Raw genomic sequence first — 72,089 nt, forward strand, 5'->3', positions numbered from 1 at the left:
CCAGGCCGGGAAGGAGGCAGAGGCCGGCTCCCATCGCGGCGATCGCCGCGGTGGGAAGCGGCCTCCTCCTCCTCCCGGCCTGGGAAGAAGCCTCGGCAGGCTCCCAGGCCGGGAAGGAGGCGGGGGCCGCCCCTCATCGCGGCAATCGCCGCGAGGGGAAGCGGCCTCCTCCTCCTCCCGGCCTGGGAAGAAGCCCCGGCCGGCTCCCAGGCCAGGAAAGAGGCAGGGGCCGCTCCTCATCGCGGCGATCGCTGCGGTGGGAAGCGGCCTCCTCCTCCTCCCTGGCTTCGCGCAGGCCTTGGAGGACCCCGCGGCCGGAGCTCCGACCGCGGAGCCGCCTCGAAGGCCTCGCTGGGGCCCGGGAGGGAGCGTCTCCACGGCTGGAGCTCCAACCGCGGAGAGCCTTCCCAGGCCTCAGCAAGGCCTTGGAGCCGCCGCGGGGCCTGAGGTGGCCGCGGTGGGCGGGGCCGTCCCGGTTTGGGCGCCAAACCGGACCGGGACCGGGTTGGCACCACCCAAACGGGATTGTCCCGCCCCCCGGCGGGATATGGCAACCCTATTTCTAGACATGTGTGTGTGCATGTTAGTGAGTAAGAATCTGGAATGAGACTATGCAGCTGGACAAGGAGGCAGAGTGGGGAGCAGTGAACAAAGTTTCCCCCTCTCAATTTCTCTGATAATTTGCCAATGGATATTTTTTTTCCTATAGAAAAAAAGTTTACAATTTTCTCAGGTGCTTAGCCAATTGAAAGGAAACCAGTCTGAAATTTCCAGCCCTTCTCCTTCTCCCCTGATCAGTAGGGGACCTAAGCCACTTCCAAAGCATGCCTATTGACTATCTCCTGTCCACTCAAAATAAGCATTAAAGCAGAATTTAACTATCACAGTGGAAATCCTAGCAGAACAGTAGCAGGAAAGGAAGTCATTGCAGATTTGTGTGTGTGTGTGTTAATGAGAAGAAATCTGCTTTGAGCCCTTGTTCTGGGAGGAAGGTGGGATATAAATAAACAGAATAATAATAATAATAATAATAATAATAATAATAATAATATAATACACTTTCCAAACAATCTCCCATGGGAGAACAACAGAAGAGGATTGATGTCATGTAATAAGCCCCAACCGAAGGTGCTATTATCCCACTCTAGTTGAGATTTACCTGCCTGGTGTGATGAGGTTCTTAATCAGCAGCATGAGGTACAGCAAGGGCCAGCACTTGAATTACATGATAATTACCCACCATTGTACAGAGCATCTCTAGACAGAAGGCTCCTTACACCTAGAGTTAGTAGGCCCTAGGCAGTAGATCCTAGGCAGCCATTCCACCTTGTTTTCCATAACAGATTTTCTGAAGAAGACAAAGGAAAAAAATGAGAAAAACAAGGACAAGTCATTAGCAGAGGACAATGATGACGATGCCTGATGTTCCATAAAGTTGAATGGAAGAGGCAGGGTGATGGCATGCAGCAGCACCCCCGCACCTGGTGTCACCCAGTGTGGGGGTGGGGCCTCCGGACAGTGTACGTTTCTGGGGGCAGCATATGTTTCTTTCTCCTGTGCTGCCCCATCCTTTTCGCTGGGGAGCTCTAAAGCGTTGTTGAGAACTTTTGTTTTTTAAAAAAATAATATGATGGCTCAGAGCTTTTTTTTGGTTGCTGCCTTCCTCAGGTGATTTTGTAAAACTTTTCCATGGGAAGAGAGATGTGAAGAGGTGAAACCTTCCCCTTTTTCTGCCTTAATATACAAATGGCCCTTTAAATGTGCCTCTGTGGAGGGAGAGGAAATGATGGCTCCTCAGGGGGCTCACTAGATACACTTAATAGAATCAAAGAATCATGGAACTGTAGAGTTGGAAGAGACCGCAAGGGCCATCCAGTCCAACCCCCTGCCATGCAGGAAATCTCAATCAAAGCATCCCCAACGGATGGCCATCCAGCATCTATTTAAAGACTTCCAAGGAAGGAGCATCAACCACTCTCTGAGGGAGTGTGTTCCACTGTCAAACAGCTGTTACTGAGAGAATGTTCCTCCTAATTTTGAGATGGAATCTTTGTTCCTGTAGCTTGCATCCATTGTTCCATGTTCTGATCTCTGGAGCAGCAAAAAAACAAGCTTGCTCCATCCTCAATGTGACACCCTTTCAAATACTTTGGAGCCCTGTTGGCGCAGTGGTTAAATGCCTGTACTGCAGCCACTCACTCAAAACCACAAGGTTGCGAGTTCAAGACCAGCAAAAGGGCTCAAGCTTGACTCAGGCTTGCATCCTTCCAAGGTCGCTAAAATGAGTACCCATATTGTTGGGTCAAATTAGCTTACAGTTGTAAACCGTTTAGACACTGCTTAAGTGGTATGAAGCTGTATATAAATGAAGCTTGTTTGTTTTAAAGAGGGCTATCATATCACCTCTTAACCATCTCTTCTCCAGGCTAAATATACCCAGCTCCCTAAATCTTTCCTCATTTGGCATGGTTTTCAGACCCGTCATCATTTTAGTCGCCCTACCACTTCCCTCCACACAAACAAACACACTCCTTCATATCAGCAATACTGGTTCAGCTGCTTCGCAAATGTTCTTGTACAAGGACATGGCAAAGAGGAGGAGGCAGGCAGAACCACCTGAGTGTATAGGGACAGTGAAGCAGGTGACCTGATCCCTGCTGAACTTTTCCTCACGGGTTGCCTTGGTAGAAGAGGTGGGGCTGAGTGATGGTACCTTGGTCCAATCACATCCTGGCCAGGCTCTACTTTTTCCCTGCCTCCTGTTCTCCATGTAAAGATAGGGGACAGCATAGGGATGGGGAGCAGCACTCTGGAAACAGGATGAAGAGCATGCACAGGGACAGGGAGTCACATGTGGCAATGGTGCAGGGGTGGGGACCATGTGTGCACATTGAGATTAATAGAATCTCAAAAGAAACTATTTTTGTTCTACTATATATATAGTAGAACAGAATCATAGAGTTGGAAGAGACCACAAGGGCCATCAACCCCCTGCCATGCAAGAATACAGAATCAAAGCACCCCTGACAGATGGCCATCCAGCATATGTTTAAAACCCTCCAAAGAAGGAGACTTCAAAGAAGAAGACTTTACCACTTTATGAGGCAGTGTGTTCCACTGTTGAACACCTCTTACAGTCAGGAAGTTCTTCCTAATGTTTCCTGTAGTTTGAATCCATTGAATCCATTGCTTCATGTCCTAGTCTCTGCAGATTTACAAAGACTTACTATACCAATACTCTCCTATGGCTTACAATAAATGAAGGCTCGGGAAAGGGTATATTAACTGTTATACCTTCAGAAACTAATCTGATGTTTTCTGTATACAAGGCCGCAAAGACCATTAATTTAGGGGTTTTTAAATTGATTTCTATAGAACTAAACCAATGGAATTCCAAGCATTTTTGCTTGATGGTTTTATGATGGAGGAGGTTATCTATCTGCAGTATCCACAGTACAAATTTTGGATGTCCACCATGCAAGTATGTCACCCATGTCACAGCCATGCCATCCGATACAGAGAATTGGCATGGTAAAACTTTTCTGTTGGAAGCTACCCATCTCTATCAATGCTATGGGATACGGGACAAAAAACAAGATGGAAGGAAGGAAAAGTACTGGAAAAGCCAAGTACAAAAGAGAAAAGATCACAGAAGAAGAAAAAAAGTGTCAGAGCACTCTTTGAAAGAAAATATAAGCAGTGCATTGATTTTCTCTCCCCTCTTCCCCTTTTCTAAGAGTGCTTTGGAGATGATTCCTCTGCTCTGCATTAAAAGATGTTATCAGTCCAAAAGAGCAAGTGTAGTCTTACACTAACTAATATCTGCTCAAACGTACCTGACTGCATTGGAAATGTTGCAGTAGATTGGTATAGCAGAGAATAATGAACCGCTGCACCCCATTGAAATGTAATTACACAGCACTCTTGTTCTTAAACCTATAAGGTGAAAGAAAGATGAATAGTGAAAGTAAAAACCGCTGACCCTTCAAAGTTTAATTTACGTTATGCATTCCCTCGCCCTTCTGATAGGTTTTAGAAAGGTCATAATTTAGGGTATTTTGCAGTTGATAAATGATCTGTGTGTTTGTGTTCACACGCACCGATTGATTTGTTATAGCCAAAATATTGTTTCTATAACAACCCGCAGGTCTTTTAAGTAGGCAAACAGCAGACAAACGGATGAATCCAAGTGGGAGGTGAAACAGAATTTGATCCTTCCTGGTGTGGGGTGGGGGAAGTAAGAAGCCTCAGAGCCTGGTGGAAGAAGAAGGAATGGGTTGGGTGAGGTCACCTAATTTCCCCAGGATGTCTCCTTTGCCCCCAGATGAGACTCTAAACCCTTGCTGTCTTTCCAGTGGATCGCAATGGCTCCCTCCCACTATGTTGTCCAGTGCCAAAAAGTCTTTGCAACTTAGAGAACTCCCTTGGTGGTAAAAGGGTTGTTGGGGCAATTTTCCCGCCTTTCCAAGCCTTGGATGAGGCTCCTTGTTTCCGGGCCCAGTTGATGCATTATGCATCAGGGCTGCCTGCAACTGACAGCCCCTCAGCCAGCATCTACTTGAAAAGCAATGGTGCTAATCAAAGTCGACACATTTGAATGTCCAGACACACACACAGAGAAATTTACTAATCAAAAAGTGTATTTCCTAGGGCTGTCTCCAGAGAAATCCGCAGGAAGAAATTGGAATAATTTATTAGCTTACAAGTTTTCGTTGACAGTTAGCCCAAGGCTATTTATCTCTGTAATAGAGAACGTCTCCAATGTGGCAAAATTGACCAAATCAAACAGCTTTGATCAGAAAATGAATCTGGCAAGGCTGTCTGTCTGCCGGTCCCTGGGGAATGGCGGGAAACAAACAAAAAGATTTAACAAGTGGTCAATAGGAAAAAGAGAGGGAGAGAGAGAGAGAACATTTGTAGGCTGCAAACTCAAGGAGCTTTCAATAGTGCCTCTCCTTCTTATTCTTTCTTTCTCTCACACACAGATACACACACACACAGAGAAATAAATTACTGAAGAAATAAATTATGTCTCTCATCATAATGTTTAACTCTGTGGTTATGCATAATCGCAGTCATGCAGTCCAAACTGAAAAGCGATTCTTGCCTAAAGGGCAAGAAGATAAATAGCTCCAGCAAGAAGGGGGAAATGCCCTAACTTCTCCTTTAAAGGACAAGAAAAATAGAATGCTTTCCTCAGCACTATGTATCAAACTGGCACCAAATTATCTTTAAAAGGAATATTTAAAAATTATTTTTAATATTGTTTTCCTACCACCACCACCAAAAACTGGATTAGGCAGTGGTGGCAACTAAGATATTTTGAGTTGTCAGTTTAGATTTTGAGGCGTGAGAGAAAATATTCATTTTGGTTAGTTCATTCAGTGGCCAGAGGTGTTGCCATTGCCTTCTAATATCCTTTCAGATCGAACATGTCAATTATTTAGCTGCAAATTTATTACGAAGGAATTAATGCTTTGGGTAAGCACATTATAAAAATCAACAGTAAAGACTTACAATTTCATGAGCAGCCAATCGGGGAAAAAACCCTACGTAACGCAGCTTTCCTGTATCCTTCCTCCTCACTGAAGGGCAGTGCACAAAGCTCACAAGAGGAAGAGTTACATACCTTGGTTCAAAATATTCTTACAGAACTGTTCACATTGGTGACATTGGTTATGCCTTAAGTCAGTGGTTCTCAAAAGTTTTACCTTTGTGACCCCCTTTACATTTATAGCCAAACATTGCAACTCCCCCTGCCCCTGGCTTGACACAGTATATGAATATAAACATTGTACAATCAGCCCTCCACATTCCCTGGGGTGAGGGGCACAGGACCCCCACAAAAGTGGAAAAACTCTGAATAACTCTAGCCCCCCCCCCCAAACTATAGTTAACATAAACAAAATGTACAATCTACAGCTTCAACCAGGCATGGATACCTTTGCAAGGAAGAAATGAGAGGCTGGTGTGACTTGCCAGCACCTCTTCTGTTGCCCTATGCCATTTTAATAGGGACTTACAAGCCTCAATTGCAATCTCTCAGTCTTGCAGAGCTTCCAGTCCCTATTAAAAATGGCACACAGCAGCAGCAGAGGTGGCAGAAAATAATCCGTGAATAATCAAATCTGCAAATATCAAACCTGCAAATGTGGAGGGCCAAGTGTATTTGTTTAGTGTGTGCATTTTTGTTCACACACTCTTGTATATTCATATCTTAACATCTTATAAGGAAATAGCTCTCCTCTTCTGCCTGACTGAGGCAGAGGCCCCAAGCACCCTTCTTGTTCTTCTCTGTCACTCCAGGAGAAGAAGTAGAGGAGATAGTAAATATTACAGTTTATTGTATTTGACTAAAAGCCACTACAAATCCAAGGAACCAATAAGATCCAGTAAAAGAATACATACATACATGTACATGTACACCCATACAAAAAATCAGATTAGTGACTCCCCTGCACTATCCATAGCAATATCTTTCAAATAGCTAGCATGGATACCTTTAGCAGCCTTAGCAAATATGGCTGTTCGTGCTTAACATATGGATCACAGTCTGAAAGTAACCAGCATAGTTTAATGTAAGGGCCCTCAACCTGTAAGGAAGCCTAAATCTGACCCAAGAATCTCTTCCTGGGTTTTTGATAAAGCTTACAATAGACTAAATAATGTGAAACATCCTCTGCATCTCTCATGTCACCAATGCAGAGCCTTAACTTTCCCGGAATGTTTCTGCATCTGCCATCCAAGACAGACACTGGCATAATTTGGAAATGTAGTTTGTATTCATATTTTTCTTCCACACTAACTTACCTTGCATGGGATTCTAATTTTTTCCCCTCATTTTTATTTAAATTTCTGTACCTTCCTTTTTTGTCCTACCATAATCTTTCACAACTTACATAAACCCATCTAATACCATAGTGTGGCATTGACTTTACCTTTTGTAGCTGTCTTTTCCAATTCATTGGCCTCCAACTGGGTTGGATTACATCCCACAGTCATCTAAGTGCAACACATCTGGGTGGCATCAAGTTGGAGACAACTGACCTATAGACTGCATACTTCTCATGCAGTTTCAGCAGCTCAAACTCAACTGTAAAGCAACATTTACTCTCTGGATAGGAAATTGTTGGGAAATGGGAGGGCATTTGGTGCATTAAGTGCATGTGTCTGTGCATTAAAAAAAACACCTCTTCCTGAATTGCTTCAAAAAGTCAAAGAGGAAAGTAGCTTACAGGATACAGGTACCAGACAAAAGCAGCTGTTGCTCATTTGAGCAACATAATATAGGAATCTAAGCTCATGAAACTTAGCCCCTGTAGGCACTGTTGAAGCCATTGTATTTCGAAGGTCACATTGCTTTAGGTTTATGAGCTCTTCACGTAAGTGAAGGCCTCTGATACCAGGTAGCTATGAATTCCCAAGAATTATATCATTTACAGCAACATGGCCTAATCTGGAGTGAATGGTTGACAAGTGCAGCCTTTTAATATGATTTTATGCATATTTACTTAGCTGTACGTTCTACTGAGTTCAGTAGAAATTTCTCCCCAGTAAGTTTGAATAGCATAGCAATCTCCATTTCATATTGTCCTTTTACATATATTCAAGGTATTTACTTTGAGAAATAAGACTTAGGGTGCATCTACACTGTAGAAATAATGCAGTTTGACACTATAGCTCCTTCCTATGGCATCTTGGGATTTGTAGTTTTACAAGGTCTTTAGCCTTCTCTGCAAAAGAGTGCTGGCACCTGACAAAATGACAAATCCCAGGATTCTGTAGGATGGAGCCACAGTAGTTAAACTACATTATTTCTACAGTGTAAATGCACGCTAACTTAGCCAGATGTAATACACAGAGCCATGGCGAATTTTCAACCAACACAATTGTAGTGCTATGATTCCACTTCAGATGTCACAACAACATCACTGAGAATCCTGGGGTTCATTGTCTGGTGAGACACTAGAGCTTTCTGAGTGAGAATTCTAAATGCTTCTCCTTAAACTAGAAATCCCAGGATTCCACAGGATGTTGCCATGGTGGTTAGTTAAATCATAGCACTATGACTGGTAAAGTTCCCCATAGTAAGTGTGCTTCTGCAAATGAATCCCATTTTGGGAAAAAGACAGGATATAAAATCCAATAAATAAATAAAATAAAATATTCTCTCTTCTCCCCCAAAAATAATCCTTCAGTTTTCAACTTTTAAAATAATTATTATCAAAGAACAATTCTCTAGCTCTTTTACTTCTGATATATAAGGAGAAATATCTATGTAGTATTTCAGCCAATAGCTCAGAAAGATTTACAATGGCCCCAGACTAGGGAGATATCTCACGGTTTGGCGTTTCACATTTATTTTTGACCGCCATCACCAAGATCCCCATTCTTATCAGTAAGACTCCCACTAATATAATGTTCTGGTTATAGACCTGCTAATATGTTGAAGGTTTTCTGCTAGAAATTACTCTACAAGAAACATCATGTTAGAAATATAATTCTTTGTGTTTTTCTGAATTCTAGAGGAGCTTGGAAAATTCATTTTTGGGGGAACTACAACTTCCAGAATCCTTTGCTGACATCGGCCATCCTGTACAGGGCATGGAGAGTTCTGTCAGCATCTGCCACCTCTGTCCAGAGATTTTTTTTATTCAAAATGGAGCCCCTTTTGCTGAAATATTACATTCCTCTTAATACTTAAATAGCAACATTTTATTGTAGGGAGCTGGAACTATTATCCCTCTTCCCAGCTAACACTCCCATTGTCAGGTCTCTGTAGTTTAGTGTTTTGAGTACCAGTTGGATAAATATAGATCAGTATCTAAGAGCTGCATATTTTTTAACCCTCCCATCAGTTTGTAAACTTTGAAATTTACAAGATCCTTGCTGTGCATTATCTAGTACTGGTTTTCTTTTACTAAGGATGTCTTCACATGTCAGTCTTGTCAGCCAATTGTAGCAAAACAATAGTGCCTTTGACAATACCTATCACACAACATTGTCCCCAAACTGTTGCTGATGTGCCTCTGAAGCGTTGTTAGAGGGCATATTTTCAATGATGGTAAAACCCATCAATTGCACCGCCACCCCATTACTCCACAGGTGTGATAAGTGACAGTCAATGACAGTCCTGATACTGAGCGGTCATGTAGTGTTGGTCTCCTCCTCTCCCCTCTCCACCCCCCTTTTCTTCCCAAACAGCCTGTTTTCTTTCTTTCCCCTACCCCACTTTCTGCTTTTTTTCCTTTCTTTTTCTTTTTTTAAATTAACTGCATTCTCATAACTCCAGAATTGCATTACTACTACTACTGCAGCAGCTGCTGCTGCTACTACTACTACTACTACTACTACTAATAATAATAATAATAGGAATGCTGAGTATGGAATAAAGCCGGAAGACAGGGTTAAAGGGGGAATGTGAAACAGAGTGATAAGGACTGTGGATGGCTCCCACAATGCTATTTGAAAGGAGTATGATAACAAAAGCTCCAGACCTGATATGTTTCTGTTCTTTTTAAATAATACAATTGCAGCTACACCGAGGCAAGACTGAGACTCATGTGATAAAGTCCTTAAAGAAGCAGTACTGTATCTTTCATTTCAATAACCTTTATTTGATTTTTTCAAAAGTCTATCACCCAGCAACATACATGGGGAATGTGTAGCCCTCCACCAGTTTTGAATGATAACTCTCACCATTCCCATCACTGGTCATTTTGATTGAAGATGACGGGAGTTGGGAATCCAACAACATCTGGAACACCACAATTTGCCAGCTCCTGTCTTACAACAACATTGTCTGTTGGGCATATGTTAGATGGGCATAGAATTGTGTGACTGATACAGTTTCAAATCTGGTGCAATATAGCTTTCATTTTTTGTAGTAGCTGAGAAGGTCCCTCCATGAGTCTAATTAAATCTGATCCACAGAGAGGAGAAAACAAAGGAGTACCCAAATTGTCTGGATATGCATTTCAATATATTTTTAAAGTTACACAATAGTCTTTTCCCATCTCACCTTTTGATCAATACCGTATATAAGTTAGAGTAGGATACCCAGTAATGACAAATAGCATATTTCAGACGATGGAAAAGTACTACAGCACATTAGAATAACAGGAGAAAAACAGAAATCCCTACATTGTTTCTGAAGGTAATGAAATGGAAGCTCTGCTCATTGACAACAAGATTCAAATGGTCTTACTGTATTGTAATAAATCTATGAAGTTAGTATCCATTACTTCTCCAATCTACTATTTCTTCCTTTGAAATTGTACCAAGCACTGACATTTCTTTACATGGAGGTTCAATGTACACCAAGCCAGTGTACATTTTATCAACCATTAAATTAGGCATATCAATTGTGATGTTGATACCTTGGAATATATCCAATTAAATCAAATTAAGACAAATTTAAAGTAGTCTAATTGATTTCAGTGGGTGACATCTATGTATAACTAAATTTGGCTCCAGCCCATTCATGACAGACAGTCAGTCTGTCTTTTTTTGTCTTTTTTTTTTTTTAGTAAAACCTTTGAGATCACCTGTCTAGGACCAATCCAACATTTTGATTAAAAAATCCTTGGCATAAATTCACTACACCAGGGTGTAATGTTTAGCCTATGGTTGTCCATGGATCTTAGAATACAGAATCAAAAATTTTCCCCACTACCACAAAATGGTGACTGTGGCACAAGATTTATACACTCTTGATGACACAACAGACCATGACATCAAAGCCAATAGGAATGAGAGGAAGTGACATGAGTAGTTGATTCATTTATCAGAGTAACAAATTATGGCCAGAATCCTGTATCGGGATCTAGTTAACTCGGTACTTAACTAAGTAACCTTTGTTCAGAATCATCATTCACTCATGCCCTGATCATCAGCAGAATGGACTTCCTTCTCCTCCATGCAGCTGATTCCTTGTACAGTAAGTTGGAGGCCAAGTTATGATCGTAGCAATAGTGTCAAAATTGACTAAGTAGCAAGCATGTTGTCCAAGGCATGTTGTCCATATAGCACAGTACAATAACATTCAAAATGTAAAGAAGAGTGATACCTTTACTGAACCAACTAAAGTGCACAAAATAGAAGCTTTTGAAGCTCCACGGTCACCTTCATCTGGTAATAATGTAAAAAAATAACACAGGAGAAAGATTTTTTAAAAATGACAGTGTTGGAGTCAAAGGCTTACATTTTGTCAAGATGTTGCTGCTGTTCTCAGTTAAGCAGGTATAGAGGATATTCAAATAGACACTTCTCCCTTTTGGCCATGTGACTCTGGGAGACAAAGAGTTATAAAGTCCAAGAAATAAAATTTAAACTCCATTCACAACACCAAAAGAAACCTCTCTTTCTGTTCTGTGTGAGGCTACCTGTCCCCTTCTTCGGAAGAGAACACTGAATTTCTCAAAAAGTCTCTCTGTTGTTTCATTTGGAAAACTTTTAGATGCTGTTTACGTTAAAGACTCCACACACAGTCCCATTAAAAAAAAGCTTTTACCTTTGTTGGAGGTAAAAACTTCAAAGAGTTAAGTCCCAGTCCCTTCATTCCTTCTTTAGCATACCTCCAACAAAGGTAAAATTTAAACAGAAAATTAGGACTGCATTGGGACTACCTTGCAAAGGACAGAGACAACCTGGATCTTAAAGGAGGTTTCAGTGGAAAGAGATGTGGAAAGAGATGTGGTCAGAGGAAGGAGTCAAGTACTGTTAAATGAAACAGAATGAGTGTCATGACGCAGACATCTTGTGCTAAATGCTCTTCCTAAATAAATGGCAAAGAAGGTAATTAGTCCAGTCATTATTGCAGCTTCTCATAATGTCCACAGCTTCCTTTGCCTTTCTTTGCTATCTATGAATTGTAAGAATTATGTATGAATCTAGACAGATGGTGTCCTCTAGTGCTGGTCAAAGGTAAACTGACTTTGTCACTATGTTATAATTACATTGATAACGAAGTGCAGGGCTGTCCTCATTAGGCAAGAAGATACTGTCATTTTAGGTGGTTGATGCTAGGAGGAAGCAGCAAGATGCCGGAGGAGAATGTTGTGAGCTAAACAGCCTGCCCTGGGCCCCATAAGCTAGTCTTCTGCCTTCATGTGTGGTGAAGGATACTGTCCCGTCATCACCCATGCCAAAGAAAGATTCAAAATCTTCTTACACCACACAGTTATAACACTATGATTCCTCTTTAAATACTATGGCAACATGCTATGGAATATTGGGATTTGTAATTTTGTTTAGTTTCGTCCCTCCCTAAACTGCAAATCCTCAAATTCCATTAGATAGAACCATAGCAAAATCATAGCACTGTAATTGTGTCATGTGAAAGTGCCTTCAGTTTCCTGCCTTGTTGGCTTTTGCACAAGGAGTTGGATGGAGGAGCCGTCTTCTTTGTTACCTCAGGCTGAAAAATAGTGGCTGCTGTTTTGCAGAGTAATTACAAATGTTTACGACATCATATTTATGATTGTGGCACTATTGCCACAGTTGCAAATGCCTCCCAAATTAATTTTAACACCTGGAGGACTGCTTTCCTAGATTGGATTGAAGTGGATGCCTAGAGAGGTAACAGGAAGCAGGAAGTGACAAAGGAGACCATAGAGAAACATCGCTGTGGAGGAGTGAATTCCTAGAGTGGACGTCAGTTTGAAGGGGACAAAACAGGAAGTGTTATTGAATGTGGGGAATGATAGAGATATAAATGAGGGAAAATAAATATAGAACCTTTAAGAACTGCCAGTGAGATATAGGACCAGATGCATGAGCTGAACGGAGGACTTTGACATCTGTGGAAGGGACAGTGCTTACAAGATAAGTAAAACTATGGTAGGAGTCTGAATTGCAGTGTTTGAGCTGGAGTTGGTGGGAGGTGACTTGGATATAACTGCTTGGTGTGGATTTTGAAGCCCATATAAAGGAGGCTTCCATTTACTGGACTACAAATTAGTCGGGGGGATAGGAAGGCAATTGTGATAGGGGTGAGAATTGTTTTCTTTGGAAGAAAGAGAGTGACCTGTAAAGCTCTGTGACCCTATTGAGATTGGAGAAGTGGTGGAAGACCCTTACCAAGATGCAGGCGGAGAAGATAAACACTCGAAGCCAGACACAAAAGGCAGCTGCTCAATCTCAAACACAGAGAAGACTCTCAGTTGATAAAGGGAAAAACATAGATATATCCCAAATTCTGTTAGAGAAAATGGAGGCCATGTCTGCAAATATAACCAATAATATAACAAAACAGATGAATGACTTCAAAAGGGAAATTAAACAGGAGATCCGAGCGGACTTGAAAGAGATCCATCAAACAGTGGACAAGATGATGGCAGAAATGCAGGTTACCAAAAGAAGGGTGGATATATTGGAATTTAAGAGTGAAAAAATGGAGAAAGACTTGTGTAAATTGGAGAGTAGGAGAGAGCAAGACCTGGATGAGAAAGCATTATGGGAGCAAAGGATGAGGGAAAAGGCAGTGAAAATTAGAGGTTTATTAGAGGAAAAGAATGAGGATTTGTATGAGAAATTAGTTCCAAAAATTGCACAGTTTTTGGAAAAAGAAGTCACCACGTTCCAATTTGAAATCGATAAACTCTTTAGGATTAACTCCCAGATTGCTAGACAAAAGGGCCTGCCAAGAGACGTGGCCCTCCATTTTGTTAGAAAACAAACAAGGGATCTATTTCTAAATAAACATAACGAATCACCATTCCAAATAGAAGGACAAGATTTGAAAGTGTTGAAAGACATTCCGGCGAGATTATTGAGGAGAAGGAGAGAATACACAAGTTTAACCACCCTTTTACGAAAAGAAAAGATCCCATATAGGTGGGAAATCCCGGAAGGTCTAACGTTTTGGTTTCAGAAAAAAAGAGTGAGGATCACGTCTCCAGAGCAGGCAAGAGGTTTCGTAAGGAGGTTTACAGACATGAAGAAGCACCAGAATAAACCGGAGGGCTTCAATTTGGATCGAGATGGGGATCGAGTGGATGAAGAGCAGGATAGAAGGGAAGAAGCAGGCACAGCCGCAAAAATGAACATAGACCTGATGTTAAACAGAAGAGAAGATGAAGATGAGGTATTCGAGGAAGGGGAAGTGGATGCCTTAGAGGTGGTGACTTCTGACTTGTTAAGTAATTTGGACTATCAACTGGACATTCAAAGCGGAACAGTGGAGATTGAAGAATTGAGAGGTGGTGACGAGGAAGTTTTTCTTGAAGAATACTTTGATAATTGATAACTGATACTGTTTGCTGTGAGTATATATTTTTAGTAGACTGCTATATTTTCTAGATACATTATGGGTCTGCAGGATATTTTAAAAATTGGTACTTGGAACGTCCAAGGTATGAATACTCCTCAAAAACGGAAAAAAATATACCATTACCTTCAAAAGTTGAATCTAGATGTTTGTTGCCTTCAAGAAACAAGAATAAGGGAAAGAGATGTTAAGCACCTTAGATGCATTAAGCTTGGTCAAGAATGTGTTGCTGCCACAAAATTTAAAAAGAGAGGTGTAGCAATATATGTCAAGTCTAAATATGGCGTGAGAATCATCTATGCGGATCCGGAAGCCTATTTTCTCATTGTAGAATTGGAATATAACGCCCAAAAAATTCTTCTGGTTGGAGTTTATGGCCCCTTGAATAACAAAAGTAAATTTTATAAAAAATTAAAAGATAAGTTAATTTCATTGAATTATGATACGGTAATCATGTTGGGAGATTGGAATGGGGTGGTGGATCCCAATTTAGATAGAGTGTCAGACAAAAAAAAGAAAAAATCTCAAGGGAAACTTCCCAGAGATTTCTTTGAGTTGATAGAATTGGCTGTTCTACGAGATCCCTGGAGAGTGAAATACGGTGATAAAAAGGATTTTACCTTTTATTCGAATAGGCATAAATCTTGGTCGAGACTCGATATGTTTTGGATTTCTGAACATTTGGCAACAAAAATCAGTAAGGTCAAAATCTGTCCCAAGGTATGGTCCGACCACAACCCGGTGATTTTGGAATTAGAATTTGGCTCTAGAGAGTATTATTGGAGATTAAATTTAAATATTCTGAGAGATGATAAAGTTAGATCTGATGTTAGTAGCCAAATTGTAAATTATTTTAAGGAAAATTCCAATAAGGGCTCCCCGATGCATATAGTATGGGATGCATCCAAAGCGGTGATCAGGGGTTGTTTAATTCAAAAGTCCTGTGAATTGGCAAGGAGAAAGAAAGAAAAGTTGAATAAACTGTCGGAAGAGTTAGGGAAATGGGAGAAAATCTTGAAAGAGGATACAAAAAATAAGGAAGCGATCACCGAAATTAAATATCTACAGAAACAGATCTCAATCCTGTTAGTGGAAGAGATGGAAAAAAAGATGAAGTTCGTAAAAGCGAAATATTGGGAAGGAGCCAACAAGCCTGGTAAACTCTTGGCCTATAGGCTGAAAAAAGAAAGAAGTAAGAGAACAATAGTGTCTGTAAAGGATGGAGATAGAATAGTGACAGAAAAAAATCAAATTAAAAAAGTATTGGTTAGATACTTTTCGGAATTGTACACTGAGAAAGGAGACAGCCGGTTCCCGCTGGAAGAGTTTCTTGAGAGGTACGATATTAAGAGATTGACGAGTGAGCAAAGACAATTATTGAATACCCCCATCACGTTGCAAGAAGTACTCGAGGCTATTCATAAATCAAAAAAAGGGAAATCTCCGGGTTTAGACGGTTTTACCAATGAATATTATAAATTGTTTGCAAATGAATTAGGAACCCCGTTGAAGGACACAATGAATGAAATTATCCATGCAGTAACACCGCAGACATGGAATCAGGCCAACATAATCTTAATTCCCAAAGAAAATAAAGAAATATTGGAACCAAAAAATTTTAGACCAATTTCTCTTTTAAATTCGGACTATAAATTTTTGGCAGCAATTTTGGCAGAGAGATTAAAAAAAATCTTGAGTGATTGGATACACGGGGATCAAAATGGGTTTTTACCAAATAGAAGGATTAGAGATAATATAAGAAATTTACTAAATTTAATAGAAATACATGAGAAAAATGTTAATAAAGAATTGGCTTTGATATTCTTAGACGCCGAGAAGGCGTTCGATAATGTTAGGTGGGATTTCATATTTGCGGTGTTGAGAAAAATGGAGATAGGTGACACTTTTTTAAATTGGATTATGAAAATTTATCAAAATCAGGAGGCGATTATTTCTATTAACGGGGAAAGAACGAAAATGTTTAAAATTAGTAAGGGTGTAAGACAAGGTTGTCCTCTTGCCCCCTTACTATTCATATTGACTCTGGAAGTACTTTTGAATAAGATTAGGAAGGATACTTTAATCGGGGGGGTTAGGGTTAAGAACTATTCTTATAAATTACGGGCTTATGCAGATGATGTGGTGTTTACTATAAATAATATATTGGAATGTGCAGACCATCTAATGAAAATCCTCAAAGACTATGGCAAAATTTCAGGATATAGGGTTAATCAGAGAAAAACAGTGATGTTGACTATGAACATGTCAGATAAAGATGTGGCAAAAGTGGTGGAAAAAACTGGATTTCAAAGAAAGAAACAGGTTAAGTATTTAGGGATAAATCTGACAACGAAAAATACGGAATTATATCAAAATAATTACATAAAGGTTTGGAAAGAAATTAAAAGGGACTTGGAGAGATGGCAGCATTTACAAGTCTCTTGGCTTGGTAAGATAGCAACGGTAAAGATGGCTGTACTCCCCAGGTTGATGTTTTTATTTCAAAATATCCCTATAATTGCGAAGGACTCGATTTTCAAGGATTGGCATAAAGATTTATCAAAGTTTATTTGGCACGGTAAAAGACCCAGAGTTAAATTGAAAGTTATGCAAGACAAGACCGAGAACGGAGGATTGAGCCTCCCTAATCTTAAGTGGTATTTTGAAGCATCTGTTTTAGATTGGATGTTTGACTGGGTTAAATTGGATAATGATAGGAATTTGGCTGTGGAAAACTTTGGGTTAAAGTTTGGTTTCCATGCATATCTATTTTATGGGAAAGCTAAAGTGGATAGAGAATTTAATACCCATCTTGTTCGGAAAACTCTGTTGCGAGTGTGGTCGAGATATAGATACAGATGGTGCCCAAAGATACCCTTGTGGGCCTCCCCAGCTGAAGCTTTTTTAAAGCGGGAAGTTTACAGTGAAGACAGGTGGATCAGATATAAAGACATATACGATGTGGGTCAAGGAAAACTCAAAACAGAGGAGGAGATTAGTAATGAGGGTTTCACTTTAAATTGGTTTTCTTATAGGCAGTTAAGGGAAAGGTTTAAAGTAGACCAGAAAGATCAAGGCATTGCTCCCGCTATTTCAGAGTTAGAAAGGATGGTTAAAGAAGGGTCCAAAGTAAAAATGATATCGAAATTCTATAACTTGATTTTGAAATTTGAATTGGAAGATGAGACCATTAAAGAGTATATGATTAGGTGGGCAAGAGACCTAAAGAGGAATATAATGTTGGAACAATGGGAATTGACATGGAAAAGACGGATTAAGTACACTAAAAATGTTGAAATCAGAGAAAATTGTTATAAATCAATTTTTAGATGGTACTTAACACCGTATAAGATTTCAAAAATATATAAGGAAACAAGGGGTACATGTTGGAAGTGTCAAAAGAACTTAGGTACGTACTTGCATAGTTGGTGGGGATGTGAGAAGGCACAACATTATTGGAAACAAATTCATGGAGAAATGAAGAAAATATTTAAGTTCAATATTCGTGCGGACCCGATGATGTATCTATTAAATATAATAGAAGACCCATTGATGGAAAAATCATATGGTAAATTGATTTTTTTTGCCATAGTTGCAGCCAGAACATTATATGCAAAATATTGGAGATCTGAAGAACTACCCTCCATAGAAGAATGGAAATTTAAATTGTTTGAAATGTTTGAAATGGATATACTATCATCATATATGGAGAATGATACTACGTCCAAGGCTTCGAGGGACTGGGCTCCTTGGTTCTCTTATATTAAACAAGAAAACAGCTCCAATAGATATATGGCAATTGTAGACTAAAACCTAAATACTGTGATATATGGATGTTATAGAATGAATAAGGATGTTTATATGATAATTTATGATACTTTATAGATATGAGGTGGGGCAGATGTTATAGAGGATAGAATTACTAAGCAGTTCATGTAAAAATTTATAAGACACTCCTTGATAGGACATTAAAGAAGTATATAGAGTTATATTTAGTAAGAATATATCGCATCACTGTAACTGGATGGGGGGTAACAGATAGGTAGAGATGTAGTTTGATTAAGTTTCCTTGATTCAATAGTTAACTGCGAACAAGAGTATGTGTAGACTAGGAAAGAGGTTTATGGTGCAATCGTTGCTCAGCAGAGGAAGTCATGTGTGTGTCAGGTGTTAAGTGTTAGTTAGATATAATTGTTTGTGGTTGGTATTGTATATTGTGTTTTAATTGTGTTTAATGTATGTTTTTTTTCGGTACATGTCTTTTTCTTTTTCTTTTCTTCTTGTGTTTTTTCCCTCTTGTTTTACTCAATAAAAATTTATTAATTTTAAAAAAAAAAAAAAAAAAAAAAAAAAAAAAAAAAAAAAAAATTTTAACACCTGGCAACCATACCAAGTGAAGGAGATCTGTTCCGCTGGCAATCAGGTTGCAACAGGATGCATTTTCAGATCCTTCACACCAGCGAGCAAGGCTGCAAGGAACAGATGCTGGGTCTTAAGGGGGCTGACACCACTACTCCTCAAACATCTGTATTTTGGCAGACACAGGCCTTGGCAATTGCCTACATTCCTTTAAAATGCTGAAGAGATGGGGTGAGGGTCAGTGGGAAGAGAAATGAGAAGCTCCAGTTTTTTAAAAGTAAAATTTAAAAATTAAATTTTAATTTTTTAAAAAAAATCCTTAAAAACATCACATTTTACCATATTTTCACTTTAAACACATGAAACTATATATATGTAAACACATTTATTCTGTGCATATAATATTGTAATTTAAAGATATTTTAAAAGATAATTTTAATGTTTATGTCACAACGATTACCATTAGATTCAGTGATATATGGGAATTATGATTTATGAGTAAATTAGTACAAAAACATTACTAAGGATTTTGTATAGGTGTGGTATTGAAGGAAGTCAATGAGGGAGTGACACCATGAGTTACCGCACCGGGTGACACCAACCCTAATGATGCCACTGCCTGTCACAACTCTTCAGATCGCAGGTGGGAGGGAGCTGGAAATATTGTGCTGCAGCATGATGATCTCTAACAGAACAGACCTCTTTCACTTGGTGCAACTGGTTTCTGTTAAGGTGAGTGTGAGAGTCAGGCCAGGAGACCATATGTGGTTGCACATAATGGCAATGTGGGATCTTGAATCCTCCTCCTCCTCCTCCTCCACTTCTTCCTCTTCTTCTTCTTCCTTATTTATATCCTCCTTTTCCCCTAGATTGGGACTCAAGGCAAAACATAACAAAATATAATCAAAAACATAACAAAAAGTAAACAGAAAGGCAGAATTACCCTATTAACCATATTAAAACAATTGAAAATATACACTTAAAAATATTTTAAAGAGTTAAAACAATACAAAACAATACAGCACTCTCTTGCAACCATTTTCTGAAAAGCTGTCAGTTCCAAAAGCCTGTATGAATAAAAAAGTCCTCATCTGCCAACAGAAGGATAGCAACAAAGAGCATTCCAAATTCTAGTCACAGCCACTTAGAAAGACTTAGAAAGACTCACCTTAACAGAATGTCTTGGGATGGCCCTGATGACGCAGTTGAATATCTTGTTGCCATTTGAAAGACCTTTGCATGTAATGCAGGCACTCAGTGATGGCTCCTCAAAAGTTCTGTTAAAATGTCCTGTTTAGTAGCATCATTGGAACACTGATAATATTCAGTATCTGATCTTCATTTCCACAAAACCAGGCCCTGCAGTATTATCACTTATTCAGCATCTGACTAATGAGTTGGATGAGAACAAATTGACTGTAGCTCAAATCAAACATGAGGGAATAGCTGCTAAGTGGGAATGAGAAGTATTTTGGAGAGAAGTAAAATCACTGTTTCAGAATCATTGAGGCTGTAGATTTTCTGCTACTAAAATGATGGACATAGATGGACATAGCTTATGCTGACCCAATGATGTTCACAGGTAGACACCCACAACCTATAGAATGAAATAGCACCCTAATATGTCAACATCCTATTCAGTTCAAGAATATATTCTGATAAATGGATGTTGTCACAATTTAGAACTTGGGAGGAGGCAACTTGAAACAGAAAGTAACTGCTTGTTTTTTTTTTAAAGGTTTTATTCTGCAAAGGTGCTCCCAAGGCAACTTGGTGCCTGAGGCAAAACAACAAATGGCACTCCAATCCACCCATCAATGCACCCACCACAGCCTCTAGTCTAAAGCCACCCTAGTTGTTTTGGCATCTCAGGTATTGTGGCATTCCATTCCTGACAATAAAAATGCAAAGACAGCAAATGAAAATACTATTTGTTCCTCTTTCATGACAAATCAGCTGCCTGAGGCAACTGCTTCAGTCTTCTTAATGATAGAGCCAACCCTGCATTTAGGACTAATTTCTGTCTTCATCCAATGGCACTAATTTATGCATATTCATTATATCTGCCACTTGATTAAAGAAATTTTAATCAATTGCATGAGAATTAATCAATCAGTTAATCAAATCTACATATAGTTGCACATGAATAAAACAATAACAGTACTGCTTTTGTTTTAGATGATGTGGCATATGTTATAGCAAACACAATCTTAGGGTACTATAGACAAGGCATGTTCTGTGTCTTGAGATCACTGTAAAAGCACATTTCATGTATTTTCACCCAGACGTACAATCTTCAGGCCTGAGATAGGTGAGCCTGTACTAATTGTTTGGAGGAGAAGTAGCCAGCTGTGCCTGGCACAGACTAGCTAATGCATGTGACATCATGAGGACACCTCCTTCTCTGTCAAGGTGTTGGTTATTACCTATAAAGCCCTAAATGGCTTGGGCCCAGGGTACTTGGAGGACTTCCTCTCTCCATATAATCCGCCCCGCACACTCTGATCAGCCGGGAAGCAAATGCTAAGAGTTCCGGAGGCTAGATTGGTTACCACCACCAGGAGGGCCTTTTCTATTTCGGCCCCCAAGCTCTGGAACTCGCTCCCGGCGAGCTCTGCTCGGCCACCTCCTTAAACCAATTTAAGAAGGGGCTGAAAACACACTTTTTCGAGCAGGCATACCCTTGACTCCTGACTTCTGTATGCTCTCCCTCCCCTCCTGACAGCACTGCTGAGTTGGCATGAGATATGGTTTTGTTATTTGTATATGGGGGGAATTTTAATATATTCATGTTTTAATATTTATATTGTATGTTATATATGCTGTTAAACCGCTTTGATCAATGGAAAAGTGGTATATAAATAAACTTTTATTATTATATTATATTATTATTATTTATTATTATTATTGTCAAATTTTTCCAAACTTTAAAAACATTGAGCATTTTACAATAAATAAATAAGTGAATGTATGTTCACTAGAATGAATACTTACACTGCATTAGTTTTATAGGCAGCCAGTCCATTTGAAGCTTGATTTTGGGACATGAATCACTGAATGCCTCAGAAAATTGTGGACTCTCTTTTTCTGGAGGCCCTTAAGCAAAGTGTGGCTGGCTATCTGGTGTACTCTGGTCGCATGCTAGTCACATGCTAGATCTGCATTGGGAATGTTAGCCTTCTGGATATCTTTGAACTGCAGCTTCCATACTCCCTTACCATTGGCTATATGGGCTAGCACTGCTGGTGAGTATAGACTACCTAATCCTGTATAACTGACCTCAAAGCTTGGAAGTAATGCATTAATTTGTTGCTGGTTGCATCCTTTTTCTCAAAATAATAACAGTAATAATGAGACCTTTAACATTATTTTGGCATGCCTTGAAGATTGACTGCTTAAGGGGACTGGGCCTTCCAGAATTGTGCTGTACTGTCTATTTCTTGTTTTTATTTCTTGTTTTTAATAGCTATATTTTAAAACTTAATTTTAATAATAATAATAATAATAATAATAATAATAATAATAATAAATTATTTGTATCCCGCCTCTCTGTGCAACACAACCGGGGTGGCTTACACATTAAAACAATACAATCCCATCCCAAAATCCCACTCCCCCTAAAATACAATTAAACAACATACAATTTAAAACATACCTTAGATAATAAGCAAATCAAACAGTGGCTATAGCAGAGTTCAGGGGCATAATAGATTCAAATTTTTGGTGGCCAGTTATCTACTCAGGAAAGGCCTGCCAGAAAAGATCCATCTTAACAGCTTTTTAAAAGCATTTTAATGTGGTAATATGATGGATCTCCTCCGGCAGGCCATTCCATAATCTGGGAGTGGTTGCCAAAAAGGTCCTCTGGGCGGTTGCAGACAACCTAGTTTTCATCAGTTGTAATAAATTCCTTCCAGAGAAAGTGAGTGCATGGGGTGGATTATATGGGAGGAGGTGGTCTCGGTTGGACCCAAGCCATTTAGGGCTTTAAGGGTGATAACTAACACTTTGTACTGTGCTCAGAAACTAATGGGCAGCCAGTGGAGCGATCTTAAAATTGGCGTTATGTGGTCTCTTCTGGTTTTACCTGAGACCAGCCTGGCTGCCATGTTCTGCACTCATTGAAGTTTCTGAAGTAAGCACAAGGGTAGTCCCATGTACAGTGCATTACAGAAATCGAGACGAGAGGTTACCTGTGCATGCACCACAGTTTTAGGCCCCTAACTTTCAGGAAAGGATGCAGCTGGCATATCAGCCGAAGCTGGTAACAGACGCTCCTAATCATCGCATTTACCTGATTCGTCATGTGGAGCGATGGATCTAGGAACACCCCCCCAGACTGCGAACGGAGTCCTTTGAGGAGAGCATGACCCCATCTAGGACAGGAAGGTGTATCACAGTGCCTGGATTAGGGGCCCCTGTTGTAAGTACCTCCATTTTGTCTGGATTCAGTTTTAATGTATTTTTCCTCATCCAGTCCATTACTGGTTTAAGACATTCATTGAGAGGAGAGATGCCATCTGAAGTCAGAACTGTAGACCGAGACATGGAGAAATATATCTGGGTGTCAACAGGGTACTGATAACAACCTGCCCCATGCCTCCAGATGATCTGTCCCAGCAGCTTCATATATATATTAAATAGCATCGGGGACGGGATGGCGCCTTGATTAAGCTTCTTTTTTGCTGAGCAACTGTCCCCGAGCATCACCCTCTGGAATCTGTCCAAGAGGAAGGAACGGAACCATTGCAATGCAATGCCTCCAATTCCTAACTCTCTCAGGTGTTCCAAGAGGATGTCGTGGCTGATTGTGTCGATAGCTGCTGAGAGGTCCAGAAGCACCAACAGGGGCACACTATCCCTGTCAATGCCCAGATGAAGGTCATCAGCTAAGGCAACCATGGCAGTCTCAACTCCATATCCTGACCTAAAGCCAGTTTGAAATGGATCCAGGTAATCAGTTTCCTCCAAGACAGCTTGGAGCTGAAGAGCAACAGCCCTCTCAATCACTTTGCTCAGAAAAGGTAGATGAGACACTGGCCTATAGTTGGTCATATCCAGAGGGTCAAGGGAAGGTCTTTTCAGAAATGGCCTAACTGCCGCTTCCTTCAAACAAGATGGAATGCAACCTTCCCTAATGCATTGATGATGTCTCTCAAGAACATCCTCAAGGCATCTCCACCCTGGACGGCCAGCCATGAAGGGCAAGGATCAAGAGGGCAAGTTGTTTTCCTCACTCTACCAAGGAGCTTGTCCATGTCATCAGTACACCCTAAAGGGGGGTGACACCACTGCTCCTCATAAATATGTGTTTTAGCAGAAACGGGCTTGGCATTCTCCTGTTTCCATTTAAAATGATGTAAGAGATTGGGTGAGTGGGGTGAGGCTCAGTGAGAGGAGAAAAGAGCGGTCCCAGATTTTTTAAAAAAATTAAAATTTCAAATGTTTTAAAAATTAAAAATGAATTTTTATTCTTTTTAAATTTTCTTCAAAAATATCACATTTCACCAAATTTTCACTTTAACCACATGAAACTATGCATATGTAAATACATTTAGGCTGTGCCGGATAATAATTGTAATTTAAAGGTATAATTTTAATTTTGCCAGTTGTTTATGTCACAACTGTTACCATTACATTCAGTGTGATATATGGGAACTATGATTTATGAGTAACCTTAGTACAAAAAACATTGCTAAGGATTCTGTATGATGCGGTAATTTTAGGAGGTCAGGGGGAGGGTGTGACACCATGAGTTACCACACTGGGTGACACCAGCCCTAGGGATGCCACTGCAGTTCTGGGCACCTCATTTTAAGGATGATATAAACAAGTTGGAGCAGATTCAGAGAAGAGCAACAAGAATGATAAAAGGTATGGAAACTGAAACAGATGAGGAAAGGTTGAAGGAGTTGGGTATGATCAGCCTGGTGAAGAGAAAACTGAGGGGTGACATGACTGCACTTTTCAAGTATCTAAAGGGCTGTCAGAGAGAGGAGGATGCAGGATTGTTTTCTGTTGCTGCACTGACAGAAATGGCTTATGGGGTCCTTTCCAACTCTGTGATTTTATGATTTCCCATGCTACTTGCTGCAGGCCTTCCCACAAACATCAACTTGTGTTTCTGTCTTCTTTCCTATTGCTTAAGCCAAAATTTCCTCTTCCTTTTTTGTAATTCAACCTACATGAGACATGTACTTGGACAAAGAAAACCAACTTTCAGTACAATCCTATGCATGTCTTCCTATAAGGAAAATCCCATTGAGTTCCTGGTACTTAGATACAAAATTCCACGGAGTGCATGGGACTTACTCACAAGTAACTTGGATTGCAGTTTAACTGACTGAACATTGCAACACAAATGTTCATTAGGGCAGGTAAAAATTAATCCTAACAGTATCAACACAGTCATTCTTATTTTAAAAATTTAAATTCATGTATAGTGCTATTTCAATGATAACTAAAAAATTGAGAAGGAAGGGAGGAAATGAAGCTTAAATATCCTACCTATGTTAAGGAACCTGCAATTTTGTGCTCTTTCATAGGACAGAAATACCTTGTTGAGTCCCACTGCTCTTAAACACACATAGAATAATTTCACCCCACTGTGAGCACTAGAGCAAAGTAATGCTGCTGTCTCTTTAAGACCTTTGATCATTAGCCTTGCAATGACACCTAACTAACTAGAATCACTGTCTGAAAATTCACTCATGAATCATGACTTCAGCTAGACTCCAAGACCTCAGGTCTCCTTTGACCTTAAACACTTTCCTCAATGCCATTAAATAAATTAAATGTTTAAATTACTTATATTAGCTTTAATTATATAATTATAGAGTCAATGAGAAATAAATCTAGAAAGGGTAGACTTTAATTTAAAGAACTAGCTTTAACTTTGAAGTGGATGAATGCTCTAGTAGAAACAGTTGAAACAGCAGCTTTCTGATTTTAGAAAGGAGGAGGCAAAGCTTATTTGAACAGCCTAACCATGATGACCATATACATTGGATTCCTGTCCAATTTGATTTATGGTAAACACATTATTTTTAGGGAAGAGCCCAGGATAGTCTTGCTGCTTTCTACTTAACTGCGATATGATAAGTTACAGAACTTGTGGTGGGGGAACTTCTGGGGGCCATGCTTGCTGAGGCTATGCTGACTGGGGGATTCTGCAAGCAGTAGTCCAAAAAGGCAAGGTTTCACGTCTGGAGTAGTTGAAGTAAGGAGATGAAGATTTTAGTGGCAAGTTGCCTTCTCTAAACTGCCTTGAAGATCTGTGGATGGATCCAAAGCTTGTCATATAAACATTAAAAATATGAATCAAAACTCTCCCTTTCTTCTTCCTCTTCATCGTTATCAGGTCTATGCAAGCTCATGCTACAACTTCTGTCTTTCAGTTTGTCTCAAAGGTGCTGCATGACCCCTTTGCATATTGTTATTATTGTTATTACTGTTATTGAGTATATTACTCAAGATGAGCAAAATGCCCACTGGAGAAGTTGACAACATATTGCTATTCCTATTTTCTTCCCAGGATAAGCCTATCACACCATTCCCTGTATAACATCCAATGCTCAATGAGAAATGATAGCAACCCATTATTAAACCCAATTTTACTTCCAACTAGGATACATAGATACATACTGAGTCAATGGAATTTACATATACACTAACCTATCTATTATTTATTTTATTGGGAGTATTAATACCCTGCTCTGCAGAGTTGCTTACAAATCATTAATTTAATAGCTCCTTGCCCTGAGGCTCACATTCTGGATACAAGGGAAAAAAGGATGTTAGTGGGGGAGGGATTGTGGAAGTAGGAGCTCCCATCAGCTACTGGGGTCAAGGCACAACATCAAATGTAGTTTTGTTGTTTTGAAACACATACTGTATATACTCAACTATACGTTGATCTCATGTATAAGTCAAGGGAAGGTTTGGAGACAAAATTATGGATTTTGATATGACCTGTGTATAAGTCGAGGGTAAAACATAGCAGCATGTAGCAAAGGAAAATGATGCTAAAGATCTTTATAAATGTTGACAGGTATAACTGTTTGTGTTCACTTTAAAGATTGGATGGAAGAGACAGGGGTTGATGCTTGTTTCTTAGGTGCTCTGAGAAGAGATTAAGTTCTTACCTTTCACCAGGGCATGGTTCCATTTTTTATAAGAGTACAGCACTTACATTGACTCGTGGATAAGTTGACCCAGGGTTTTTGAGTCATTTTTTTACCTCAGATTTCTAGACTTATACATGAGTATATACAGTAAGTGCTCCAACAAATCCATTTCATTATGGTTAGATATATTTTGTTCAAAGAAGGAAGTATGGTGGCTACTAAAAACAAAGAAAGCCTCTCATGTGAACATAGGATTTCTGACTCTGGGTGTTTGGGAATTGTAGAATACTCTTGGTTCTTGTACACAAACATGCCTTTGGACAAGAAACATTTTTATCTCTCTCAGCACATTGGAATTCTCATTAGGATCAGAAAATCTCCCAGATTAAGACTCTCTTTAGACTTCTTATTCATGTGGATGAGGATTGAAGTAATGTCATCTCCCCATGGAAAAACATGCAAATGTCAAGTTCATTATAGATGCATCCTCTTATATGTCTCACCTCCAAATCACCTCCCTTTGTAGTTACATGGATAAGCATCCTATTAGTATAAATCTTTTTGTGCGTGAAATAGCAAGTAATTTAATTTCTGTGTGCAAGATCTTGTCTGAATGGTCAAGAATGCAACATACAAAGATGAGAGGGCAGAGCATTTGTAGTTTATTCAAGGGCACTTGCATGTGTGTGTATATACTTTCAAGCTATCTATCAACTTATGGCAACCCCATAAATTTCATAGGATTTACTTAGGCAAGGAATACTTAGCACTGGTTTTCTCATTTCTTTCCACTAAAATTTAGCCTGCAGCATCTGGCATTCATTGTAGTCTCCAAGTAGTAACCAGGGCTGACCATGCTTAGTTTCCACAAAGTTAAATAGGGTCCAGGCCATCTTATCCTAGTATAGGCTTAAAATCAGTTTTCTGTGGAGTATATTTTTTTTCCCTGCTTATTTCTGGCAATTGCATAGAGCATGTATGGAAAAGTTTTGTTCATACCACCACTCCAGATCAACTCAACAATTGTGTTGTATTTTAACTTGTTGTCCACCGCTTTGATTGCTTGGCAAAAAGTGGGATAGAAATAACAATTTTATTTTTTATTATTATTATTATTATTATTATTATTATTATTATTATTATTATTATGGTATTTTTAAGTATTAATTTTAGACAGCATCTCCTATCAGTCCCAGTAAAGTTTCTCTGAATGCACCCTCTCTATGAAGGTGCCAACAAAAACACAGGAATAATATAAAGGCTCCCAGATTATCTCCATTAGTTTAAGAGCCATCTCACTTCTACACACTCCATATGAGTGTGGCTATCCATGCAGTAAGATCTTCAGAATGTTACAGATGGAGAACTCTCCATAGGGGATGCTGTTTTTAGCAGCGTGCCTGTGGCTAAATCATTTAGAGTAAAGTGCCTACTAAAATTATTCTTCCATATAAAATACAGTAACATTTTGTTTTGTTAGAATATAGAAGAGGTCACATTGACATTTCAGATGTCCTTGTATTTATGTGCTTGTTCTATTTGAAAGGATGACGGAAATAAATATCCAGGGCTCTCATTCTGAAAACACGGCATGCATCTTTGGGGAAGAGAAGCACACACTGAACACAAAATTAAGTGGCCCAGGTCAGTGGAAGAAGGCAAAATAGCAAAAGAGTTGAGAAATTAGACCAAACAAGTATATTTAATGTAGCGTACTCCCTCCAGAATAGCTTGAAATGCTGGAGAGGTTCATTGTGTGAGTTAAAGTCACTCTAGGGCAGTTCTAACTTGCATGACTAATATTTACTTAGCTGATCACCAAAGGTCTCACTGATCTTGGCAGCATTACAAGACTTGTATTTTCCACACAGATGAACTGTTCTTGAACAATTTCTTCAATGAATTAGGCACAAATGTGCTTTACTTCACTCGGAGACATGCATGGCCATTCATTCTGCAAAATATACTTCTTAAACAAATATATTTGTCATGACAAGGAGCAGAAGAGTATGCTTTAATATTTTAGCAGATGGTAATTTCTTTAGGCAATAATCAAGAACAGTTTCAAAACACATATTATGATGCTTTCAGAACTTAATGTAAATAAACAGTAGCTTTGCTCAAAGTGAGCTTTTCTGTAGCAAGGAACTGAAATGTAAATTTTATACATTTATATAACGTATAAATATGTCAAATGAACACAGAAGAAACATAACTATGGAACAGTAAGTAGACATGTCTCTACTCAAGTTATGGGAATTCTCATCCTGCCCCCCTTCTCATTCTCAGTTTACTCAATGACAAAGTAACTATTTCAGCTAGCACAGTACTGGGCCACAAAATCGTTCTTCATCATTGCAAGAGTAGTGTTTTTTTCCTGTCATCTTATGGGAGTGATTAAAACATATCACATTATGATTAGCAGATGTAAATAAACAAAATGAAAACCATGTTGAGCATGGTTTTGTACTAGAAGTAAAAATACCATAAAAATAGAATTTCAGGAGAAGTGAACATGGGATATATTGATGAAGAGACACAAAAGAGTCAGTAGTAGGGTGGCACCTTATGCATTCCAAAGAGAGGACAAAAATAGGGAAAAAACTTGCACAAAATTTGGATGTGCTGATTTATATGGATAAATGCAGGTTTGGAAATGCCATAGTTTCAACAGAAATACAATACCTCTCATAGTGGGGTAGTCCTTCAAAAAGAGAGGGCTGTCATCTCCAAGGTATGACACATTGTCTAAGGTAGGACATATTGTTATTCTGTATTGCAGTCTGGTTTACACAACACACAGGACTATGCCCTGTGAGATTCTCAAAAATTAAGCCCTTGCATAGTCTCATTGTTGTTGTCAAATGCTGTCAAGTTGTCTTTGACTTATGCTTTCACTGGCAGCCCCACTCAAGTCTTGCACACTAAGGGCTGTGTCTTCCTTGGCTGAGTCTATCCGTCTGGAATGCAGTCCTCTTTTTCTCAACCTTATCAAGCATTATTGTCTCTCTAGTGAATCATGTCTTCTCATGATATGTCCAAAGTATGACAGGGTCAGTTTAGTCATCTTGGCCTCCAGGGAAAGCTCAACCCTGGTTTGCTCTAGAATCCATTTATTTGTCCTTTTGTTAATCTAGGTATTTGCAAAACTCTTCTTCAGCACCACATCTTAGATTAGTTGATTCTTTCACTGTCCAGCTTTCACAACCTTACATAGAAGTACGATGGCATGGACTATTCTGACTTTGCAATGATACATCTTTACACTTTATAATCTTGTTTAGTTTCTTCATAGCTGCCCTTGCAAGCTTCTCTGTCTTCAGCCATCTTTTTGCCATCAGGTGATATCCATGCATATATTTGCCTCTTTGGTTGCTTGAAGAACGTGTTTGAAATAAGCAAAATGTTGGTCTTGCAAAATTCTATCAGTTGCTCGCCTGCTTGTTTCTTGAAACTGGGCCTAATTCGCCTACAATGTTTGGTTCTACTGTGTTTCCTACTTTTGCTTTCCCATTGCCCATGATTACCCACTGCACAGTCTATAGTAAAATGTTTCAAATGACTAGCACCAATACCTTTAGTTGCCTTAGCAAATAGGACTGTTTAATGTGTAACATAGGCCTTGTATAGGCTGGCGCTATATGCCGGCCTGGGGCCATCATGGCCAGGGGCTACCATGATGAAGTCTGCATGGCGCAGCATCCAAATGGTGCCACACCATGCGTACGTCATCAGTGCACATGAGGGTGGCAATGGTGCCCCATGCATGCCCTAAAAAGAATCCACTTGGAGCAGGTCCTTTTTAGGGCTCTCAAAGGCCGTGCCGTTTGATTGCTGCGGCCTCTGTCAGGACAGAAAGGGGCAGCGTCTCGCCATACCTTTCTCCCTGTCTGTCCAGCCTCATAGTCTGGCAGTAGCCAGCATAGCTTCATATAAGAGCTCTCACCCTATAAGGAAGCCAAAATCTGTCCCAAGAATCTCTTCCTTGGGTTTTGATTAAGATAGCAATAAAATAAATAGTGTGAAATATCCTCTACCTCTCCCACACCACAAATGCCCAAACCTTAGGTTTCTCAGAATGTTTCTATATCTGCCATCCAAAACAGACATTGCCATAGTTTGGAAACGTAGTTCTGTAAATGCAGTTCTCAAAGGGGCAAAGGTAAGTGTTTGTAAGTATTGAGCTCCTATGTGGTTGCAAGTCTAAATGTCCCCATTCAAATTTCCCCATCTTTCTATGTATGTTTGGGAAAGCTGGACAATTAAGAAAGCTGATAGGATGAAATGTGCTGGAGAACAGTTCTATGGATATCATGGAGTGGAATCGAACATGCAAAGTGATCAGTCACAAAGAAGTCTGTTGCATTTAGGCTTCCTGGTGCATGAGACCGCAGCTTGGGAAGTTTACATTTTTGGACTACAACTCCAAGACACCCCAAGTGACCTTACAGGCTGGATATTACAGGGGTTGCAGTCTTTAAAAAGTAACATTCTCAAGCTCTGCCTGAGACTTTCTCAGTATTTGCGCTAGCAAGAAATGGTGTGGTGTGGCTTATGGAACACTGGATATGACTTTGTGAGATCTTGGATTGAATTCCAGGGCAGCAATGAATGCAATAAGTATTTTTTACTTCAGCTTTAGGGCCTGTCTGTAAAAATACAAACAATGACATGCTTCAAAGATTTACATGAAGTGAACAAAATAAGAGATAATGAAGCATTTTGTTTATAGAAAAGTGTTGTATAAAAGAATTACATCAGACTCCCAAAGTGCCACTTAGTGCCACTGCCAAGCTGATGAAGTGAATGTCTATGGCCAAAAATAGGCTTTGTCAAAATACAAGTAAAAAATGAAGACTGTTTAAGAAAGATTCTTGTTATTGTATAATAGCTAATAGACATTTTTTTCTTTTTACAAATATTAGCCTACAGTATATCAGTTAAACTTCCTTTCCTACAGTTTCCCTAGTTCCTTTCATAAAAGAGGATGTTCTGCAGAGACAGGGAGGAGTTTTATAAACTACAAAATGGTTGGTTGCTCACCAGATTACTTTTTTCTTCCCTCATCTCCTCTGTTTGCCTTTGAAATGTACAATAAAGTGTTTGATTTATAGAACATCCACAAGAGAATGGGACAGTTAATCTAAGTGGTCAGCAAAGGCAGAGCAGGAATAAAGATGTTAAGCTCAAGCAAAGAACATAGAGATTTCCTTACCAAAGGCAAGCCTCAATGGATAAAAATATATAAAGAGTGAAGAAATAACCACATGCAAGGGCCCATTGTGGAAATGATTGTGTTTAGCCCCCCCCCCCCCAAAAAAAAACCCCATTTTTGTCCTGATTGATGTCAGCACATATCCATGTTTTCAGTAGATTTGCATGTCAAAATCAAAATTTGAAAAAGGTCTTGTATGATCATTCCATACTATGTACATGCCTAACTATAGTGCTACATGGTGCATTCTGTCCAGAGTCCCTTTCCAAACCTGATTTACCAGTAAGCAGCCATTGGGATTAACAAGTCCTTTCCCAGTAAATCAAGAAGCAGCTGCCTGACATCCCCATCTTGTCCCAGGAGTAATCTCTGGTTCAACAGGCAGAAAAAGGCAACCCCTACTCCTGCTGGAGATCACTTGTGCAAAGGAGTGGTTTGGAACATCAAGAAAGTTGCTTCTCAATTGACAGAGAAATGGCTTCCCCTCAATTCTACTGGTAAGTAAGGTTTGCGGGACTTTCAAAGTCCCCATGTAGCTCCTAAACTAGAAACTACATAGGGATAATGAATACATAGGAGTCTCAAATGCACAACTGTAGGTAACTGGCCAGCAGGATTCTACCTGGTGTGTATTTACATGTATCCCAGAATCCCCAGACTGACTGGCCATGCTGGATGGAAGATTCTGGGAGATGTAGGCAAAAAAGTAACCTTATCGTAAATGGTTCATCACATTTCAGAGAACTTCAGAGCAGCCTTGCTGTTATTTAGCATTATTTATAAGAGTGAACAGATATAAGTTTGAGGCACTGAAACTATTATTTAAGTAGGAAAATAAACTAGGAAAATGCCAAGCCATTTAATATTAAACCTGTGGGGGAAATCCCTGATCCTCATCAATCAGGCCTAGACTTGACAATCTAGATAATACTGAGGGAGTTCACTTTGCCACAAGACATAATTCATGAAGACCTTCCCCAAAATTGATATTTACACACCTACAGAAGGAGAATGATCTGCCAGTGCATGGCCAATATAATAAGAAGCACTACAAACCTGAACACACTCATTTCGGTGCCTTTGGCAAAGAGCTTGTTCATTACTGTCACTAATGCACGTTGGAAGACATCTGATATGAAATTCATAATTGAAACATTATGAACACTTCAACATATGGATCCTTCACATCCACTTAATTGCCAGTTTAGTAATAATTTTATGTAATGAGGAATTATTAATAATACGTGAAACACTAAATTGACGTAATCACCAAAAAAACCATAATATGACACTTTGCAGTATAAAGGATGTAATAATTTCAGGTGTTTTCTGTCGTCCCCCTACCATAAATATGCATGACTCTGTAAAGCTTGCATTCTTATATAAAAATAGTACATAATTGTTTTAATCTATTAAAAAGAGAAAGAAAGAGATTAGTTCAATGTCATTATTTTCTTTGTATTTGTGATGTCTCAGGAAGTGAAGCACATTATCATCTTGCAGGTGGGGGTGATGAGGGAGAGGAAATGAAAGGCAGGTAGGATATGCGATCAGGGGAAATGAGGAAGCAGGGAAACTCTACTACAGGGGACAAAAATGATAGAAAGTACATGCATGCAGTGGCTAGTTACTATGTTTAAGGAGTACTGACACAATAGCTGTAGGAAATAAACTAAAGTTTTGTTATAGAAACTTCATTAGAGACAGGAACTCTCTCTGGAGTGCTAGGTTAAGATAAGCTAGAAGAGGACTAAGGCCTGATACAGACCGCTGCTTTGTGGTGGTCTGGGGCCAAAATTAGGGCTCGGGAGAGCGTAGTGTCCGCGCACTCTGCGCTTTCCAACGCCATTTTGGGCACGTGTGCATTCAGACAGTGCATGCACCAATGACGTGCTTTGTGCACTTCCTCTAAATGGTGCGGTGCACAAGAGATGTCACCATGCTGTTCCAGGGCACTAATGGTGCCTTGGCAGCAGCACAGAAAGGAGCTGCATTTTGCAGCTCCTTTTTGCAGTGCATTGTTGCCGACACTCTGCAGTCGCCATGGCAGTGATGCGGGGCAGAAAGGCGTGGAGTCTTGCCACTCTTTCTGCCCGTCTCTACAGCCCCTAAGTTAGCTTTACTTTTGGAGCAGTGATAGAACAAAAAGGAAGTGGAGAGAAGAGGTAGAGTGATCCCTAACTATATCAGTCTAAGCAGTTTATCACACTGGGGCTGATTTCGGCATTAAAGAAAGATCAAAGCACATTTAAAGCATCCTGCAAATGAAGCAGACATGGCAACTAAATGCGGAAATGATTATCACACACAATTGAGCAAATAAAGTGATATCAGAAATGCATTGTCACTGAAATCCCAAAAGTAAAAAGATGTGCATTAATGCTTCTTTGTAACCACTTTAATGGTAGGTTTTGTGCAACATCGTGTGAAATTGTTATGCGTAATTATGTGATTTTTTCCTGGATCTTCACAGGATAAACTCCTAAGAGAGGTTAGGATAGGTAATTAAGATGTGAGGAGATTTTAGGTCACTGAAACACTCATTAACCTCATTACCTCTAAGTCACATTTAACTCTTTAAACACAGAGTGTTGTTGTATTTCCATCAAAGGAACTTACAGAAAGCCTGTACCACTAACTAGAGACAACAATAAAATTAAATTATTAGTCTGTTTGTTGATTTATTTAATTTATTTCCAGCCTTTCTCCCTACAGTCAGAACCAGTGTGGTGTAGTAGTCTCAGTGTTGGACTAGGACTCTGAGAGACCAGGGCTTGATTCCCCACTTGACCATGGAAACCCATTGGGAGACTTTAGGCAAGTCACACATTCTCAGTCTCAGAAGAATGGCATGATAAATCCCCTTTGAACAAATCCTGCCAAGAAAACCACATCATGTTTTCAATGTAGTGTTACCATAAGCTGGAAATGACTTATAGGCACACAACAACATTTCTTCATGCACAGAATTCAAGGCAGTTTGCAACCATTTAAAACAAAGTACAATTAAAATGATTAATGCAAAAGTTAAAAGACAATTAGACCACAATTCTAATTTAAAAATGTTAAAAACAGTTTTAAAAACACATTTAAAACATAAGGAAATAGAGATACAGCATTCTCCATTAAAAGCTCCATCAGATGCAATAAGTTAATAACCAAAGGCAAGCTAAATAAAAGCATCTTTGCCTGTGGAAGGGAGTTGTACAACTTGGTAGCAACCCCCAAGAAAGTTCTCTCTCTTGTCCTCATCAAATGTGACTGTGATCTGAGAGACCAAGAGAAAGCTTCCCCACTACCTAAAGATCTTAAAAATCAGGCAGGCTCATAACAAGGGATATGGTCTTTTCCAGTAGTCTGAATCCAAGCTGTATAGCACTTTAAAGGCCATGAAAAGGACTTTGAATTTTGCCTGGAAATGGACTGGAAACAAGCTGTTTCAGCAAAGGGGTTATATATTCAATACAGACAGCCCCAGTCAGCAGCCTGGCTGTAGCATTTTAAATGCAATAAAGTTTCCAAACAGTTTCCAAAGGTGGCCCTATGCAGAGTATATTACAACAATCAAAACAGACATGTGACACTGTAACCAGATCTGATGTCTCAAGAAGTGGGTGCAGCTAGTACACCAGTTTTAACTGTGCAAACACACTCCTGACAACTTGTATCCATGTTCAGATCTGAGTCCAGGAATACACCTTATCTGTGAACCTGAGATTTCAGACGGAATGTAACCCTGTCTAGCACAGGCTGAATCCCTGATCTGCCTTTCAACTGACCAGGAGCAGCTTTGTCTTTTCTCGATTAAGTTTCAATTCAACAAATGCCATAAGAACCAGCTGAAACCCGCACTGGATACATCATGGACTATCATCAATCTCACACAGCGGCAACTTTCAAATGAGGAAACATCCATCCTGGCCAAAGGAGGCAACTTTGCAGTAACCACCACCAGAATCCCTGTTGAAGACATCATTGCCCAAGTTGAATCCGCCCTCCACCATCTCCCAGAGGAGGAAGCAGAAGAGATAAGAGGGAAACAGCAAGGATTCTGCGCAAGGCAAAACCACCTCACAGCAACATAACCAAAAAAGAAAGAAAAGCCATCAAGGACCTCAATTCGGATCCAGAAATCATCATTCTCCCAGCAGACAAGGGCAATGCCACAGTAATCATGGAAACAGAACAATACAAACAAAAAAATCAAGGAACTCCTGGATCCTACAATAAACAAAAACTGAAACAAGACCCAATAGCAAAATCACCAGAAAAACGAACACCCTGATCAAAAACTCCTCAATTCAGCCAACCAGAAGACAAAGTTTGTGCAAATCTGAGAAAAGATAGAGTTGGGTTTCATCAGCATGCCAATGACACCAAACTTCAAAACTGCAGAGAATTTCTATCAGTGGTTTCATGTGTCTGTTAAATAGCATAGGGGAATAAAATGGAACCCCTAGGTCCCACAGCCCAGGGATCAAATAGGAATCCTCCAGCACTATCTTCTCAATTCACCACCTCCAGAGAATCTGGATTTGGATAAAGAACCCACTGTGAAATATAAAATTTATTGGTTTTTTTTTTTAGCAATCTTTATTTTAATTAATCAACCCTAATTTTTAAAGGAAAAAATAAGAAAAAAATTATTTACAAACATAAAATGGAAACATAAACTTTCAGCCATTGCATCAACATTGTCAAAGAAAGCAGCTAGAAGCTTAAATTGAACATCTCACTTTCCAAATTCAAAGGATTTCTCATGTCTAAACATGTTTTTCAAACAGAACAGTTCTGAATACAGTGTGTCATTCCATAGGTCTCCACGGTGCTTGCTTTCATCCTTCAGCTTCTTTCTTCATAAAGTCAAAAAAGGAATGACAAACTGCTTCAGATGTACTGTATTACCTTTTTTTTTTCTTATAACAAGTTTGGATTCTGTACTTTATGATATGGCCTCTCATTTAGTAATTAATAGCTTAATCTTGAATCAGGCCAAAGCTGCAGTTCCAACTCCAGTGGCAGCTGATGGTTCCCATGTCAGTGGCCAATGAATCTATTCCAGATATAGTTTAGCCTTTAAAGGGGTTATCAATGGTGCTGAAATCTATCCTCAAAGTAGGCAGAGTACCATGGATAGCTCCCTTGCAGCACTCCTATACCTTGAATGGATTCGCCTTCCCAGTGAATTGGGATCTATCAGCTTTAGTTAATAATTAAGTCACCCCTTTTCCTTGAAAAATGTCCAGCAACTGACAACTTGATTGATTTTAACTAGATAGTTCCTTCCTCTGGTGGTATCTATCCTTGGTACATCAAGCACAGATGCCTAGCTGCCCCCATTATGGGGCATACTAGCATGGAACACTCTACAGAGATACACAAGGGTCAAAATGCTGCAAAGTAAAACTTCATAATGCTTTACTATGATGAAGAAGGCAGCATGCTTTGGAAGCTAGCATGGTATATTTCTTTCCTTTTTGTTGGCCTAAATACAAGTGTCACCATTATGTTATTTTGGATTTTATTTTTCTTTAATTTTCAAAATTATGGATTAGGTGTTATGCCAATGTAGGAAAATGGGGACCACTATAGTGAGCAAGGAACAAAATTCTGAGTAGCTTTACTAACAGTAGCTCAAAGATGAGATTTTGTATGCTTCTTCTCTTCTTCAAAACCTCAACTTGTTGCATGCCATCAATTTGTTTCTGATTTATGGTGACCCAAAGGCAAATCTATCATGTAGTTTTCTTGGAAAGATTTGTTCAGAGGGGTTTGCCTTTGCTTTCCTCTGAGGCAGAGACAGGGTAACTTGCATAAGGTCACCTAGTGGGTTTTCATGGTTGAGCAGGGATTTGAATCCTGGTCTCCAGAGTCATAGCCCAAGGCTCAATCCACTACACCATGCTGGCTCAGTCCCCAAAGCCAAATTAAGATGGTTGAGGTCTTGGGGCAGTTCCAAAAAGAGACCCCCCCCCCTTTTTTTTATTCACATGTGAGCCAGGAATGTTGACACAGAAATTAAATCTATCAATACAAAATAAAACAGAAAGCACCACAATGTGTGAACAAAATATGTGAAATATGCAGAGCATATTCTCAGTCCTCAGAGACTAACAGCCTGGTCCCATGTATTTTTACTCACTTATTCAAGTAAGATATAAAACGTTGATGTGAGAACAGAAATATTGGGAAATTTAGGAAGCAGCCAGGGAAGAAAAGGAAGCAAACCCTGTCCCCTTTTATCATTGGGGCCATTGCCTAGGAAAAACCTGGAGTAATTGCACCAATCAAATCATTGATAATCTGCCCCTGCCAGTACCCTACCTTATGAACCCTTTTCCAGTCCAGATATTCTTTTTGAATAAAACTGTAGGTCCAGGGATTGTCAAACAATGGTCCATAAGTTGCACTGCAAAGTAAGATTCTTTATTTCTTCTTGTTGTTGTTAACTGCCTTTGACTCAACCTCTACACATGGTGACCCTCTGAATGAGATATCTCCAAGATCTCTTATTCTCTACCACTGTGCTCCGGTCCTGCAGGTTCAAACTTGTGACCTTCCTGATTGAGTTTAATCATCTGACATGAAGTCTTCCTTTCTTTCTACTACCTTCTACCTTTCCAAAGTATGTCAGCCTCAGTTGGGCCATCTTGGCTTCCAGGGAGAGTTCAGGCGTAATTTGTTCTAAGGCCCATTTGTTTGTCTTTTTGGCCATCCACAGTATTCTCACCACTCTTCTCCAGCACCACATCTCCAATGAATTGATTTTCTTCTTGTTTACTTTCTTTATTGTCCAACTCTCTATAAATGCTGATAGAAAATTTATATTTATATCTTGTATTTATTTATTTATTTATTTATTTATTTATTTATTATATCCCGTCTTCTCCCATCATGAGATTAATACTTGTTTATCTTCTGCAGTAACTTTACTAAATGTCTTTGGTTTAAACAGACATATAGAGCTGATCTCTGATTTAACCAGTTTACAAGTTTGAAAAGCATTTGGTAACAAAAAGAAAGTGGGAATTAATGAAGACAAAATATTTGATGTCATCTTATTGTGATCTAAAATAAAATTGTAATAAAATAAAAACAAACCATGGAAATGCAGTCTTTGAGAAGGACTTTAGCACCATAACTTATTTTTGCGTGGAACATAGTAAACAGAATGAATAATTTTGGACAAAATGTTTATTTTATATGTGATGGCTAGCCAAGAGAGAGATTCATTTATCTTCATTTTTGTATTTTAAAATCCACATAATTTAGTTCACACTGGAGCAGTAAGCTGAATGTTAATCATTTTCCTTTGTGTACTGCATTAAATTATAGACGAATTGTCCCTGAGCCATTATTCTCTTGTTTTTAATTCTAAGTCAAACTGCAGCAATGCAATTTTGCAGCCTCTTTTCCATATGTGAGTAATATAGTCTCTAAGAATTTTTTTTGCTTTCTAGATAGAGGATGTTATCCATTTCTTAAAGAGGTGAGATCTTCCCCAAGACTGAGGCTAAGGTTGTTATTGTGTGCTTTCAAGTGGTTTCTGGCTTATAGCAACCCTATCATGGGATTTTCTGGGGCTGAGAGTGTGTAACTCACCTAAAATCACTCAGTAACTTTCCAGGGAATTGAACCCTGATCTCCAGAGTTGTAGTTCAATGCCCAAGCCACAATGCCACACTGGCTCTCAAGGCTAAGGTGCTGAATGAGAATTGCATCTTTTGAGATAAGGCTGGAGCAATGACTAAAGTACTGGATTAGACTACAGGGAATCCATGTTCACATTCCTGCTTGGCTCTGGGCAGAAAACTAGTCCCTGATCAAGTAATTATTCTTAACTCAGTCTGCTGCACATAGGGAGGCTAGAGTATTGCTTATTATACCAAAATCATACATACTCACATACACCATAAATGTTTAGTATGCACTATCAGCCTTTTGTGTGCCTCCCAGTAGTTTCTGACTTACAGCAACCCTAAGGTGAACTGATCATGTGGTTTTCTTGGCAAGATTTGTTCAGAGAAAGTTTTTCATTGCCTTCTTCTAAGGCTGGGAGATTGTAACTTGTCAAAAGTCACCCAGTGACCAAGCAGGAATTCAAAACCACCTATCTCAGAGTCCTAATCCAGCACTCAAACAACTTACATCAGTGGTTCTCAAACCTTTGTCCTCCAGGTGTTTGGGACTTCAGTTTCCAGAAGACCCAGCCAGATTGGCCAGTTGTCAGGTATTTTGGGAGCTGAAGTCCATAACATCTGGAGGACTGAACTTTGGGAATCTCTGACTTACATCATGCTGGCTTTCACACATTATCAGCTACTGTGGGCTACATTGCAGATGAAGGTAATGGCAAACAACCTCTAAGCATTCCTTGTTTAAGGAAACCCAATAAAATCCATGGAGTTGCTGTAAGCTGAGAGGTAACTGAATGGAACACACATAAAACTGCTGTGAAATAATAAAAAGAAAAAAAAGAAAAGGCAGCCACAACAAACAAGCCCCTCTGGGCAAAACTATACACAAGTGTGTGTGCAGATTGTGATACGGACCATGAACTGCTAATATCAAAAATTAAAGTAAAGCTAAAGAAGAACACGAAACCAACCAATGTGACAAAATGCAATCTGAAGAGCATCCCTGTAGAATGTAAAGATAATGTAAAAAAAATAGATTTGCACTGTTAAGCCTAATTGACTAAGAGCTGGAAGAACTCTGGACTAAAGACAGAGATGTTGTCAGGAGGAAATGCAAAAAGGCAATTTTTTTTAGCTGAAAAGAAAGAGAAATTTCAATGGATGACAAATCAAACTCTTCAAGCAGTTGTGGACAGACAATAAGCCAAAGAAAAGGGGGACAGAAACAGGGTCAGAACCTTGAATGCAACTGTTCAGTGACTTGTGCACAGGGACAAATAGAACTACTATAATCAATATAGAGAAATAGAAGATAACAATAAAAAAGGTAGAACAAAAGACCTCTTGCACAAGTTCTGAAAAGTCAAAGGGAAATTTAAATCAAGAGTGGGATACTCTATGACTAGCAGAGGAACATCTCTCTGAAGATGCCAGCCACAGATGCTGGCGAAACGTCAGAAAGAAACTCTACTAGAACATGGCCACATAGCCCAAAAAACCCACAAAAAACTATAGCAGAGGAACACATTACATGACCAAGTACGAATTAAAAAGCAATGGGGACAATACACTGAAGAACTATATAATAGAGATGAAAGGATGACTGATTCATTCAAGGAAGACATATTTGAAGAGGAACCTACAAATTTAGAAAGTAAAGTAGGAGCTACACTCAGGGCACTTGGGAGAAATAAATCACCAGGAACATATGGCATATCAACAGAGCAACTTCAAGCTACAGAATCTACTCTAATTCTGATTAAAATATGTTAACAAATATGGAAAAACAAAAAAATGATCCACAAATTGGAAATGCTAAACATGCATCCCAGTCCCCAAGAAAGGGGGCACCAGGGATTACAATAACCATAGGGCCATTGCATTAATCTACCATGTGATGCTCAGAATTCCACAACAAAGACTTTTTCCATATACCAAGCTGGGTTCAGGAAAAGAAGAGGCACTACAGAACCTCTTGCAAACATATGTTGGATAATGGAGCACACCAAAGAATTTCAGAAGGAACTAAACCTGTGCTTTATAGATTAAAGTAAAGCTTTTGAATGTGTAAATTATGAAAAAACTTGGGTTGCTCTTTCAGAAATGGGTGTGGCATAACATTTGATTAGCCTGATATGTAACCTGTACTCAGAACGAGAGGCTATCATCAGAACAGAATATGGAGAAATGGAATGGTGTCCAACTGGCAAGGGAGTTAGGCAAGGGTACATTTTATTACTCCATCCATTTAATTTGTGTACTAACCATATTACAGTCAGCCCTTTGTACCTGGGGACATACAATCTGTGGATTAGAACATCCATGGATGGCCCTGCCCCATTCTCCCCTGTGGTGGTGTGTGCACACGCCTGTGCTAATGCAACTATGCTTGCCACTTAAAGGTAAGCTGGGCCCCAAAGACTTTAACAGAAGTCATGTCTTGACCTGGCACTGAAAGGAAATCAGTGGTGGTGCCAGTTGGGCCTCCAAGGTGCAGGCATTCCACAGGTGGGGTACCAGAGCCAATAAGGCCCTCTATCAGAACCTCCCCCATCATACTGTTGCACTGGTGGGACACACAGGAAGGCCAAGTATATGCTGTCAGATTGGTTTTGTGTGCCTTCAAGTCATTTCTGACAACCTTAAGGTGAACCTATCATAGGATTTTATTGGCAAGATTTGTTCAGAGGGTTTTTTCCATTGCCTTCTTCTGGGGCTGAGATCAGACTAGTCCAAAACCAAGCAAAGATCCAAACACTGGACCCCCAGAGTCCTAGTCCAACACTAAAACTACCACACCATGCTGGCTTTCATATTGCCAGGTATGCAATAACAAAAGAAAATGAAAAGGCAGTCCCAGCAAAAAGGCAGCCCCAGCAAATAAATGAATAAATAAATAAAATAAAGCACAGGGGAAAGTACAGAAAAAGAAGCATGGGAGGGATACAGAGGAGGACTCTGCTCATGAGCTTCATTACCTCTCCTTCTGGAACATCCAGTTTTGGGCATTTGAGCCCCTACATCTGCCACAGAGAAAACTCATAACATAACCTTTTTCATGGCTTCCTTTCCTTCCACTATGGAGCAGTATCAGTCAGTGCCCTAAGTTCTATTACTGGGGAAAAAGTGGAATATAAATGAAATAAATAAATAAATAAATAAATAGCAATAACAGTAGCAATAGTACTTACATTTATGTACTGCTTTATAGTGCTCTCTAAGTGGTTTACAATGAGTAAGCCAATTGCCTCCAACAAGCTGGGTACTCATTTTATCAACCTACGCAAAGATGGAAGGCTGAGTGAGCCTGGAGCCCTGCAGAGTCAAACTCACAACATTTTGGCTGCAGTACTGTCATTTAACCACTGCACCTAGGAGTTTCACACTTTTCATTCATCTGGAAGTCTGGTCTGTTCCCCATACATTTCTGTGTGTATGAGAGAGAGAGAGAGAGAGAGAACAGGGGAAGAGGAAAATATTTTTGTTCTACTGTTGGAAAATGCTTCTGGTCAGAGGTCCAGCCACTTGCAGAACAAAGCCTCAAGGCATTGTCCATACATGGAAGCAAACTGCTGTCAAGTTTTATTCTCTTTTTCTTGTAATTCTTCTTGTCCTTTGGACCCAGTTCCTCATACTCTAATCTGATTTGTGGATTTCTGTTATATTCATTTAGTTTTCTGTTTTATATATTTAATATTAATAGATTTGTCTGTTCCCTTGGGGTCCCACCCACTCTATGGTTCCATAGTTCCTTGTTGATACAGCAACATTTGTAACTGGATGCTTATTACAAACTAACTTATTTCCTCAATATGATCATTTTGTATATTTTTATTCTTGTGTGATATATAAATTGACCCTAAAACTCAACAAATGGGGTATGTATTACTGGGATGAATCTAGTACAGTGCATTACTGCCAAGGTTAACAGATCTCTTATATTACCTGCATCTCAGAAGACATGCTCACTTAAAAGTAGACAGAAAGATGTTATATAAAAACTAACATAGCTGACAAGTTTCGAAATCATGTTTTAATCTCTGGAAACAAAAATGGGGAGATGAATGGTCCGAAAAAAATTCATAAGTGGTGGCAATGCTTAAGACACACAAATCAAAGTAATTATAAGTCTTAGACATAGCAAATGTTAATGAATTTTAAATCACTGAGAATTGTATTAGTACATATTTTATGGAAAACCAGTGACACATTCATGGCAATCAGTTATAACAAACACCTACACCAAATAAACACTATGGCAAATTAAATCCTAATAGATTTATTTTAGTAGAAGCTCTCATGCATCAGAGGTCACTTCAGCAAATGGATGTCCATGCAAATGTGTGTGTGTGTGTGTGTTTGTATGTGTGTGTGTGTGCTACAATAACTCAAATAAGAATATTTAGGTGAGATTATTTCAAAATTTTGTATCCCTTACCATCTTGTGCTGGAGGCATCACTGATATAAAGGTTTATCTTTCATAACATTCTAAAAGAACGCTTTAATATAAGTGTGAAGAAACTGTTTTGATCTTTGCATAAGTTACATTAGCTAACATATAATATGTTATCACGACTGGATGTGAAGATGTATCAAAATTTGGTAATGTTTTTATTTAGACAGAATTAGAAAGGGGGACCCTGGAATATGTAATATGTAAACAATTTTAACCACAAGACAGATTCTGAAAAACAAGCATTCTCTCTACCCCAAGTTTGCATTTGGGACTTGACCCCCAAATAAACTAAAGGGATGAAAATTATGCCATAAATCTTTAAATGCTTTAAAAGAGTGCAAAACTGGTTTTATTATGTACCTTGCAATCTACTATGGGTCTGACCAGGATTAGGATGAGGACCTAAAGGAAGAGAAAAAGAAAAACTAAAATTTCACCAACTACGGTCAGTGGTACTCCCAGCTACTAAACCTCACTAAGAAAAATTAGATCCCAGATGGTAGAATGAAGATCCCCTTTTCCTTTTTTCACCTGATGACCTAACTGTGGAAGCAACCGAAACATCTATAATGACAGAAGCTATACTTTGCAATGGAGTTGTTATTCCTTTTTCATTCATGGGTGTCTGCGTTTAATGAAGCCAACAATCATGACAAAATTGACAAATGAGTGTTGTGGACAGGGCAGGGGGGAGTCAGGTGGCAGAGGAGGTGTAGGTAAGATGAGGCTTGGATGACTGGAGAAAGGCCTTGCTCAAAGAAGGACTGAAAAACGGATTTAATGGAGGAGGCAGAAGTTGCAGGGTAGCTAGGTGTGGAAATAGACCCATGGAACCAGGAAAAACATTACTGCTGCTAACCCCTAGTCATGGATGAAGACATCTAAATTGCTATTAATGCCCAGGCAATATTCTTAGCAATGACAGATTCTCCTAATCTGTCAACATACCTTATATTGTGGTCTGCAAAGCACACTGACTGACTCAACTGAGCATCAGGCTGATGAAGCAGCTTGGTTTTGTTCTTGAAAAAAATTAATCGTTTTGAATGTAATTTCTGCTCTGAAATATTTTTCATACATTTTAGCAATGCTTGTGAGACAATGAGAATCAGTCCCACTGTTAATTACTACTTTGCTTGGTTGTGAGCATAACTTACACTTAGTCCACTGACTAAGCTTGGAAACAATACTTTTGAGGGACTACAGCTTCCAATGTGCTGTTGGAGTAGGACTCTGGGAGACCAGGGTACAAATCTCCACTCAGCCATGGAAATCCACTGGGTGATCTTGGCCATGTCATACTCTTTCAGCCTCAGAGGAAGATGATGGCAAACCTCTGAATAAATCTTGGCCAGAAAACCCTATGAGAGGGTCATCATATGTCAGAGTGACATGAAGGCACATAACAACAAAAGTTGCCAAAATCTTCTAGTCAGCAATTGTTGTCCAAGAAAATAATTTGCCAAGCTGTCATCCTTTTTAAATATTTCAGAGCTTAACCCATCTGTAAACTCACTCCACATTCTGGCAATTCTCTCTCCTTTTAAAATCTTACTCCAGCTTTCCACCTCTAAAGGACTGATGCCAGGTGTCACAACTTCTGGCTTCCATGTCATTGGGGAGGTAAATCAATTCTGGGTTTTTATCTGAACATTGAAGGAAGTATCCCTTTTTGAAGGTTAGGATTCAGCACCACAGGTAGCTTCTTCAAAGTTTGTACTAAAGTCTGGAGCAGACGCACCACCCCACAGTCATGGAAGCCACCAGCTGGCAGGACCTCCTTTCCCCCTGACATGCTAAGCTAACTAGGTGGTAGATGGAGATGGGCACAGTGTTGAAACCAACCCAGTTCCAGCCACCCAGGATCCCAACAGCTCAGTGCTATAAGAGGCAGGAATCATCTACCGACACTTCAGCCAGTGATGTAGACTCAAGTCAATGGACTCAGATTCAAGTCAGACTCAAGTCGCTCCAGTAACACAATTTGTACTTGACTCAGAAATAAATGATGCACTAACTCAATTTGATTCGCAACTTGTAAATTTTTAGCAACCAACTTGCTGGCATCATTGACCCATCCCCAGAGCATGGGATGTGTTTCTTGGAAGGGAACAGCAAATGTGTTAGGCAATGAACTTCAGATGGAAGGATCATTCTAAAGCCTTTGAAAAGCTTTAGAAAGCTCCTCTGATGTGTAGTGGAGACACTCAAGCCCATTGCTTAACATGTTTGCTGTTTCCCTCTGAAAAATGTGCCCCCCTTTTTTCTGTTAAAAGTTGGCTCCCAGATTTGAGACTTGACTTGAAAGTATCATGCAAGTATCTGAGACTTGACTTGACCCTTGAGACTTGAACTGGGACTTGGACACATAAAAGATTTGAACACATAACTGGCTGAAGCCATTATGTCCTTTATACCCAGTGACTCCAGAGGTTGCCACCAAGTACACTTCTGCTTGTCAACTAAAAATGTAAGACTATTATCATATCAGTAATTGATAACATTTATATCTTATTTTACATTTTTAATGTTCATATATGAGTATATAGGCTGGGTGTACAGAATACATTTCAAATACGATGGGGGGAGTTGGCAGGAGCAAACTTGTCTCTTAAAGAGTCCACACCCATCACCTCTGCTATGCTTTCAGTGGAAGAAGAATTGTCCTTATTTAGTAATTCTTTCAGAAATATCTCAGGGCCTACTTATCAGTCCTCCAGAGCCTCAGGTTGAGAAATGGTAATTATTGTTAATTCAAGGCAGGTTTTCATCAAGAGTGAGCAACTGGTACAAGGCAAGGAACCATTTTTAAGATTGGCCATGTCTCTGAGGGCCAAATTTTTTGTTTTGGAAGAGGTTAAATTCTAATTAGTTACATGTAAGTGAAATAGATTAAAATGACCTGAAATTAAAACAATTATTTATTAAAAACTATCAGATTAAACTATCATGATTAATAAATACAATGTCCCCATTCATATTTCATTAATTATATTTATATTTATATATAAACAAACCTTCTGTATGCTTAAGTTAACCTCAATTAATAGGATATTAACTATGGTATTGACTAGTGAGATCAAAATAAATGGAACCAAATTTACTGGAGCAGCATCTGCACTGCAGAAATAATCCAGTTTGACACCACTTTAACTGCCATGGCTTAATGCTATGGAATTCTAATGCTATGGAGTGAATGGAATTCTTAGTGCTATGGAATTGGATTTGTAGTTTTATGAGACATTTAGCCTTCTCTGTCAGGAAGCTCTGGTGTCACAACCAACTACAATTAATGGATTATTTCAGTGATTTTTACTGAATTGATTTCCAAATGACCCAACAGAAGTACAGCACAGCACTTAGAGAGCCATGGCATCATGCAATAAGCACCAGACAAAGACATGACTAAGACAGTGCAATTGCAGAATAATGGTGTCGTGTGATAAGCTCCACATTCTGTTGTAATATGTGTACTTTTAGCTGTATTTATTTTAATTTTTATAAGCCACCTTGAGTTCCAGAACTGGGAAAAAGGCAAAGCATAAATAAATAAAGGCAATGGTAGTGGTTATGATAGTAATAATGACAATAATGTTTTTGTGATGCTTGAAGCAAGTCTTTAAAAGCATTTTCAGATTAATTTTAATTTGGGAGGGCTGTAGATTATATATATATATATATATATATATATATATATTTAGAGGGCTGTAGGGGCCTCCTGGGGGGTAGTGGGGACTGGAAAATAGACCTCTGTGCATCCCGCAGATTACAGTTTTCCCCACCCCAATGATGATCCCACATTGACATTCATTTTCCCACTGACTACAGTCTTGGGTGATTTGCTCTCAAATTTAGGTCACAAACCACAATGTCAATTCTGTTTACTATAAAATTTCAGGAAAGCACTAGAGAATGCTGGGTGCTGCTATAAAGGGATCTGGGGCACGCAGAGCCTCTGTCCTACATTATGCCGAACTCTGGTTTAGATAGTGAGTGCAGAAACTAGCTTTCCAGACATTTACTTCCAGGGCCAAAGCTTTCTCACCCCATTTTATATGTTCATTCCATGCACTGTCCTTAAGCAAAACATAGATGGAAAACAGCTTAAAAACTCTCACTGCTATTTCACTTTTATAATTTTAAAACAAATTAATGTCTCATAAATCATTTTCTCATTAAACTGAGTGTTCAGACTGATTTGGTCCATGTTCACACATGAGCAAGACCAATTAAATCCAATGGGACTTACTCCCTATTAAGTGTTCACAGGATTTGCAATTTTTAAGGTCAGAAGGGACTTGGGCAATAATACCTGATTACCTCTATGTCAGGAATGACAATACTTTACTAGGCAGTTTCTGCACTGAGACCTTGTTAAATTACAGTGGTGCACTTCCACAAATGCTCTCTGCCACAGCTTGCCAAAATACATCTATACAAGGGCTGTTGGCATTTTTCATCATACAAACTCATGCCTGTTGACTCAGAATTAAGGACCCCACATTTCACTGGGATTTGCTTCTTATCTGCTTGTACGAGTGTTTTAGAAGCAGTCTCAGCAGGCAACCTTTGCTCATTCTTTCCTTCCATTCTCTGCCAAATTAGGAATTCATACAAGGGAAAGAAGCAAGAAAGCTAGTCCATCCCAAGATGCACATTTGGATCTATCTGATGCTCCATGACCATTACAGATTGAGTAGAGGAGATCATGGGGTGTGAAGAAAGTGTGTAGAGATAAACCTAACTGGAATGAAAGCTAATGAGGAGATAACAGATTGGTGAGTGCCAAGAGCCCCAGCATGGAATTCAGCTTTAAAAAACACTTTAAAATTGCACACGGTATCAACTTTCTATAGGGGTGAAAGTAGTTTCACCATGCTTCATGCTGCAACACTGTGTTTTGGATTGACTGGAGAGGTGTGGTAAAATTTGCCCTACTGTGTAGTTAAATACCACATGGGTAACGGTCTCTTGCTGGGGTAGCTCCTGTACAATCAGTCTCTGCCATATCTACAGCTTGAAAAATGTTACTTTTTGGATTTACCAATCCCAGAGTCCTCCAAAAGTCACTTTCCTGAACAGCATCATCATTAATGAGTGAGTAACCTAACTCTGCCACGTCACATTCATGCCATTTTGTGTTGATACTCACACATACAAAGCTCCTGGAGGCTTTGAATGTGTGAGTATAATCTATAATCTCCAGATTTAGGAGTGTGTTGATACAGATCTAAAAACATTTCTGGGGTAGTGAACCCACTCCAGGTTTTCATCCATTCCAGTCGCTATCCAAGGTGTTGCACCTTTCCCAAAACCATATCCTTTAAAATTTAGCCTAAAGCACAGAGCAGTCCCACAGACATAGAAGGCACTGGTTACAACATTATCTTGCCATTTGCTTTCCACCATTTTGTTTCAATGGGATAATGTATTTGAATAGAGTTTCTATTTCCCCCCAGTACTGGAACCAACATGTGTCTTTCTTTTTAAGGAGCAAATAATGTTACTGAACTCCCCACCTTCTATAGGGCTCTTTACCAACCCTTACATGCAGACTGGATAGCATCATAGACTTGGGAGTAGCAAAGACTATCTTACATGGGCTTGAAATCTGTTGGGACTTGTTTTGACTGCATAAATAATCAGTTATTGCTGCTATTTTGATGCAGAGGCTTATGTAAAGAATAAGTGTGATTGGCCTACACCCCAAGAAGTTAAAATAGACAGAGGGAAACAACAGAGAAAGGAAAACATGGAGGCAGGAGAAAACAGAAGAATTTGTGATGATTTCAATTAAATATACTTTGACTTAGGCCACAATAAAATGTTGGGACTGGGAGATGATTCCAAGGCTTCCTGGAAAATATGAGTTCCGTAGAAAGATTTGTGAGAAATAAGGGAAGTGGTTTCACTGTGGTGTTGTGGAAGGCAATAGCAAACATAAGAGGCAATGAGGGCAAATGAGTGGAGTCATTTCTGGGAGCAGGAGACCTTTGGATGTCTGTGGGTGTTGCAGCTGAATGAACAGAAAAGCTGGTGTCGTGATGTAAATGCAGAAAGAAAAGGAGAGGCAAGGCCCTAGAGTGCCTGGAAGAGAAGGGTTTGATATTATGTAGGCTGCTACTTTGTAAATCCTAATCATGGTACTTGCCAGAACAATACTAAGGTCTTGCAAGGAACTTCATCTTGATTTAGATGTTGGGTAAAGTTTAGTTTGATTGGCTTGCAGAGAATTTTTTTTTATTATATTTGATTATTTATGTTTTTTTAATCATGCACATACATTTTAATCATGCTGCTATCATGTTACTAATATATAATGCAGTAAATAAAATGTAAAATACAAAACCTTCATATATCTAAGGCGGGTTACAGACCGCCATAAGGGACGTCCTTAGGACATCCCATTTTGAAAAAGGGGCGTCTTTTCCAGACGCCCCTTACCCTGTTACGGACAGAGTCCGTAACAAATGGCGGCGGCCGTTCCACATGGTCGCCGCCATTTTGATGTAACGGACGCTCTGTGTCCGCACATAGCGGCCCAGAAGTGACGCCGCGAGTATGCGCTTTGGCACTTGCGGCATCTCTTCCGGGTTGCCGGAAGGAGAGCGATTTTTGCGCTCCTTTTTTGCAGCACGGAGGAGTTGCACAGTTTGGCTGCTGCGACTCCTCCGCTCTGCAACTGGCAGCGGCCCAAGATCGCCCCTTTTGGGCGGTCTGTAACGGGCCTAAAAGTCCAATTAAAAGTCCAATTTGGCTTGATTTCTTTAATTCAGGAAGGTTAGCTCTTGCAGAACCTGCTTTAATTGCCAGTAGCCTCATCCAATGAAGATAAACAGAACTGTTTAGAAAAGCCACTTGGCCTACATGACTCCTTATATATTTATTATAAATATGTGGCCAAGTGCAAACCTTTGTACCTTATTTTAGGGCAAGGAAGGAGGGGAGATCAGTCCTAAAATCAGGTGCCTCCCACTTAAAGCACAAGAATTGGCAGCTGCAATTGTGGTGCATTAATATACAAACTACTTGAATCTGGGTTTATTGGTTTGTATAGTTCCTGTAGTTTACAGTCTCTGATTTATTGCTCCATTGAATGAGGGCAGAAAAGTCTGGCAGTTTTATGTGTCTTATTGTTTAAGTATTCATAAAGCAAAAGTAGCTTGCTCTATCCAGAGAGTCTGTTTCTACCCTGCAGCACAGACAGAACAAGATACTCCTCTCCCATAGACGTGAAAATCAATGCTTTGCATTAAACCGCCAGCTGCATTATCCAAATCTCATATACATATGCTTTTACTTACATGATTTAGTTCCAGCTTGTAGTGGATGTCCTAAAATGTAATTGTTTGGTTGACATGGGGTATGTAACAATAGATTGCTGTGAAATACATTAAATGCTTAGGAGTATGTTGTGCCTTCTGTTATAATATAAAATCCATCTATTCTGGTTGATGGGTTTTAACCTCACACAGAATACTTTAAACTCCATTTGGACTTGTGCCTACAATCACCTTAGCAAAGTCTCTTAAGTAACTGCGCACAGCCTAATTAGTATGCATTATCAATTAACAAACTTAATAGCCGGCAGATTGATTAGATCCTCTGTTGCAGGGGCAGAGCTGAAGCGAAACAGAATGAAAAATCATTGCACGCATTCACTGCTGCTTTGTTATTTTCTCAGGTCTCCTTCTCCTCCTCTACATTCCTTTAATTAATGCATACATATGGTTCTGAATATATTGTAAATCAGAGCTTGCTCCAACTCTTAATAAAACTCCCTTGCAGAAAGTGAGGGAGAGAAAAATGCACAGGATGATTTCGCCCATATTTTCCATTTAAAACTGAGCACTAACCCACCCCAACATCCGCTTGGCTTACATGACTATATGTTTATTATAAATATATGGCCACGTACAAACCTTTGTACCTTATTTTAGAATTAGCTTCTGTCTTCAAACTGTGAGGACTGATCAGTTGCCACAGTGACAGCAATTCGACACCATTCAGTGCTTTTTTCATTTTTGAACAGCACAAAATATGTTACATCTATTAAACCTTCTTTTATTTTTGATGAGCTAGAAAAGTATGACTGAATGAAGGAGAGCAAAGAGGAAGAAAACATCTCATTTTCTAAAAGCAGAGATGATTTTAAAATATTGTTGCCAACTAAGCTGTACATAAAAAGGTTGTCATTGGAAATTTACACCTTCAGTAACAATTCCACACATAAAGCTTGAAAAGACTTTGTAAAGCTATATTCAAGTGTATCAGTTGCCACTGTATTGTGGAAAGGCTTTTTGGGTAAGCAAAACTGAATAACCAAATGTATAGTTGGCCCTTCGTATCCATAGATCTTTATCCACTGATTCAAGCATCCATGGTTTAAAAACATTGCCCCAAAAATATAAATTCCAAAAAGCAAACCTTAATTTTGACATTTTATGTAAGGGACATCATTTTAGTATGCTACTGTATATAATGGAACTTGAGCATCCACAGATTTTGGTATCCACTGGGGATCCTGGAACCAAACCTAACAGATACCAAGGGCCCATTGTACCATATGCATTCCATTAAGGCACTGTTTTGCTTTATTTGTATTTTTTAATAGTTTTTTTGTGAGGTTTTCAGGCTATGTGGCCATGTTCTAGAAGAGTTTCTCCCTGACGTTTCGCCAGTATCTGTGGCTGGCACCTTCAGTATTTTTTTGTCTGCAAACAATAATTGTCTCAATTATTTGTAACACTTAAAAGCATGTTACTGTATCATTTGTATGTCACTTTATGGCCCAGTCATGATTCTTTACCAATAATGTAATACCAATGGAAGGAACTAATTCAGAGGGAGCCATCAGGCAGACCCAGCAACATCAGGGACTGCCTGAAGGACGAGACTTCTCCCTCCTTTAACTGTCACATTGTATTTTGTATTGTACTGCAATTTTTTACTGTACACCGCTATGATCATTGCGGAATAGCGGTCTATAAATAAAATGTATTATTATTATTATTATTCTGTCCTAAACACTGGAATTGCCACTTGTGGATTCCTAAGGATTTTTCTACCACTGGGCTCCCTGTTGTATTCACATAACTAAGTATAAGAAGGGCTACTCCACACACTATTTTACTTTTTACATGAAAAGCCACGTGAATAACTTTTCTGTGTATTTTGCCACAGGCTTGCATTTACTTTATCACATTTGGATCCGGGTATCTCGGTAAGTATAAAGTTGTATCTCACTCGTATCCTTCCAAGTTCCAGCAACCCTGCAGTGCAGGTCAGGCTGAATGGTGGTGACTTCTCCAAGGCCACTCAGTGAGCATAATGACTGAGTAGGCATTAAAAACTTGCATTCTTGCATCTACAATCTGTTTACAGGCTGTCGTAGCTCAGCAGCTCTCAAAGACTTTGCACATTGTTTTAGAATTAAACTTGCTTAAACTTGCATGCATATGTGATCTGTGGTGCTCTACATATGTGCATCCCTCCAGATAGGAGGAAGGAAGGAAGGAAGGAAGGAAGGAAGGAAGGAAGGAAGGAAGGAACAGCAACCTCCTTGATTACAACTTCATTTCCCTTCATCCCAGTTTAATTGCCAAAGGCCTGATTGAATAGAAAGTTATTTTTCTGTTGGTGGAAAAATAACAGGAAGGGGGCCAAATAGATCTTTGGAAGGGAGTTCCAAAGCCTGGGAGTGATAACCAAGAAAGCTTTCTCTTGTGCTCCCACCAGACATGCTTCTAAGGTTGGTAGGACTGAAAGAATGGCCTCCTCCAGAAATCCTAAAGCCCAGACTAATATGGGAGAATACAGTCCTTTCTTAAAATGTTTAAAAAGAGGAGAGACACAAGTCTCTCATTCCTCACTACAGGCAGGTCATGATGGGACTGGAAGGGGATTCCCAAAATGTTGTGGTAATTTGCCCCCTCTACATGGTCTACAAGCAGCCCCTAGCCTTGCTTCCATCTTGTTGGCAGAAGCAGAAGCTGACAAGTCCTTGGAAATATCATATACTTCACCCTTGAAAGCACTCCAACACTGCACATTAGGATGTAGTTAGTTATTGTCAAAACTAAAAAACCTAATGGCTACAGTCTTTCCTCATAAGGAAGATATGTGTACCAATCTCTTGACAATAACTGCTGAACACCTTTCTACTTTCCCATCACACTGATATCATTTATGAGATAGGAACACACACACACAGGGTTCTAGAACAGTTCAAGCCTGATCTCTCTCTAGAAGCCAAAATTGAGGCTGTGGTACTCTGGCCACATCATGAGAAAAATGAATCACTAGAATAGACAATGATGCTAGGAATGGTGGAAGGCAGTAGAAGGCAGTAGAAAGAGAGGAAGACCAATGCTAGATCATTAGACTCAATGAGGGAGGACATGGGCCCAGGTCTGCAGGACCTGAGCTGTCTTGGAGATGTCTCATCCACAGGGTCACCATGGGTTGAAGTGGACTTGAGGGCAGTTAACAACAACAACAACAACAACAACAACAACAACAACAACAACGTAAATATGCAAGTGGGTACAAGGTAATTTGAAAAAAATTAACAAGCATGTAAGAAATACTTGGGGTAGGGTCCTATGTAAAGCCAGTGGAGTGTCAACCTCTGCCAGTGTACTCACTGAGGATTATGGGCTGTTGGAACAGGAGAATAGAAGTGGCTAAACAGGTGGTGCCATGAACAGTTCCAGCATTTGGCTGGGAGCCTTCCAGTGAACCCAATGAGGACAACAGTAGCAAACCTGGTCATAGGAGAGATCCTGCAGTGCATGCCGGTTGGGCCTATAGACCATTGCACTGCTAGGGGAATGGAGGTGAACGCTCATGTAAGAAGGTATTGGATACTTCCTTAGCCATGCTTGGGAAAAGTTCAACTTTTAGCACAACCCCTCATTCCACTTCCATAGAGACCCCATAGGCCACTGTTCAAGGAGTCTTAAAACCTGAAGCAAATACTTTGAAAAAGAAAACTCGCTGTGGCTGATTTTGAAAGATCTCTAGTTATTTGAGTTAGAAGCTTTTGATCATTTATTCGTTGCAGTACATAATTTACTCTCTATGTAAAAACTGTCTGCTTGAAGTTCTTTCTTTATCAAAAGTTGCTGCCCCCTTGTTCTTGTATTTGACACTATCTCAAATTGCCTTGAAACAATTATCCTCACTATTCCCTTTGGAATTTTCTATACTTTAATGAGGTTCCCTCTTAATCTCTCGTTTGCAGAAGGATACCTTGCTGAATAACTAAGGGCCTTTCATCTCTCTATGCATCTTGTTACTGGAGGATGCACATACTGCATTCCTGGAATATCCTTTTACAACAAGGTGACTGAAAATGTGCACTATTCCAAATGTGGCACCTTTAACAATAGCAGTGTCATTTCCCCAGGTTTACATGCTGTCTGCCTTGATATGCATGGTTTCCTTATTTGAGTCTTTCCAACAAGCAAAGCATTGAAAATTTAACAGGCTTTTTTACTGAGCCTTTACTGAACAGAGATAGTGTGTTATTCTAGCAAAAAATTGGAGGTTTAGGAAAAAAGAAGGGTGGAGATTAATTTAATTAGTCCTAATGCAGATCTACACCGGTCAGAATACTCTAGGCTGCACCCAGAGTATTCTGACTCTGGAGTTGCCTTGAATTCCCCATTACTGAAATGATGCCAGGTAGCTGTCTATGCATACAGCCTGCTGTGCTGCCTGGCACCACCACCTCTGGCATGAATTTCTCCCTCTAAGATGGAAAATGAGGTGCCCACCATCAATCATATGGTTGGTCACCTCATTGCGACCTCAGAGGGAGCAACTTACACCACTGGTGCAGATACCAGGTAGCACAATGTGACAGGCTATTTGAAGGATCGTATCTCCCTGTATGAATCCCCCCACCCCCGAGTACTGAAATCATCAGGAGAGTCCCTTCTCTCTGTCCACCACCCTCTCAGGTGTGTTTGGTGGGAACAAGAGAGAGGGCCGAAGGCTTTCAAGGCCGGCATCCATAGTTTTTTGTGGGTTTTTCAGGCTATGTGGCCATGTTCTAGAAGAGTTTCTTTCTGACGTTTCGCCAGCATCTGTGGCTGGCATCTTCTCAGTGACTGCTCCCAAGTGAACTCCCTCCCTAGGAAGGCCAGAATGGCTCTATCCTTGCTGTCTTTCCGATGGCAGGTAAATACTTTCTTGTGTCAGCAGGCCTTTGCAAACTGATAAGATCTGAGAATGTTGTGCAAATTTTAAGGTTTGTGTTTTTAATATATTCTATTTTAACTGATAACTGTCTTAACTTTTTAAATGATTAGGGGTTTTTTTACATTTATATTTATATCTTTTAATGCTGTATTGTTTTTATATTGTATTATTTTAAATCTGCTGTTCGCCATCTTGAGTCCCTATATTGAGAGAAAGGCGGGATATCAGAAAATAACAACAACAACAATAACAACAGGACCCAGCATTGCTCTGGGGTGCTCTGGATCCTCCTGGAAAGTCTGGAGTTTTAAATTTAAATGTTACCTTTTAAACCTTTTTAATCCAGTTTAAGGGAGGAATGGGTCAGATTCAATTCAGAACTGGCCTCATGTCATGAAGACAGTCCACACTCAAATAAGAGCTTAGGCCCTGTGTCATGAATAGCAATAGGAAGTACATTTCTATACTGCTTATCAATGTACTAAGTGTTTTACAAAGTGTAAGCTAATTGCCCCTAACAAGCTGGATACTCATTTTAGCAACCTACAGAAGGATGCAAGGCTGAGTCAATCAGGAGCCCCCGCTGGTACTGAACTCAAAACCTTGTGGTTTGTGAGTGAGTGGCTGTAGTACAGGCATTTAACCACTGCATGTCCAGGGCTCGAATGAAGACATGTCATGGTGAGGACAAGGGGAAACTGGTTCATTTGGCCCCTGTAGGCATGCCCCTAGAAAAATGGCTACGTTAAAATGGCAGATTACAGAGGAATTTCTGTGAATGATTTTGCCCACTGTTAGTATCAGGCAAAAAGGCACCCTTTCTTCTCTTCAAATGATGCTGCCATTTCATCAAAGGCACCTGTTTGGAAATTCTGTGTGGCCTGAACTTGGGCAATGTCAGCTTGCACAAATCATCATTCACCAGTCTTCCTCAGCTCTCCATATGTATTTTGACTGCAACTCACAGAGCAATCTAGAAGTTTGGGGGGATTCTGAGTACAGTCGCCCCTCTTTGAATATACGTGGAGGGGCAACCTCTGCTATTTGCAATGGTACGCGCCTATGGGGCTTGAATAAGCATGTTTTCGCATGAGGGGGGAGGTCCAGAATGGATGCCCCATGAAAACAGAGGGCCAACTATATTGCATTCCAGCACACCCAGAGGACACTGATTTTGGGAAGGCTGAATGTAGAGAAGTCTTGTAGCAAGAAGGTGCTGGAAGAAAGAAGGTGGCAGCATGAGATTTCCTAAAGTCTACTTCCTCAGATGCATTTGACCAAGAAATCGACTTTACTGTACGAAAGCTCATGCTGCCAACTTTTTTTCTTTCAGTTAGTCTTAAAGGTGCTACAAGATCTCTCTACATACTGATTCTACAGACTAACATGGCTATATCTTTGAATTCTTACGTTACTGAATGAAGCTTTGCATGAATACTCTCATACCCTCCAACATTTCACAGATGAAAACACATGTGGCCATGCAACATCAGAGTGCAGTCAAGAAGGCAAAAGTTGTAAATGAGGAAGAATAGAGTATCTACAAGCACCTTGCTTTTGCCTGAGCCTACTGGGAAGGACAAGATTCTGCCCCCTCATGTTCTCTCCTGCTCCCTGATTTCATAGAGCACAAATTACTTTTGCACTTTGAAATAAGTTTCTAGTAATTCAAGTAAACCAAGGACAAAGGGTGACAGTGGAAGGAGAGGAGAAAAACTGGAAGATGTTAAAATTAGCTGGAAAAGTGAAGCTTTTAGAGACAACAGGGGATTAATTGGAACAGTTCCTGACAAGCTGGAGCAATTAGAAGTTATGGCTTCTAATATATCTACATTTATGGATTTCATTAGATTGCTGTGATTCAATGGCTGGTACATACACGAACTCTTCAACAATATAATGCCTTTTGAATCCCAAGAAACCTGGAAAGTTGTTAGGCAACCATATCACAAGAGTGATTAATTTTTTTTAACCACCCAGCCTGCAGAAGAGTTCTGGAGAATCTGAAAGCTTGTCTCATACCTATTATATTTTAGTTGTCCTAGTAAAGATATTACCTAATTCTGATTTTGTTTTGTTTTGGTCCCCAAATTTATAGCTTGCAATAAGTTAAAACATCAGTTGATTTAGCAATAGATTTCTGGCATCCAAAGAAAATGACAAAGTTTCCAAGGAAATGAAAACACATCAAATAGAAGAGATCTAGGTGCGGGCGATTTTGTATGTGTCTCACTTTCTGCAATACTAGTAATTTGAGGGCTGAATGAAATTTTCTTTTGGGGGAACAAAATTCTTAGTTAAGGAAGAAGCCTTCATTTCTCTGCCCCAGAGCTATATCCCTAGCTTCACCTGGGCCATTGGACAGGATACTGGAGTACTTGCCAGCCTCTTGCTTACAGACAGAGAGAGCCCACAAACAGCACTGGAGGCGAAACAGATACCTTTGCACCTCTCTTCTTCACTGAATCTGACATCTGAAATCAGTGTATTTACAGACATAGCTGTGTTTATGTACAGCCAAATGCTTGTATTTCTTTATTTGTTTGTTTCTCTGTTGTCTAATTTGGTACCATCCAGCCTGATGAAAATTCATCCCATGTTTGTGCCATTTTAGTGGTTCTAATACAGATATTACACACTTATGATTTTAGCAATACTCATGGGTCGCACAGCTTCTTTTCTTTTAAACATGCTTTGAACTATGCTTTCTGATTTCATTTAACCTGCTATAGTTTTCCTCACTGGAAAGACTGGTCCTCAGTTGAACATTTGTGGAAATATATGCGGTCAACACCTTTAGGATTCCCACATCTCCACTTCATGACCTTGCACTTCTGTTCTCAGTTGTTGATTTCTCCACTATTGCCATTGCTTTAAATGGCAAAAGCTTTGTCTGGCTAGGTAGCAGCTTTGCAAACTCTATGTTGCCCGCCTCTAGCTAAAAGCACAGAATTTTGTGCCCATGACTTTGTTCTTGGAAATACATTCAAACAGCTGCTTTCACAGTGTCCTCTGTTGGAAAGCAATTTACTTTTCAGCTGTCTACACTCTGCAGTACTATTCAGGAATACACTGTTCCTTCTTCTTTAATGGATGACTGTGCCTTTCGGATGGTTTTAGACTGCAGCTTCCATCATTCTCCACCAATTATGCCATCCTTGCAACAGTTATGTCACTTAAATAAAAAAGGCAAGTCTAACAGATGAGGAAAACACATACAAACACAATCATATTTTTCAAGACAGTGCTCTCACTCAGTGATTTCTCCTGCTCTCTTGAAGACTGAAAAAGAGGGTGCAGCCACTGTGATCTGGGAACCATACCATACTCACTGCCAAGTGGTATAAATAATAATTATAGCTTTGTGTTTCACCAAACCCCGCTGTTTAAGGGAATTCTAGAAACCAGTTTTGTACAAAGCTGGAAAAATAGTTTAAATTCTTCTTTGTAAGTATCAGCATTTCAGGTGATCACACACCTGGGATTTTTTGTTTGTTTGTTTGTTTGTTTTTGCAAGCTCTAGTCATTATTCCAAATGTCAGTATGTTATGCCCAAGTTTGTAAAGGGCAACCTGTTTATCCTGAGAGCATATAATGAAAATCTCCCTCTCCGTGAACCTATTCACAGCGAGGCTGACAAAGACATTGAGACACCAAATTTGGTTTTAAACACTATGCATGTAACATTTATTGAATCACAAAAGTAACACAAACATTGATTATCAAGAGCTCTTTCACTCACACATTCATACAGTACTCACACACATTTTCCTTCCGCCGAACATTGATCAGTTGTTCTCAAAGGTTGGGGATGACACCGTTGCTGCGGATGGTGCCAACAAAATGGAGGTGAAAGTCCAGGGTCTTTATACTTTTTCTTCTCTCTGGCTTTTGGCTGCTGAAGTCTTGCAATATTGCAGCCCATTACTCAACTTCTTTTGGGAGGAGAGACAGGTTGTTCAGATCAGTCCGTGTTCAAAGCAACTCATTCTGTTCAAAGCCCTCCATTGTCCTGTCAGTTCCTCTTCATGGCGACTCAGGAGATAAGGTTCTTCCTGGTCATAGTTCGTCACACCTGGACTGCACCCCACTTCAGCTTCCAAGTTTTCAGACTTTCCTCGCCTCGGTTGCCAAATACCTTTGTCACATCAATGCTCTGCGCGGAACCATCTTGTTTGGTCTTTTGGCTATGTTTAAAGCACAGTTCCTTGGTTCTTCAGCTCTGGGTTTGAGTCAGAACTCACTCATTCGTCTTACAAGTAAGTAGCATTTTAAAAAGAGGCTGAATGGCACAAAATGGAATACGGTGTGTGGCTTGAATCCGATGGTTAATACCAACTGTAGTAGACCCATGAAATGAATGAAATGTGTCAAATTACGATGTTCCCAATAAATCAGTGGGTCTAGTCTAGTTGGGGCTAAACTGGATTTAGCTGTATGGTTGTGAGACAGAAAGAGTGGTGATTTTACATATGCAATATATTACATGTTTTTTAGCTAACAGGAAGCCTATTGAGACCCCCATTTTTTAAAAAAATTTAAAATAGCATAGCAATGGAGTATATCACACTGAGCTTTTTGGAGATTTTCCAGCTCAGTTCCGACATGGCTGCAGGTCCAACGATGCGCATTTACGTCGAAAAGTGAATGTGTTATCAGATGCCATTCCTTTCTATGGGAGCTCCTTGCGAGGTGCTTCTGCAGTGATTCCAAAGTGACCCCTCATTTTGGTAAAACAAAAAAAAAAAAGTGACTTAAAACAGCCGGCGGCCTTACCCGACGAGCTGGGTTGCCGCCGGGAAGGACGCGCTGTAGTTGGGGCCTTTTCAGGGCTTACATCGCCCCAGCATGCGTTGCTGGGGCAACTCAGAGCCCCAGCATGATTTGCTGGGGCTAGTGGGGCAGCCACTGGTGGTTCATGGGGCTGGGGGAGGAACCTCCGGTTTAGCCGCTCTAGGCGGCTTGGAGGACCTCTCCATGGTCCTCATTTCCGGTCCTCCAGCACAGCTGATTGGTCGGCTGATTGGTCGGCTGCGCTGGAGGGGCGGAGTTGCACTCCTGGCCCCTCCCTCCAGGTCCTGGCCTATTTAAGGCCGTGAGGCCCAGCGTACGGGGCCATTTTCGCTCGGCTCCCCACCCTCCCTCCATAGGGTTGGTGTTGTCACAACCTAGGCGTGGCAGCATAGGCCATGATCTGTTGAGAGTGATTTCCAGGGCTATGGAGCACTGGAGAGGAAGTTCTTTGGACCCGGGTACATTGAGGACATACGTTCTGGCCATTGCGGGGGCCATTACGTTATTACATTACCCGGTGACTACGGGCTTAAGGGAAAACAGGCAATCTGAACCTCAAATAGCTGTGAGATTGTGTTCCCTAGCCCCTAGGTCATCCCAATATGGCGGTTATCAATCAACTGGGGTGTTGGTCGATTTTCAGATCATGACCTCATGCTTTGGGCCAACCCTACACTGTTTTAAGTTAGCGTTAATAAAGTTGTGGCCATTCCTCCAATGTTGGTGTTGTGCTCATTGTGGCGGCGCCCCTCCCAGGCAACACAGAATTTGCTTCCAAGCTCACTCCGATTGCACTTTGAATTGATTTGGTGTGGAAAACCACACCGATGTCACCCCCCTTGGCCCCCTGCATCCTGCTCTGTCATCCCCTTCCTTCTCCTTCATGCCATCTCCTCCTCTCTGCCAACCAGCCGATCCCATCATCCCCTGCGTCCTCCTAGACCCCGATCTGCTCCCCTCCTCCACCCTGCCGCCCATCCTAACATCCCCTGCGTCCTCCTAGACCCTGATCTGCTCCCCTTCTTCAGCCTTCCACCGATCCCATCATCCCCTGCATCCTCCTAGACCCCAATCTGCTCCCCTCCTTAACCCTGCTGCCTAGCCCATCATCCTCTGCGTCCTCCTAGACCCCGATCTTCTTCTCTCCTTCACCATGCCACCTATCCCATCATTCCCTGCATCCTCCTAGACCCCGATCTCCTCTCCTTCAGCCTGCCACCGATCCCATCATCCCCTGCTTTCTCCTAGACCCCAATGAAAAATGACAGCTAAGGAGGGGGCAGGGAAGGAGGGCAGCGTCCAGAGCCCCACTGAGCATGTGCAAGAGTGCAGATTCGAATCATTGAACCCTCAAAGTATGCTCTGGTGTGGTAATACAATATGCACTCACTCTGCTTTGCTTGAAACTGCATCACGTGACTTGCTTGGAATCGAACTGACTTTGCTTCCTCCTCAGTTCGGAAGGGCAACAGAAAGTCAACCAGGTGTGGTAAAACATCACGTTTTAACCTTAATTCACATTGCTAGACAGGAGTGACTCTGGATTTGGTGTGAAAAAGCATCACACTTTGCATTGTTAGAATAGGAGTGACTGCGGATCTGAGCTGCAAACCCCCCCACTTGTGATAAGGTCCAATGACTAGCAACAAGCGGCTGTATCAGTATTGGTGCTGAAACATAGCACAACATGACAGATGTTCTTCAAGTCTCTTCGACAAGATGCCAGAGCACAAAAATATGTCCATGCATCTCAGTTCCTCTTTTGCCTGTATTTTAAATAGCATTTATATATCACTTTCCTACTCATCACAAACCTCACAGTGATATACTGTAAAATCAATAAAACTGCAACTATACTAAAAGCCAAACATCCTGACTGCTACATGTGGCACTACTTATAGTTTCCAAACATCTGTCAAGGTAGTTAAGCCCACGCAGAGCACATTACTTTAGTCTAATCAACAGGGAATTAAGACATGGATCACTGTGCTTTGATCTGCCTTGCCCAACAAATGATGTGGCTGAGAGACTAGTCAAAGTTGGACAACAGCATTCTCTGCCACATCAACCATGTGGCCCTCCCGTGGCAATTCTGGGTCTGACAGCACCTCCAACAGAGGCTGGATGGCCATCTGTCAGGGATGCTTTGATTGAGAGTTCCTGCATGGCAGGGGGTAGGACTGGATGGCCCTTGCAGTCTCTTCCAACTCTATGATTCTATGATTCTATCCAAGCTGCAAACCTGGTCCTTCTACAACCCTAGAACAGTCTGCAACTCCAAATCCCAGGTTGGCTTGTCTCTGACAAACAGAACCTCAGTCTTGTCTGTATCTGTCTACTCACATCTAATCCTTCAATTTCAGCTCAGAACATCTGTAGCTCCCTTAGCACTTGTTAGGTTCTACCCACTCCCTTCAGTTCGGTAAATCAATCCTCTGTGTGATAACAGCTTAACTTTTATTCAGCTGCCGCTCCTAAAATATGGAATGACCTGCCAGAAGAGATCTGCCATATTCCCTCTTCAAAAAGCGTTCAAAAAGGCGATAAAGATGGATCTCTTCCGGCGGGCCTTTCCAGATTAACCTCCAGATGAACTAACCAAACTGATCTATTTACTCTTCCACTGCCTCTCCTGATGGTCTCTTGGAATTAATTCAATCTGTGCCAATCCTTAGTTACAAAATTTGTAACTAAGTATATTGCACTGGGGATATTGTATTGTATTTTAATGTTTATGTGTAATTTTTAGCAGAAGGAGGGAGGGTTAAGGGGATTAGGGAAATTTTACTATTGTTTGTATATCTGTTTTATTGGATTGTTGTTACCCACCTAGATCCCAGAAGGGAGAGGCGGGATATAAATTATTATTATTATTATTATTATTATTATTATTATTCAACCAGGCATTCATTTCTTTCCACACTGTTTAGGAACACATAGAAATATAGAATCATACAGTTGGAAGAGACCACAAGGGCCATCCAGTTCAACCCCCTGCCATGCAGGAACTCTCAATCAAAGTGCCCCCAACAGATGGCCATCCAGCCTCTGTTTAAAATCCTCCAAAGAAGGAGACTCCATCACTCTCCAAGGAAGTGTTTTCCACTGTCTAACACCTCTTACTGTCAGGAAGTTCTTCCTAATGTTTAGGTGGAATCTCTTTTCCTATAGCTTGCATCCATTGTTCCGGGTCCTATTCTCTGGAGCAGTAGAAAACAAGCTTGTCTCATTCTCAATATAATACCCCTTCAAATATTTAAACAGGGCTATCATATCACCTCTTAACCATCTTTTCCCCAGGCTAAAGATCCCCAGCTCCCTAAGTCAGTTCTCATAAGGCATGGTTTCCAGGTAAACTCCAAACTCTGGTTGGGTTCTTCCTATGACCTCATTTCTATGCTTAATGATCAATATTTAGCCCAAAGGAACTCTACGAATTCAGAACCACATCTACCTCAGGGCCACCAATACCTCAAAACATTGTCCCTGAGTCCAATATCATCCAAATGGGCCAGAAGGATACCAAGATCTAATGTTACTAAGAAGTTGAGAAATAGGAACAGGGAAGTACTGTCCACTTTACCATTTCAATCATTCACCAAAGCAACCAAAACTGTTTCTGTCCCAAACCAAGCCTGAACCAAATGCTAGTCTATGAAGTTTATTGCACTGGGGTTAAAACGTTCCCCAGTGCGTTCTAACATGCCCACGCGTGGGTGCGTGCAGAACGTGACGGGAACGCGATGAGGCCAAGAACCCCATTTTACCGCACACTGGAACGCTGCCTTTGCTGCCGGGTATTCCAATCACATTCCCGTTGCATTCCAGGGGACGCCATTTCTGGGAACTGTTTCAAAGCGTTCTCAGAAATGGCGTCCCCTGGAATGCAACGGGAATGCGATTGGAACGCCCGGCAGCAAAGGCGGCGTTCCAGTGTGCAGTAAAATGGGGTTCTTGACCCCATTGTGTTCCTGTCACGTTCTACACGTGCCTGCGTGTGGGCACGTTAAAACACACTGGGGAATGTTTTAACCCCAGTGTGATAAACTTCTACATGTTTAGAATACTCCTCATTCCAGTCCAATAGAATGTGATCCAGCCACATATTATTCACAGGGTTTGGGCTTTTTGCTCTCTTTAAACTCTATGGCAAAAGGCTGTATTGTATCCACTCAAATTTGCAGCGATGTGCATTATCACACATGTGGCCATTAGTCCACTTAGCACATAGTTGGATGGCTGAACGTTTTTGGCAGAGAGAATAGATGTGAATCTATTCACATAGGTGAATAGATGTGAATACATGTGAATTTACACAGGAAAGTGAATCCAGTTAACCGTCAATATGCATGTCTGAAAATACGCACCCATTTGCATAGTAGACTTACATGTAGACTAGCCCCAAGACTATGATGGATCTAAATAATCAGCTTCATTTAAGAAAAACAGGAGTTCTACTGCTACCACACATTGGTTTGTAGTTATCTAAGATATTTAGAGAAATGGGGTGCCAGTGTCCTTGGGGAGACAGCACCCAAATCACAACACTTTAAGTACACCAAACATATTAATAAGAACAAGGCTGTAGACCTGAAAAATATACATTATATATATGAATTATATAGAAGGCAATGTTATTCTAATGCTGTTTATTATGTAAAGTATTCTTTCAGATGCTTACACAAAAATCTGCTAACAGTATTGTTTTTCCTTTACTGTGGGAGACCTTTTTTCTTTTCTCATTATTTCAAAATGCAGCTAAATAATGGGAGGGTTGATGTTTTATTTTAATTGGCAAATCCTTTTTATTCATCGAATACCTTGGACCCCACAAATGTCAAGTCATTTATCCAGCTGTTAACGTGACTGCTCATTTTCCATATTTCCGATGGACTTATTTCCAGTTCAGTGCTAAGACAGGCCAAGCTTGAAGTAAATCAATTCTCCCTTTGTGCTAAAAATTAGCATAGCACAAACTAATCAATGCTCTGAAATACTCCTGCAAACGCTGCGACATTGAACACAATGGAAAAGCGGTTAAATTGCTTATTCGGCAAAACTGAAAGCAAAGTAGATATTTAAAACACTGCCTGGCAGATCCATGGATAATATTAATAGATAAACTGAATGCAATTAAATTCCAGTGACAAGTCCTTTTTGCTGACTAAAATGAAGTTGGTAGCTCCTCACCCCCATATTATGGTTTGATCACTCAAAACTGCACTTTACTGTCTCTGATTACTGGTCTATCTGCCACAATGAGCTTTACTCTGTTGTTTTCAGCTTCTGGCATTTTATAAACTGGTTGACACAGACTAATATATTAGAGGGATTGAATAGGTGTCTGCCTCAGTTTACTCATAACCGTGCAGCATTTTTACAAACCTCCATTAAAACGTTTTTCCCCTCTCTGTCTGCCATATCTTGAGAAGCACTGGACAACATTGTGAGTCCACAGGCTGATCTTCTTTCCCTGCCAACCTCCAGAAGTTGCATGAATTATCAAAAAGGCAAATACACATACAAACCTTCCCCCTCTCCCACAGAGAAGACCAAGAGGTGACATGATAGCTATTTTTAAATATGTGAAGGGATGCCATTTAGAAAGTGGAGAGATCTTCCTTTCTGATGCTTCAGAGACTAGAAGGCAGTGCTGTGACATTGTCCTTTGAACTCCCCACACAGATGCATAGAGCTCCTCAAGCAAAGGCCAAGACTCTCAAACCAAATTTCACAATCTGGTGCCTCCCTTCTGAGATAGTTAGATGAATCTTTGTGAGTAGAATCCTTGTGACTAGAACACAAACAGATTCAAATTAGAAAAAATAGATTCCATCTAAACATTGAGAAGAATGGCCAAGACTCTATACCGCATTATACATATTCTAGATAGACATGGTCAAGGAGGCCATGGCCTTGAGCCCACAGGACTTGAGCAGAACAGTTGAGGAAAGAGGGTCTTGAAGGTGTCTCATTCATGGGGTTACCATGGGTTGGAGTCAACTCGAGGCAGTTAATATCAATTTTATATGAGGCTACCTTTAAAGATGATGCAAGTGATAAAGGCTACTCTGACTCCTGAGCTATCTAGAAATTGTGGGTCTTGGTTTGTGGCTGCTGAGATTCTTCACTTGACCAAGTGAACAGTGTCTTGTCTCTTAGCTCATCTTCACTAAACTGTTGCATCTTCAGTCTTCCCCAGTTTTGGATGGGTGGGCTATTTTTATAATGATAGGAGCCATTGAGAAATGTATGTTTTAATTTCAGCTAATAAGGGGACATCATTGCCATGTCAGTTGTACACATCCTATAATAATAAAATTGCAAAATGTGAATCACTCAAGGTGAGAAATCTGTACAATTTAAATAAAGGTTTCTCCTTCCTTGAAAATAAAACTAAATTAAACAAGATTACTTTTACTGTAGGCTTGCTAAGTCAAGAAGCATGATCACAGGTGGAAAGGAGAGGAATAGGTCCCTCAGGATCTCTTTTCAAAGACGACGACAAAAATTTAGGCTTTGTCAATGTAGTGTGACTGTTCAACATTCAGGCCATGCACCAACTGATGAAAAGATAGAGAGCACAGCAGGGCCTTAGCTTATTGTGATTTCACAGCTGTAACCAACACCATGGAATTCAGGGCTGTCTGCAGGAATTAGTTAGAAACTGACAGCAATGCTGAGCTCTGTTCTCCACCCCCACCCTCCTTCTCTCCTTCTTTCTTCTGGAGGTGTTCATTAATGCTCATGACACATATTAATGTGCACTAAGAAGGGCCTCCTCCAAAGGGAGAAGAAGGGGACAGAAGAAACTGGAAGACTGAACTAAGGAAGAAGGGCAGAGAAAGACAGACTATGATGTCTTGGGGTACCATGACACAGGTACAGATGTTAAGAGGAAGACAAAGGATTCCATTAAAAAATAGAACCACCATCCTGTATAATGTGGGTTACATCCACATACAGGAGTATTTCCTGTATGTGGATGATAGGATTTCCTATCACAACGAAGTTATCCATTTATTTGTTTAAAGTATTCCTATACAACTTCTCATTTGTTCAAACCCCAGTTTTGAATCCCACTAATTGCCTAGCAGTTGATGATCTTTTTATTTGCAATTTCACATTCCTTTTATCTCAGTCATCCTCACCCTGACAGATACCGAACATTCTCAATTGTTAATGAACTGTGGGTGGTTGAGAACAATTTACCAAGGATCATGCAGGGATTTCATAGATGAAACCAGGTCTTCCAGGTCAAGTACACTACACTAGACATTAAAACACATTTGCTCTTTGTTTTGTGGATTAGATTATTTCTCAGATTATTTCTGCACATTTCTCTTTTGATTGTTATTGCTTACTATTCAACAAAGAAAGAGGTGATACACAGAAGGGCAGCTCTTTCTCTTACTCTTATGGCCAGTCACAGAATTAATTAAGGGGTGTCTTCATCTGAAGAGCATGCATTCTGATTTATTAGTAAGAAATCTGCTTGAGTTTCCATTTCTTTGTGTATTATTTATTTATTTTTATCTCTTGTTTATATTATTTTTCATTTTTATTGAAAAAATTAATCTACAAGTAGAATAAAACCAATAGGTAAATAATGAAACAAATAAAATCCATTAAAATAATTCATTAAAAATGCAGGGGTGATTGAGGTCTAAATAATGAAGCCACCAGTTCTCATCTAATCCCATTTTTTCAGATGCTGTAGGCTCTGTTTCAGTGGAAACCAATGACAAACTGCCTCTGAATATTCCCTGCCTAAGAAAACCCTATGGAACTCTTGGAGAGATCATAACTGAACAAGTGGCTTGAAGTGTGCAAACACACACACACACACATTTAGTAACATTAACAACATGTAAAATAATCAAATATTATTCAGCACATCTAGTCTTGTCTAGACATTGGATGAGGCCCAGAAACAATGATGTTGAGGTAAACTTTTTCATTGTATGCTGTTAGAAGAGAAGATAAAGTATGAGATCACAACATGAAACTGTGATACCTGTTTTCTAAAACATGTGCTTCCAACTAGAAATTTGCCTCCACACTCTTGCTGACAAATATGCTTTTTCTAAGCCTCCCCATTTGTGTTCTCTTCATTTATTCTAGACACAAGGAATTACTTGTTAATCATTTTATACGAGGACCATACAGAACAGGAAATCTGAGCTGCATTTGATTTCTACGCTTCGTCTTCGGCAGACCAAAGGAAAACTGGGGCCTAGAACTGAACCATGTTGCGTAAACTTCATCATTGCAGCCCTAATTATATTACTTGAAATTAAGTCCCACTGAAAGCAGTAGGTTTTAGGCAATGTTTTTGAATGGAAGGTTTCTATGGATCTCCAGCTCATCTGCTTAAATGTCTCTTCCCACCTAGTACAGCACTGAAGAACATTAGACCTGGGAGCTGACGTCCAAAACATTTTGATGGCTGAATATTATCTACCCCTTCTATAAATTATTAATCTGGCAAATAGCACAAAAGTAAGGCTAACATCATTTTTTCTGCCATTCACATTAAAAAAAAAACACCTTGTGTTCTTCCAAGTTAGTTTTGAGTGGGCTCAGGAGATTTAATCACAGCATCATAGTACTTGTTTCTTGCCTATTATTGTCTGTTACTGATTTATTGCAGATATATTTGTTGTTTGCCCCCTATTCATTAAAAAATGCTTATGACTATAAGGAAGCTTAAATTGTGCTCTTTGCGACAGCAATCATGGGCTTAGTTTATATAATGTCCCTATGAGAGGAGATTATGTTTTCTTGTACTTCTCTGGCTAAGTATGTGATTTTCTCATTATTCATGCAAAATGAACTCAGACTGTATTAAATCTGTTTATGTACTTTTTATTGCTAAAGATGCATGTAAAATAAATAAATAAATAAATAAATAAATGGCTTAAAGCAAAATACGTTTTGTTGTTCTTGTTGATGTGTGCCTTCAAGCTTTTTCTAACTTATGGCAAACCTGTCACAGGGCTTTCTTGGAAAGGTTTGTTCAGAAGAGAATTGCCATTGCCTTCCTCTGAGGCTGAGAAAGTATGGCTTGCCCAAGGCTACCCAGTGAGTTTTCCTAGCTAAGCAGGGATTCAAACCATGGCCTTCTAGAGTCCTAGTCCAATACTCAAGCCACTACACCACACTGTCTAGAAAACTAAAATATACAGCTGAAAAATCTGATATTAAACATAACCACAAAGTAGGTCTTATACATGGTTTTCATTAGGTACGTGTTTTCTGCAAGGCATATAATGCATTAAGAACACCTTGGCTGAAAACTGTGTGAGTTACTTTTCCATAAAAGGACTATAATCTGCGATGGTGAGCATATTTGGTAGTTAGGATGCAGAAATGGGCCAGATTGGCAGTAAACAATGTAACAATTCAGGATCTGATCCAAAAGAGGATGCATCTACAAGCTTTGTTAAAAGCCCTGCTGACCAGCCAGTAAGCTGAGAAAGAACTGGAGCTAGTGAATCTAACCAGTGCCAGCCCTATCAATGGGCAGTGGGAGGCAAATCTCTCAGATATCACAGGACGAGAGCAACTGACGACAACCTCCTGATCATCCCCTTTCTTAGAATAGGGAGCAATGTGTGTGACATATATCCTTTCCTGGAGATCCTAACCTATGCTGCTCCTCATGGTGTATTGTAGGACTCTTGTCCCATTGCCAATATCGAAGGACTGTTCAACTGTCAGTTCTGTCAACCTGTGGACATGTGAGCAGGTAGAAAAATTTGCCTCAGGTAGAAAAATTTCTTGGGAGAGGTCTGAATCCAACCCTCCTGTTTCTCCTTCTTTATCACTGATAAGGGCAGCTCGTGGATTGAGAGGATCTTACCTCCACCACCATTTCAGGGAGAGGTAATCCTTGTTCAGTCCACAAGCTGCCAATGACCATTGGTCCACAGGACATCCATGTTTCTGCTTTTTAAAAGAGGGTTTTTACATGTGTGTACTGCCCTGGTTGTTGGATGGCAGAAGAGAACAACACAGAATGATTTGGCAATTTATGTATGCAATTCTCTCTCTACTTAGGAAGATGTTCCTATATAGAAAGATGTAGAGCATTACTTTTAAAAGATTATTTGGTTACAGTTGCACTTCCAAGGCATGAAAAATAGTTTGTCACTAATATAGTGACAGTTTTAAAAAATATTATTCATTATTAACATTATGCCTGGGATTCAATGCAGCTTACAAATTAAAATGATTGCAATATAGTTAAAAAGACACAAAAGTCAATGTTAAAATACAATTAAACTATTAACAACATTAAAACAATTTAAAGCATGCACTTAAAAAAGATACACTGCAATTAAAAATAGTATAATTTAAAACATTCCCGCACCTTCTGAAAAGCCCTCCTTCCTTTCTCATAGCTCCTTTCTTGTCCATTTCCCAAAAGTTAGCTATCCATAAAAGTTATTTTCCTCCTGAAGGAGCAGGTGCATAGGTTGAGAGTACTCTTACATCTTTGCCGCAAGAGGCCCAACTGGACTCTGTGGCTTGGAGTGCTTGGCAACACCTTTGACTGGTGTACAGCTACAGCCTCTCCAGTGGCATAACTGTGACATAAATGCTAGCTTTCTAAAGAGTAATGTCCGGATTTTACAAAATTCTACTGAAGGAATTATAGTCAAGGCCCAAGAATAGCTATGGTCAAGAAAAAGTAACCAAGAAATGCCCAAAGTGGGTTGAATATAAATCTGGGGACAGATAAAGCTCATCATATTTGATTCTGACTATTCTTGAAGGCAAAGGTTTCATGTCTTTTTATACCAGCAGTCACAGAGAAAGCTTTTGAATGAACAATGTCAACACTAAATGCTTGGTTCTACCCTTGATGATAGGCCAAGTAGCAAGGTGGTCATTTGTCACCATGCCCATTTGCTGCTTTGGCCTATTTGCTGAAATGCCATAAAGGATGCCAATTTCTGCTGTTACCTTGTCTGATAGGGACTCAACTGAAATTGCCAACTCATTGCACACAGGTCCCTG

At 40.0% G+C, this 72,089-nt stretch overlaps 1 protein-coding gene across 1 annotated transcript; it reads left to right on the forward strand.

The window, feature by feature from the left end:
• Nucleotides 1–12,584: 12,584 nt before the first annotated feature.
• On the forward strand, nt 12,585–18,514 carry LOC149323953 (uncharacterized). The gene is made up of 2 exons (XM_089494579.1): nt 12,585–14,263; nt 17,862–18,514. The coding sequence occupies exon 1, from the start codon at nt 13,085–13,087 to the stop codon at nt 14,243–14,245; it is 1,161 nt and encodes a 386-aa protein (XP_089350705.1). The 5' UTR covers nt 12,585–13,084; the 3' UTR covers nt 14,246–14,263; nt 17,862–18,514.
• Nucleotides 18,515–72,089: the final 53,575 nt, after the last annotated feature.

Source organism: Sceloporus occidentalis, unplaced genomic scaffold, assembly GCF_023333645.1.
Source record: "Sceloporus occidentalis isolate IW3139 unplaced genomic scaffold, rSceOcc1.0.p SCAF_1, whole genome shotgun sequence".
NCBI lineage: Eukaryota > Metazoa > Chordata > Lepidosauria > Squamata > Phrynosomatidae > Sceloporus > Sceloporus occidentalis.

Excerpts from the sequence above, each read along its gene's own strand:
- LOC149323953 (XM_089494579.1), top strand. The coding sequence starts at position 13,085 with ATGCAGGCGGAGAAGATAAACACTCGAAGCCAGACACAAAAGGCAGCT.